The following is a 72,089-nucleotide window of genomic DNA, read 5'->3' on the forward strand; positions in this document are numbered from 1 at the left end:
TACATTTCCACGGTCAATTTCTCCTTGCTTGTAAATGGGGCGGTCTATGGATTTTTCAAAGCTACCAATGGATTAAGGCAAGGGGAACCTTTATCCCCGACCCTCTTTGTACTCATGCTAGAAGTTCTTAGCAATCTAATTAAAACCAAGCAGTCAGCCAGGCAATGGAATGGTGTATGTGCTCATAGATCAATAGAGCCATTAACGCATTCACAATTTGTTGAAGACACTATACTGTTTGGCGAAGCAACAATGAAAGAAGCCAAAGGAATTAAAGAGGTACTGGATGAATATACGAAGCTGTCAGGATAGGTAATGAATGTGGATAAATCACAGATTTTCTTCTTTAACACTGAAAGATTATTACAAAATAGCATTTCGCATTTGCTTGGATTTCAAACCGCTCTTCCTCCCATCAAATATCTTGGGATCAGAATTAATATGGGATGTAGACAAACACAAATTTGGGAGGATGTACTTAATTCTTGCAAGATCAAATCGGAACAATGGAAGAATAAATGGCATACTCAAGCCGGATGGCTACTAATGATAAAGTTTGCATTATTAGTTATTCCAATCTATAGTATACAATGTTTCCAAGTGCCCAATTTGGTTGGAGCAAAATGAGATGGAATATTAAAAAAGTTTGTGTGGGATGGGGCCAAGGAGCATAAGAGGATACCTTTGATAAACTGAGATACAATGTGTATGCAGAAAGAGGATGGGGGAGCAGGGCTAAGAAAAATGAGTCTACAAAACCTGGCATTTGGAGCGAAATTGTCTTGGAAAATGTACAAAAACCCCAGTAAATTATGGCGCAGGATATTTCAAAAGAAGTACTTAGACTCTGGTGATCCTGATCGTATCTTCACAATAGCAGACACAGACAGGGGATCTCCCACCTAGTATTTCCTCTGGAACAACAGGGACATAATCACGAATCATATTTCTTGGAAGATTGGGAATGGAAGTAAAGCCAAATTCTGGTGGGACTCATGGGATGGGCAGCCGCTAGCAGAGTGTTTCGAAGATCAAGGTTGGGTCAACACCATCGAAACAATGATAGGCACGCAAGTTGCTAGTTATTTTGAGAATATTGAGGCCCATGGTATGAGGACTTGGAGAAGGATAACTATTGGCAATACACGAATGTGTAGGAAATTAGAATAACTTCTTAACAATAGATCAATATTGGCATCAGAGGAAGAAGACAGAGTATTCTGGTGTGCAGCAAAGTTAGGGGAGTACAGTGTGAAGCTGGGCTATGAAGTCCAAAGGCATAATGCTCTGAATCTGAACTGGCCCAGCAAGTTGTGTTGGAACAAATGGGTGCTGCCCAAGGTAGGGGCATTCTTATAGATCACATTGAATGGAAGAATACTCACTCGAGATAGACTGAAAACTATAGGCATACAAGGGCCAAGTTGATGCATGTTATGCAACAATGGGGAAGAAACAGGAGACCATCTACTCTTCAATTGTAGGTTCGCCCGTAGTTGTTGGGATTGGTTCCTAGGAATGGTTAGCCTTTATACAACTAGAAGTATGACTCTAAAAGAATTTCTTGTCGCATGGCCATGATCCACATAGTCTAAATGGGGAGTCCTATGGTTAATCGGCCCAACAATGATTGTTTGGGCTATTTGGAAAGAAAGAAATAAATGGATATTCAAAGAATCAGCCAAAACAGTGGAACTAGTCATAAATGATCTTAAGCCGAGCATAGAAGAAGTCATCTATGGTAGGTCACGAAATGTCAGAAACTTCAAATTTAATGATTGGGATATGGAAATGGAAAGGAACTGGTCCTTCAAAAATGCTTTATTCCATTATGCCAAAAAAAGAATCAACAGGAAAGAGGTCAAATGGGAGAAGCCTCATAACAATTGGGTAAAGCTCAACTTTGATGGGGCTTACAAAGGCAATCCAAGACAGGCTGGATTTGGAGCAGTTATTCAAAATAAGGATGGGAATGTGGTGTTTGGCACGTATGTCTATATTGGCTATGCCACAAACAATGAGGTAGAAATAAGAGCTCTAGAGGCCAGGCTTTTACTATGCAAGGAGAAAGGTTTGACCAATGTTCAGATTGAAGGAGATTCTTAGATAATCATAAATGGGGTGACTAATGACAAGTTACTTAATTGGAAACTAGCTAAATGGTTGCCACGCATTTAGACCTTACTCCAAGCAATTAAACCGTATGAAATAACACATATACATAGGGAGGGAAATAAATTAGCAGACCTATTAGCTAATCTAGGAGTCAATTCACAGGCTATAGAAGTGTTAGTTGATCCCAAGGCCCTAAGCTTAGAAGTTACAGACCTATGCAGGAAGGACCTATGGATAAGGAAATGAGACGAAGTGGGATGATGGCCCTTGGAACTAGGAATGTAGATGTAGGACAAATGGAGGAGTTCTTAGGCAGGTCAAAACATTCGAGAGGTGCAGTGACGACGATCCGATCTGTAGAAGATGAGTAGAAATGATGGAATGACAGATTCTTGCAGATTTTGGGGCTGAGGTAAATTAGGTAGGTTAAACCTTCTAGAGCATAGAAAAACTCTATTTATTGGCCTCTGGAAATGTAGAATGCATGGATTCTAAGGCGTAGGGAAGGTTTTCTCACACCAAATTGTGTAGGAGTTGGACTGAGATATATCCATGGCCTATTTTGGCAGTATTAGATGAATGAACTGTGAAGAAATACTGGATACGCAGATTCGTAGCTTGTTTGTCACAAAGTATTATGTCTATATGATGCTATTAAAGGGCTCGTGGGGATCATACTAAACCTTGATTGCCACTGGTGTGATAGTACAATTTATGAAGCCATCCTTATGCCCTTCATTGACATTATTGAATGCAGGGAAAGAGCAGTGGAGGTTCTAAGTGGCTTTGTCAAGCTAGTCAATGGCAACAACATTGCAAATTCCATCTTAAGTCTGTCAGAGGGTGAATGGATTAGCATCCTCAAAACTTATTTTCAGCCAAGCTACTTTCTGCCATCGGATTCTGAAGAAGAAGAGGAGGGAAGTGAGGATGATGGGAGCCAAGAATCATATGCCAGTGAGACAAGTCAGGCATAATGTAGACGTATTAAGAGGGAGGAGTTGAATGAAATGATGAGAACATTTGGGGAAAACACATGGGAAGTGTTTAGGTGCGCAGTGTAGAACGACAATATGGCTCCTTTCCACAGAGTAACTAACTCTGAAACGCGGTGTTTCTCGGCTGAAGTCACAACAAATGTACTCAGCATCAGGGAATATGTGAGGGTCATCATGCAGACCCTCAATGGGGAATAGTAATAACCATATGTGTCCCTGTTTATATATGTGCTGCAGATAAGCAGTGTTAGGATTTGGTAGGAATAGTAGTGTTCGTTGCAGATAGCAGTGTTAGGATATGTTAGGAACAGTAATCATTTCGGAAGCAGTTTTTGTGTACGATCCTTTTTTAAGAAATACAAGGGTGCTATCCCCACAACGATAGCTCTTAACTAAAAAAAAAAATTTGACACAACATTGGGTTTTTACCCATATTTTCTTTTAAATACTGATAAAAAATTAGTAAATGTGTCTACATGTTTGTTTGTATTTTCCATACTAGTTTAATTAGGCTCACATATTTATTTCATTTTGGGGTTAATTAAATTTCTTGAAGTGTCTTGTGCCTTTGGCATGCTTTGTGTTTAGATAGAACCCTAAAGATGATAACAAAAATATCCAAGCTCACCTCGTCTTCCATTGGACATTGGGTATAAGAGAAATTGTTATCATCTTCCTTTTTGGTAGAAGGACCTGGCCTCTCGAGAAGCCCATAAGGTTGGGTGAGAGGGGAACAATCCAAGAGGTAATTCTTCAACCCACTATATAAATTATTAAATTAGGTGAAAGCCATGACGACTTGGTGAAATTAACCTATCCGACTTGGTTAAAATGTAAGAGAATATGGGAATTTACAAGATGATACAAAAAAAAACAATCAATGGTGGAAACTCACTAGTATGGATCGTTTCTTCTCTCAATTTGGTCACGATCTTGATTACCCCCCATGCCTAGTCTCTATTGTGGGAGCTTTCTCACTCTTTCCACCTGATCTGGGTCAACCTTCACCCGCATAAATGGAAGAATAAGTTCTATTTTTTGGTTTTTATTGTATCTGGTTTCTTGCTTTTTGCAGGTCGACTTGGGATTTCTATGATGAGGCACTTCATTCTGCATGACATTATCTCTGCTGCGACTATGAAAGGCTAAAATGTTATTGATGTTTTTTAACTCTATTCTTCTATTTGCATATTCTACTTGCTCAATGTTGGGATTTTTGTAATGTATCTACAAACTATTGTAATCTAACCACTGGCTAGCTAGATATATTTGTACTTATCATCTGGGGGCTTATAGTTTTTAGGTTTGGATCTCTTTGATCATTACTTGTATAGCCTTGGGCTATTCTAGGGGGCTTCTTTATTAGCTTTAGGAATCTATATTTTGCATTTTCTTGTATACGAGAAATAATCAGAGTTTTTCACACTGGTTCTTTTCTTCGGGAGCTCTTTGAACCAGTTTTAAAATTTAAAATTAATATACTATATATATTAAGTGGTATCATCCACTTTGCACAAAAAAAACACAAGATTGAAGCAACAACAAAAGGTGTTATTGCCCCCATGGCTTAGTAGAGTTGGTCAAGTCTTGGGTGTTCATGCCTGAGGTCTTGGGTTCAATTCTCTAGCCTGAAATTACCCTGTCATGAACACTTGGGGGTGGTGTTGGTTATCCCATGGCTGTAGGGACTAGTCTCGCCTCACTGCTCGCCCCGTAAAGGGAAATCACTAGGCAGTGAGTCACGGGGATACCCTTCGAAACAAAAAAAAAAAGGTTTCATTCAACCTATCAAGAATGCAATAAGGATACGATATTCAAATATTGTGAGATGATGTAAAATATGCAAGAGAAGCCTTTCTTATAAAGGAAAGGTGATACCTAGGAAATCACAGGATTTAGAAAAGCTTCATAATCATATGTAATGAGAAAAAATAGAGACAAATATCCTAGGTGTACTCTAGAAGTTACCTAAGTAATTTGTTAACTACTATGTATGCATAGGTCCTCAAAGGGAACCATTTAGGAAATATCCATTTTTTACCCCAATAAGATGCCTCCAAAATAACCTCAGTAGTTTTCATCAACTCAAAACCATTAGAACCATGCCAAAAATAAATGCAATCTTACAAATGTATCAGTGGCATTTAGTGTAATTGTACCATAAGTCATAGTTTTTCCTCTTCACCTTTGGGAGCCATGACAACTAGACCAATGCATCAAGGAGGTTTGATGAAGGCTACAAAACATCTCATTGCATACTTGAAGTGTCCAAAACTTCCTATACTATATGCTTCCAACATTGTGTCTTAAGAGACCTAAGACCTAGACTTATTTAAGGTTTAAACTTTACAATATGGTCTAGTTGATTCTAAAGTAGCTCATCACAAAAGCATGGGAATAAGACAACATTATAGTCCTGAAACATGTAAAAATATCACAAGTATGGGAAAATCAGTCAAGTACATTGTAGTGAACTCAAATGGATGTATGACAATCATTGGAGGGATTCACCTAAACTTGTATCTAACCATATGATTGTCCTATTCTTATGATAGTACTATACTTAGACTAAGTTATTAGGTAGAAAATTGGGGTATATAAAATGTTTTAGGTGCTTAAAATAACTAACACCAAATAGTTGAAAATACACTAGCATGTGCAAAGTTATCTTGAGGTATTTAGAATGGAAAATGGGGTATACCAAAACCTCCTAAAAGTTAAATGATTTTTAAAACTAAGCTTACATGTAATAGTTAAGATAAGGCTAATACTATTTGAAAATTTTATGATTATTATTATTGTTAAGAATAAGCATCCATGCAATGATGAAGAAAGGGTTGGTACCATTTGGCACATTTTCTTCACTTTGATCCCTATGAATTTGAGAAGAATTTATGTAATTCTCATGCATTCATGTTCAGTTATTTCATAGAGATTCTTAGTAACCCATGATGTTTGAGGTTCTACTACCTCCATGAAGAAATTGCCCTTATCAACCATGAAGGTAATCTAATTTCTATAAATTTCTACAAGCCTTGATGGAACACTATTTTGTATGATCATCTCATTTTGGGGATCCATGAAAAATTTATAGCAAGTAGTCTTATTGTCCTTGACATTATCTAGGTAGTTTTTTTTATCTAAGCATCAAAAGATATATACTTTCTACATACAATATTACTCTTACTAGGAAATGCATTCAAGAAATAAAATATCAAACAAACAATAAGAGGCTCATACCGAAACAAGTACATTTCTTCATTTTCTTGCCAAAGATTATGCACCCAATGAAGCCTCAAGAGTTCACACAAATAATAATCTTTGTTCTCCTTTACCATTTTATTTGTGACATATATTATTGTAGAGGATGAAGATCCCTCATTGCTTCTAAAATAAACCTTGTACAAAATAACCATCATTGCATATCTTACACTAAGACTGATTATATTGTGAATCTGAAGTTTTCTTTTATTAGATACAACCCTATTTGACCTTGTGACAACTTCATTCTTTATTGATTTCAAATGGAAACCTCTTACATGGACCATAGATTAATTACATTACATAGGGAAACTTAAGTAATCAGATATGACTGATCTATCCATATAGAATCCTCATGAGTTTTGTTTAGAGAAACTTTTAGAATTTCTTCTTCAAGAAATATCGAGAAATCATTCCAAGCATCTAACTTCATAAAGTCGAGACTAGCATATTTCTGGTCTAAGCCTTTGCATGCTATTAATCAAATGAGTCCTTCTATAATTACCTATCTTTCCATGATCATATTCATCCAAAGAAACATGCATGTAACAGTGATTATTCTCCTTATGAATGATCTTGTTGGGAACAAGAGAGAAAGCACTAATAACATCTTCCTTAATGAGTTTGAATAGATGCTCCTTAAAAGTTGGTAATCATTCATCCATAATACTCACAAATTTAGAATTTGACATTGAAAACCAAGTCACAAGAAATACCTTTGTTCATGTGCATCAATAATCTTCCTTGGGTTGATCAAATTTTTCTTTCACAAGCTCCTCAAATTTGAAAGTGACCATAATCAACTCAAAAAGGTAATATATGTTCTATGTATATTGTTGGTCATTATTGCTGGTAGGATATGTTGTTGTCATTTATGTCAATATATTCCTATGTATTTCTCTAGTGTATGCTGATTGGGAACATCCTATGATCTAGTTTTTAGTATTGTTTTGTTGATCACTCTTTTATAGAGCTCGGTATATCCTCCGGTATATTCTTGTGTGATCAGAACTTGTGCTGATATTTTGGGATATTGTTTGGGATGGTCTTGTGTATCTTCATTTCTGATGGTTTGTGATTTGGTGTTCCGCAAGTTATCTTTCTTTATGATAGTTGTTGATTGGTTGTGTTCTTGAGCTTTTAGATCTTGATCGATGAAGATTTGATAAGTAGTGTTGGTGCAGTTTTTCCTGATGATCCTAACATGCTTGTTAGTGTTTCCTAGTTGTATCCTATTTGTTTAGATGATTTGCATTGATCATTGTGTGATTTTAAGGTGGTCTCTATCAATAGGTGATGATTTACGTGTTATGTGGTATTTCCAGTGGTGTAGCATGTTGCAGTTGATCTTGGCATGATTTCTAGTGGATTTGATCATTTGGGAATTTGAATTAGGACCACATTATGCTATGTAAATCATTGTATTGGTTTGGTGATCGATCTTTGTATTGTGTGATTTAATTTTGTAATTAAGGGTTGAGGGTTTGGCCAACCTTGTTATCAAAGTTGATGAATTATATATATAGGTGATATATTAATGTGATTTAGGTATCTATGGTGTGTTTGCATTATCAGAGAGAGGTTTATGTGCGATCAAGTAATCTATCTTTCGTTGTTGTGATTGTGGAGAGATTGGTGTTGCAGAGCAGACAATTGTGATTAACCAAAATTGTAATCGGGCATTTGGAGATGCTATTATTTCAGTTCATTTCTTCCAAATTGTAGTTTGAATCTTATTTGTAAGTCACTTCCCTAAGGGTTGTAGCCTTTGGGACCATTTTATTTGAGTAGTGAGCTCTAGGAAGTGTTCCCAAATGCCTATGCATTCCCCATTGTAATATTTTCACATACTGCTACAGAGTATCATCTTATTGTGGGTAGGTTTCCATCGTGGTTTTTCCCTTAACTGGGTTTTCCACGTCCAAATCTTGGTGTTATATGTTGTTCTTTCAATTTGTTTATCTTTTCTATTAGTGCAGTTTATCAGATCTATTTTTGGTGATTAAGTTTGATATACCGGTGAGGACTGATTCATCCCCCCTCTCAGTCTTCCTTCATGGTTACTACTAACAATTGGTATTAGAGATAGATCCTCTGGTAGAAGCTTGACTGCTTGAGGAGATCTAGAATGGCATCTCAAGGTATTCTCTTTAAGTAGGACACTCTGAGGTTTGATGGAAGTAATATGCTATATGGAAGGACCCGAGGGAAGTGCACTTGAAATGTCTTGGTGAAGATTACTGGAAGATCACAAACAATGCCTACACTATCCCTCTGAATGGACCGACCACTCCTGATGAGATCAAGGAAGTTGAACATAACATTATAGCAAAGGAAGCATTTTTTTAGTGCCCTGACTAGTTCTGAGATGAAAAATATAATCGGATTTTAGACCACACATGATATCTGGGAGAAGCTTTAAATCCTGCATGATGGAGATAAACAAGTAAAATTTGCTAAGTTGCAAAGTTTGAAAGGAAAATATGTGATGTTGAAGATGTGAGACGATGAGAACATACACTCTTACATGGCTAAGGTGAATGACCTTGTTATAGGTATCAGATGTGTCGGTGGAACCCTTGAAGAAGATGAAATTGTTACTAAGGTGTTGATAGCCTTGTCTTCTACTTATAAACATAAGGTGGTTGCTATTGATGAGATCTGAAGTGTGACTACGATGACGAGATATTTTGGTTGGAAATATTGTTGAATTTGAGTTGAGTGAGTTTGGAGAATCACATGGAAAGTCTAAGACAACATTTAGAGCATCAGCATCTATATTCGGTAAGAAGAAGTATGATCCTGATGAGTGCAAAATATCTAGATATGAAAGAGAGGGAAGAGAGATGGAAGAGAAAGAAAGAGAGTTGGATGATCTTGAAGCATTGATTTCCTAAAGGAGCCAAAAGGTATGATGGAAAGTTGCCTTTGAAATGTTTCTCTTGCAATAAGATAGGACATTTTTCTTCTAGATGCCCAGAGAGAATGGCTAAGTATGATAGGCATAATAAGTTTGATAAGCATGATAGGAATGATAGATACGAGAAGCATGAGAAGTATGATAAGATTTACAAGTCTAACCAAAAGTTTAGGAACCAAAAGAAATGCTACTGTGTTGCTGATGAAGGTGTTACATATGAAGAATTAGAAGGAAATGAAGTTGTATTTCTTTCCTTTAAAGAAGATGGACTTGTACCTATGGATTCCACTAGCTGTATTGTTGAACAAAAAGCTTTGGCTGCTAAGGTTGAAGAGAAAGATGAATGGGTAATTGACAATGGTTGTTCATATCATATGAGCGGTGATAAAAACAATTTTGTAAGCATGGAAAATTATGATGGTGGAATAGTTATATTTGGAGATGACAAAGCCTATGTAATCCGAGGGAGAGGTTCTATTTCTTTTGATGGTAAGCATAACACTAATGATGTCTTGTATGTTGAAGGTTTGAAGTATAATATTTTGAGTGTTGGAAAAAAAGTTGATAAGGGTTGTGATCTACAATTCAAGGATGGAAAATGCAAGATCTTGAATGCCTTTGGTATAGAGATTGCATCTGAAACTAAGACTGAAGGTAACATTTTTCATTTGAATGCTAGTGAAAAAAGTTGCTTAATTGCATATATTGATTAAAGTTGGTTGTGGCATAGGAGAATGTGTCATGTAAACTTTGATTCAATGATTAAGATTAGTTCTACACATGTTGTTAGAGATCTACCTAATATTGTTAAGCTTGCTAATTTGATATGTAAGGAATGTTAGTTATGTAAGCAAACATGAATTTATTTCAAAAGAAAGCAATATACATCTGATGGATTCCTAGATCTTGTGCATACTAACTTGTGTGGACCTACAAATATTAAAAGTGTGTAGGGAGATAGATAGTTCATGTTGCTAATTGATGATTATTCCATAATGATGTGGGTTGTCTTTTTGAAGGAGAAATAAGAAGGATAGGACAAATTCAATATATTCAAAGAAAAGGTGGAGACTGAATCTTGTTTGAAGGTGAAGTGTGAGATCAGACAGAGGTGGAGAATTTTGTTTTGATGAGTTCAATTCATTCTGTGAGAAGTATGGGATTAGAAGATAATTATTTTCTCCTAGGACTCCTCAGTAGAATGCAGATGTTGAGATGAAGAACAAAACTGTCTTGGATGCTACAAGGACTATGCTTATTGAAGGAAATGTTCTGAAGATCTACTGGAGAGAAGATATTTGAACTATTTTTTACACATTCAATAGAGTTCATATCAAAGGTGATACTGATAAGACTCCTTATGGGCTATGGTTTGGTCATGTTCCTACTGTGAGATATTTCAAAGTATTTGGTAGCAAGTGGTATATCAAGAAAGATGGGGATATAGGAAAGTTTGATGCTAGAAGTGATGTAAGTATCTTCTTGGGATATTCTACAAAGAGAAAATCCTATCGGTGCTACAATAAAAAAATGAGAAAGATAGTAGAGAGTAAAATTGTGAAGGTGGATGAGAACCTTGGGAATGAGATTGGATCATGTGGTTATGATAATGGACTACATATTGTTCTAGCTCTCCTATTCAGACTGAAGAGCCTAAGTAGAATAATTCAGTAGATATAGTTAACCCAAATGTTGTTGTTGCTAGTGAAGAAGTTCAAGAACTTGAAAATACGAATAATCAGAAGACTCTGAGGTATGTAAGATTGAATCATTCTGAAAAATCAGATAATTGGTGATAAAAATAAAGGTGTAATGACTAGAAGAAAGTTAGCTACTAAAGAAGTATGTTTGATTTCTAAAGATGAACCTAAAGATGTTGTTGAAGCTTGTAAAGATAAAAATTGGATGAGAGATATAGAAGAGGAACTAGATTGGATTGAAAGAACAATACCTAGGAACTTGTGCCTAGACCTAACAATAAGAATGTTATTGATACTAAATGGGTATTCAGAAATAAACTGAATGAAGATAGTGAAGTTGATAGAAATAAAGCAAGATTGATTTGCAAAGGATATTCTCAAAAAGAAGAAATCGATTATGAGGAGACTTTTGCTCCAGTGTGCAGAATTGAAGATGTGAGACTATTGATTGCATATGTTGCTTAAAAAGATTTCAAGGTATATCAGATGGATGTCAAGTCTACTTTTTTTGAATGTTGATCATGAGGAAGAAGTCTACATTGAGCAACCTAATGGATTTTCATTATCTCATGGAGACATGGTATGTAAATTGAAGAAAGGTCCTTATTGATTGAAACAAGCCCCTAGAGCCTGGTATGCTAGATTAGATAAGTAATTGTTGAAATTGCAATTTACTAAAGGTGTTGCTAATAGTAATCTACATTTTAAGATTGAAAAATAGAGAATCTTGATTGTTCAAGTCTTTGTTGATGATATTATCTTTGGAGGTGATGCTGACATGAGTATGAAGTTTTCTGGTGATATACATAAAGAATTTGAGATGTTTATGGTTGGCGAGATAAAAAATTTCTTAGGTTTATAAATTTCACAGACTGAAAAAGGTATATTCATATCTCAAACTAAGTATATGAAGGAATTGATGAAGAAGTTTGGGTTAGATGACTCCAAACTGGTTGTAACTCCTATGGTGACTAGTTGTAAATTGTTTGAGAATGATGAATCTTTGAAAGCAAATCAGAGTCTATGCAGATCTATGGTTGGTAGACTACTATATCTTACTCATACTAGACTTCATATTATGCATGTTGTGTGTTTGGTTGCTAGATATCCACCTGATCCAAAAGAGAGTCATGTCACTACTATGAAGACGATATTTAGATACCTAAAAGGAATTGTAGATTATGGACTCTAGTATCCGAGGAATGATGATTTCATGCTATGTGCCTACACTGATGCAAATTGGGTTGGTGATGTTGATGACTAGAAGAGCACTATCAGTGGAGCATTATTTTTGGAAAAGAAATTGGTTTCATGGGATAGTAAGAAACAAGATTCAGTGTCCTTACCTATTGTTGAAGTTGAGTACATTGTTGCTGCTAGTAATTGCACTCAGCTAGTTTGGATGAAGCAAATATTTAAATATGTCAGAGTTATCTATGACGAGCCTAATATTATTTACTGTGATAATTTGAGTACTATTAACATGTAAAAATAATTTGTTTCAACATTCAAAGACTAAGCATGTGTCAATCAAATATCATTACTTGAGAGAGCAAGTCAGTGAAGAGAAGGTGAAGCTGGAATATGTATCTACAAAGGAACAAATTGCTGATATTTTCACTAAGCCTTTTCCTACAGATACATTTGTCTATTTGAGAGATGAGTTAGGGGTATCCACCCCTCCTGGTGAAAACTAGATGCATTAAATCACATCAATCTGGTGGATTCAGATCCTTATCTCTTTATCTAGATTGATGAGTGAGTACTGCTCCTTTGCTGGAGTAGTCTGTGTTTTGGGGGAGAGAAATTCATGTTTCTATTTCGGGGAGAGTAAGTTTGGTTTTTTGTTTTGAGATCTTTAGCATTGTTTTCAAAGGGGGAGAGAAAGATCATGTGAAAAATAGCTTTATATCTCTTGATTTTAGGGGGTGTTTGCTAGAGATATTTTCTTTCTTTGCATTGACTTTTTTTCACATTCATATGTTGTCATCAATGCCAAAGGGGGAGATTATTGGTTTTGTTGTTCATTGTTGCTGCCAAGATATGTTTTTGTCATTAATGTCAACATATTCCTCTATATTGCTCTGGTGTATGCTGATTGGGAAGATCCTATGATACAGTTTGCAGTATTGTTTTGTAGATCACTATTTTGCAGAGCTCGGTATATCCTCTGGTATATTCTGGTGTGATCGGATCTTATACTGATATTTTGAGATATTGTTTGGGATGGTCTTATGTATCCTCATTTCAGATGGTTCATGATTTGGTTCTACGCAAGTTATCTTTCTTTGTGACAGTTGTTGATTGGTTGTGTTCTTAGGCTTTTAGATGTTGATAGATGAAGATTTGATAAGTAGTATTGGTGCAGTTATTCTTGATGATCCTAAGATACTTGCTAGTGTTTCCTAGTCGTGCCCTATTTTTTTTTATGATCTGCATTGATCTTTGTGTGATTTTTGGGTGGTCTCTATCAACCAATGATGATTTTCATGTTATGCAATATTTCTGGTGGTGTAGTGTGTTACGGTTGATCTTGGTGTGATTTCCAGTGGAGTTGATCATTTGGGAATTTGAATTAAGACCACATTATGCTATGTAAATCATTATATTGGTTTGGTGATCGATCTTTGTATTGTGTCATGTAATTTTGTAATTGAGGGTTGAGGGTTTAGCCGACCTTGTTATCAAGGTTGATGAATTGTATATATAGGTGATATATTCATGTGATTTAGGTATTGATTGTGTGTTTGCATTGTCAGAGAGAGATTTATGTGCAATCAAGTAATCTATCTTTCATTGTTGTGATTGTGGAGAGATTGGTGTTGCAGAGTAAATAGTTTTGCTTAACTGGAACTATAATGAGGCATTTAGAGATGCTATTCTTTTAGTTCATTTCATCCGGATTGTACTCTAAATCTTACTTGTAATTCAGTGAGACTTCCCTGAGGTTTGTAGCTTTTCAGGCCATTTTATTTGAGCAGTGAGTTGTAGGAAGTGTGCCTGAATGCCTATGAATTCCCCATTGTAATATTTTCACATACTACTACAGAGTATCATCTTATTGTGGGTAGGTTCCCACCATGGTTTTTGCCTTAACTGGGTTTTCCATGTAAAAATATTGGTGTTATGTTTTGTCCTTCCACTTTATTTATCTTTTTTATTACTATAGTTTATCAGATCTATTTTTGGTGATTAAGTTTGGTTTACCGGTGAGGATTGTTTTCACTCCCCCCCCCCCTAGTCTTCCTTCATGGTTGCTACTAATGATGTTCATTGTTGCTACCCACATAGGGTTTTATTTTTTTAAATGTATTTTGCCATTATAGCATGAAAAAATGATACTCTATTTTATAGCTATCTGCAAACAACATTCTAGAGCAATGAAATCATCTAGTATCTTTTGAAAAAAAGCTCCTAACCTTATCCATGTTGAAAGAATCTACAACAATAAGATCTAAGGCGGAACATAAGTTCTACATTTAGTTCTCCCCCTTTGCTGGTGCACATTTCATTATATTTTAGAGAAAGAATCAATACCAACAAAGGTTTTATATCCATCCTCAATGCTTCTCTCATCTACCTTCTTCACCCAAGTCATCTTTATATTCTATCTTTCTTCATTTAGGTCAACCTTCTTAATCAGACTGGTTATTTCATTCTCTCCTTTGTAGAATCTAGCAATGTGTCCTGATTTATTGCAATTATAGCATGTTGGACCTTGTTGTGGTCCACTTTTACTTATCTCATTGTTTCCACTACCTCTGATATTTACTTTTCTTTTAATGTTAGACCTACACTAAATAGTCGTATGCCCTAATTTGTTGCATACATAGAAATATCCATTGAAAGATTGATCCTTTCTACTATAATTTATATTTTTATCTATTCCAATTCATCCTACTTTTGCATACATTTTCCTTGTGCCCAAACTTATTGCAATTGTAACATTGTCCACTAAATGATTGTGATCTTATTTGACTTTAACATTCACTAGCTCTGTGTCCAAACTTATTACAGAAAAAATAGTTTTCTTTAAAGGTTAAATACATGGTTTTAGAAGGAGGGGTACTTCTAGCATTGTTCCTACTTTGGATTGAAATAAAATCTTGCTCATCTTTTCTAGTGTCAATTAATTTATCCTTCACCTTTTCTTTGCCTTTATCCCTTTTGTTGGAAGTTTTAAAGCTTTCACTTTTCTCAAGGCCAAGTCCACCATTGTCTTTATTTATTTATTTTCTGCACTCAATTTACATCAAGAACCTCACTACCTCCTTTAAGATTTAGTCCTTTGTCAATCTACTCTTTTGTAGTTTTTAATTCTTTCTTCAACTTAGCCACTTTCTCTTCAAGTTTGGTACACTCTTTGGTTTTCTCATCAAGATTTGTCTCAAAATTATCTATGACATTCTTGCCTCCATCAAGTAATCCCTTTAGGTATGCAATCTTTTCCTATGAATTTTTTTGTTTAGATCTATACATTCATTTAGATCCACTAGAGTTGATCTCAATTATCCTTCCATATTGATAATAACATTAGCCTCCCAAACATTAGAGTTCACACGCTCTTTTCTAAACATAGTGGTCAAATCATGGATCTGCCTCAATGGTTAAACTGTGTCTTGAGTAACCTTGCTTTGATACCAATTTTTGAACACTATTGAATTCTGAGAGGGGTTTTGAATCAACATACACTTAAAATTTGATCATATTAAGCCTTCACTAAATCATATATCTCATTCACCATATGCATGGAAGTAAACAACGAAAATAACAAGGCAACCACACAAGAACGACAAGATTTTACATGAAAATTCCAAACTATGAAAAACCATGGTGAGAATCAAACTCACAATATATGTATAATTGTTTACAAGATTTAGGTCATATGTCAAGTGGCTCACTACCCCTGAGAGGACTTGCACAAGCAAGGCACATCAAGCCTTAGGGAAAGATACAATGAGGACTTGCAGAACTGAAGATCACTTCTTCAGGGAAAGATACATAAACCTACAAATGATACCAACAAGGATTGAACAACAAGAATACTACATCTATTGGAATGTTGGTTATAGTTTACAAATAAAAACACATCTGAAATAGTCTTGATCTTTGTACTCCTACACATCCAAATATTTTTATTATATCACAATTACTTCTCTCAACATACATCCATTACGACGTATTTAATACAATGATTATATTTTTATAAATCAATCGCAAACTTGAAAATATTCATCAAGTTGGCCTACAAATATGTAATGTATACATGTATAACTATCGGCCTCAAAACAATCTCCAAAGAAAATCTCGAAGGAAAATGAAATGTGTGAAGGGTCACACCATGTTGGTACACCTTCCAAATGCATCCAAATAATAGCTATAAAAGCACACATTACCATGTAAACCAAAAATATATGAGTCAACCTCAAAAAATGAAATAGATGACTTCAAATTGATACACCAAACACAACCATCAATTTGGACCAACAACAAAACTTGTAGACAACCATGGAAGCAACATATATCATTATAAAACTTGAAAAAACCATTCACAATACTATATCATCAATCAATTTGAGAAATGCAATGCATTCCTTCATACTAATTCATTGTACAAAGCTTACCAAAACACAAAACATACATAACTTCAATTGTAGATCACTCAAACACTAAAAATATGAGAAACGATAACATGTTATATCCACAACACTATATGCAATGACTACATAGCCATTTGACATAAATTCACCACAAATTGGATCTAAAAGGCTTCTCCACAATCTTACTATTATTACATTGTCTAAGACAGAGACCAACATGCCTTCATCTCTACAATATTTTAACATCTGAAATATAAAAAATATGACTAAATGACTACAATACTATAGTTGTATTTAAACATCAGATACACATGTGTCAGCTCGAAGCAAAGGCCAAACATATAGATTGTTCATCGGAATGGTCACAGTTCTACGAGGATCACTAATAGAACATTGGAAACACCATTATTTGCTCTCACAAGTATCAATACACATGATCCATACAACTACATGACATATACATTAACATATATTAATTGCACATGAGAAAACAACTTCTGAACCAACAAATCTAACAACAACTAGACCACAAGGCATATCGCATTCAACTGAATTCGTTACGAGGAAAAATCCTTCTTCATCTATTTGTATGATCACAAAGCTACATAACACTTTTTCTCAACCTATAATATAGCAATCCTAGGCCACTAGGCCATATCTATACTAGCCAAACCACTTTCAGACTAGCAAGTTTGACATCATTGGCAATATAGTCTTGTATTTGCAACATATTGCATTAAAACCCTAGTTCACGTAATCCATTTCCTACATAACCCAATGAGAGAAAAAACATACATATGAGCTTACAGAATATTCACAATGCATAGATCAAATAGACAAGATGCAAGATAACATAAGATATACCATAGGAAGACACTCGGGAGGAAAAAAATTTGGCTCCAAATCCATTCATGTTTTATCAATTAATGGGAAAATAAACAATGCATGCACTTGTAGAGTTACAACAAATACTTTTGAAATGACAAACTCCTCCAATGCATCCTCTATGTGTCCAAGCATAAATCCACACATCACATTTCCATGCTTCACCTATGCACTCCTCAAAAGACTCAACAATATGACAACCCACTCACCCAACCAACTTTAACCACTAAGAACATGATTTCTTTAATAAACTCAAGCCCGAAAAAATACAACCAAGTGGTAAGATAAAACCATGTACCTCAAAACCATGAGAATGTAAAAGCATTGACTGCTCATTTAATATGTTGGTACTAAATTTTCACTTTAATAAATATCTTTCTCAAAATATTAAATAATCATCCTATGTCTCCCACACATTAAATAAGTAGGCCAATTTTTTAATACAACTTACAAGTGGTCGCCAAATAATTACCTACTGTGCCCTAAGCACATCTCCTAAATGTACCACAACTAAATAATTATTAAATTATAAAATTATAACAAATCAATTTATGCAATGGTGTACAACACCAAATCCTAATAGAGATTAATGAGAAACTAAGAAACTAAGAGAAAAATCTAAGAGTGATATAAAATAAACAACATTTTTTCTTGACTTACAAATTTGTATTGTTAATGGTACCAAGAAAGTCCAAATTGTAGACAAGTTGATTGTGATAGTTAATTACTATGATATGAGGAGATCGGCCACCTAAAAGATAAATAACATTTTAATTCAAATTTGACCCTTCCATGATGTATTATCCAAGTTCACTATAAATCATATTTATAGGGGAATTAAAAAGGCTACAAACCTCTTTACTAACTATGTTATTGATAGGAAAATGGACCCAACCATTAGTTATTCTACTGATACCAAAGGATATATTTGAGCACTTTGTTAGCCTATAGTCCTACTTTCTGGTATGTTGTGATTTTTCAACCCACATTCTAAGGTGACAACCTCACACCAACATTTAGATCAACTTCAACTTTGCATTAATGATTATTTTATGGAGGGACTTCAAGCATATAAGTTTCTAGTTTCTTGCATTGTCATTTACCCCTTGTGATATGACATGTATTTTAGGATATTCCATGGGCTATACATTCAATCAATTTTTTATAGTGTCCCACATATTATAAAATATAATCTCTTCAATGGACACCAACATAAGGCTCTTAGATAAGAATAGGCAAATTTTTTAATGGAGGAATTTAAGATTTAAGATGTTTTTGGTCTGTCTCTTTGGTTCTATAATTGTATTAGTCCATCTCCAAAGTACAATTGATATCCGTATGGGTTTTTTGTTCATAGTTACACACCCAAGGTGATTTTAAATATGGATGATATGTAATAGGAAGGCTACTCATAGGTTGTAATGGGTATATTACTATCATGATATTTTCAAAATAATGAATTGTGTTTTCAACCTTACTCTCTAGAACAATCCTTCTATAATATTTTCTTAAGTTCACAATATAACTACTTTGATGCCCTCAGCAATTTTTACTAATAAAAAATCATTATATAAAAATAAATATATTAATTTCTAGGTAAGAAAATTATTTTCATCAACATATATAATGAAGTCATTTCTTTAATTGATAACTACTCTTACTATTACAAAATTAATCAATTACAACCCACCTACCATTTTTATTTAAAAATGAGTAAAAATCTAAAATTCCACAAAGATAATGATTCCAATTCTTATGAAATTATAATTTAAATTAATTTCATATCATAGCTAAATTGTGAAACAACATTATATACCCAAAACTGTTTTTATAGGAAAAAAAAATATAAGAATGAAAAGTCCATCGTCCACATCACCTTTTCAACTTTTGATAGCGATAAAATACTAAAATTGTACTGTATTTAGTGTTCAAAGTACATCCAAATTGCTTATTAAACCTAGGTGAATAATTTAAGAAGTCAATCTCCATTAAATTAAAAATATAATAAATAAATTGTCCTTTATTATCAACTAAATTTAATAATAGCAATTCTACAGCGGACCCTTATCTCGTATTATATTCTTTGTGCGAGTATATGCCTTGTGGATTTTGTTCCACAACTCAGAAAAATGATTTATTTTCTTTATCTCGTATATAGTTTTCATCTCTCTTCTGTCTTCTCTGACAGATTGCTTACTCTAGTTATCGCATACTGTACTTGATAACATTTGTTGTCTTCTTGCAATGGCGGCTGATTCTTAAGCATTCCCTCATCATAAAAACCCCCTTACACACCTTAACATTATCAACTAATTACCATTATTCTGATTATTTGTATGGGCTTTTCTCCAAACTCCATTCCATCATGGGCAATAGCTCATCAAGACTGCCAATTTCTGTCCATGATTTTAATGTTAAGGTAATTCCAATGTATTAGATTGATGTTTTTTCTCTGTATAATTATTAACTCAAAGTTAAGACTAACAAAATCTTGCTGACAGGACATCAAGGGCAATGATGTGAGTCTCAGCACTTACAAGGGCAAGGTTTTGCTTATAAGCAATGTTGCATCTCACTGGTAAATTTTTTTTTCCTATATTTTGTAGAATTCTACTTATATTTTTCATTAAGCCTTGGGTGTTTCAAAACTAAGCTATTGATGCTTGGAAAATTTGAATATGTTTCCCTCTTCAATGGTGGGTGATTAATACTATCAGGAGATGAATGAATTGTATGCCAAGTTTAAGGACCAAGGTGATATGCAGTAAATATAGTCTTGTAATGTTTTCAGCTTTTAGTAGGGCTTTATCTGTGCTTTGGGGGCTTTTAGTATTAGACAGGGGAAGTAGACCGTTCTATCTAGTTCTATGAGTTTTTCAGTCTATGAAGTAGATGTATGATAGCTTTTGATTTCAATTCTGTACGTTTTTCGATTGAAAATCAAAATTATTGTATGTATAATGAAGACTTGTTAGATTAACTTTGAGATGGTGATGATGGGTTTAAAAATGCTTGAGTTTAAATCTTGGATGCTGAGAAATTCTGTAACATGGGATACATACTGGTTATACAATTTACCAGTCTGTAACTGTGAACCTCCTAAAATTATTATTAATATTGTGCAATGGGCATATTTCCTAGAAGTATCTCTGAGGTGCATTTGAATGATTTTCTGTGTGGCCCAATACAAAATAGATGTTCTTGCATGGGGAGTAGCTAAAACTAGGCTTCACTACATCTTTATGCTAGATTTGATTGTGCAGACATGACATCAGATTTCTTCCATCCTTAAGTTTAGGTACAGGTCAATAACTTATAAAGATTTTAATTATCTACAAGTTTTTACTAGACTTCCCATTCAATGATTCTCTTGGTTTTCAGGATATCAAACTTCAAGTTCAATCCTCAATTCTTTAGACAACTTATATTATTTAGAAAAACTGTTTGCAGGTTTCGAAATATTGGTGTTGGTGTAAATAATTATTCATCATGGATATTATTACACTTACTTAAGTTTACTTAGGATAATGCATTTCATAGTAGTTTGGATATGAGACACTTGGGTGTTTGTGTCACATTGGGATAGTGTGTGTAGGAGAAATTCCACCTTTTATGGTGTTGATCTTGTTATTACACTATCATATCCACTTATAGTGGAGTGATAATTCCACCTTCGATGGGTGATCCACCTCATGTGGAATATTATATTATTTCTCCTACCTACCCACACCTATTTCCTACCTACCCTTTTTTCTCATTGAGCCACATGTCATGTTTGTGTGCTCATACATCCATATGGCCTTGCCTATATAAGCAAGCCTCTATTCATTATATTGGAGATAATCCAGTTGATTGTTGATCATTTTCTATTGATGAGAATACAGTTTATTCTTGTCCCATATTATGTCTCTATCTTGTACATTTCATTGACCTCTTGATCTTGGCAAAATCCAACATGGTATCAGCGCTATTGGAGCTTCATTGATTCGTCTTGAAGAGGCATTATTGTGACGTCAAGAGGCAGATCTGAGGAGCATCATCTTTTGGAGGCGTCCTAGACCAGATCCGACCTCGCCATTGCATCCGGAAGGCCATTTCCATAAATTTTGGTTATAAAGTTGGCCTATTTTGGTGAGGAAATTTTTTTTTCCCAATTTTGCTAATCGTACGGATTTTTTGAATATTCATATATTTTTTCAAAAAAAAAAATATTTTCATTTTTCTGCAAATTGTTTGAAAAATTCGAAAAAAAAAAAATCAAAAAAAATTGAAAAAGTGATCAAAAAAATTAAAAAGAAAAAAAAATCAAAAATTGTTTTTATGGGGGGTTCGCAGACCCCCCCCCGTGCTGTACCCGTACCATTTTTTGCAGGTCATCGTCTGCCGCAGTACCTTCCCTGCTGCACCCGTACCGCTTTCTACAGACTGCTGTACCTGCCACTACCGTCCTCCGGTACCCGAGCGCTGCCTCCAACGCCACCGGCCGGATCCCGCACAACCGCCGGCACCCAGCTCCCGGGAGTTGCCTGCAGGTTCCCCGCCCAGCGCTGGCTGCGGCCCCTGGCGCCTCCCGCGTCCTCGCCTCCCGGCGCCCGCAGTGACCTCCGCTCGCAGACCGCCGCCGGCGCCGCTCCCTGCGCCCCTGCAGTGCCCAGCAGCGCCTCTGCTCCGCCGCTCCTCGACGCCCTCCGCCTCCGGCCCGTCTGATAGGTCACCGAACCCGACCACACCTTCTGCCACGTCAGCACAGCCACGCGGACAGGACAACTTCTCCGCCACGCGGCACCTCCGTACAGACACGTCGATTTTCCATACATAGCCACATGGATTACCGTACACACAGTCAGCAGTACGGACAGCCACATCACCCTCCACAATCAGCAATTCCGTACGGTACGAACATATGGTCAGTTTTGCCATGCAGTCTGTCCGTACGGTACGGACGCCCAGTCAGCCAGGCAGTGAAGTTTTGGCGAAGGTCATACGGCCGTCAAATTTAACACACTGTTTTGCTAACGTCAGTGCCACATCAGCAGGGTTTGAAAATTTTTTGACCCCCTCTCATTTGCATTTTTGATTTTGCAGTTCAACTTCAAATGGCCATAACTTGCTCATTTTTGCTCCTTTTTTGGTGCAATTTTTTTTGAAATGGGCTAGAATTTCGTGCTCTCCGCAGTGGTGAAAGAATTTTTTGATTTTGATGCACGGATTTTTTAGAAAATGCAGTTTTTGGTGACTGTCCCTGAGTAATCCCAGTTTTTGCAACTTCAGAGGCTTCGTTTGGGGTCATCCGACCTCCTTTTTAGGTGCCGTTTTTTTTGAAAGTGCGTATTTTTTTGTCTACTTTCACATGATGCTATCAGATTGATGTCATTGTAAGTATAAATTGTACTTTCAGATCTTGGCCATTTTTGGCTATCTTGGTACTTGTATATTTGCTTGAATCTCAGTTAGATTCATTGCACTATTGATTGAAGTCTCTTGTATCTCATTTGGGAAGTTGTAAAATTTGCATCATAAGCCCACTTTGCCTTGTTTTGCAAGTGGCTCATTGTAATCGCACTAAGTATAAAGTGCCAAAATCATCACTTTAGGGGGGGTACTTTGATTGATTGAATTTTGGGGGTGTCTTTTGTGCTTTTGTGCTCTTGTGTTCTTTCCTTTTTGCTGCTATGGGTTCTTCTAAGTTTCCTCTCTTAACTCCACATAATTATGCTACTTGGAAAATTGATGCATGGAGTAAACTTATGGAAAAAGGACTCACTCATTACATTGATGGAACTATTGTTGCTCCAGCTGATCCTAAGGCTGATCCAGTTGGTCACTTAGATTGGCTCACTAAAAATATCATGGCAATTGGTACCTTAAGAAAGTATGTATCAAAGGATCTCATTTTTCATATTGAGAAATGTACTCTAATCAAGGATGCTTGGCAAAAGTTTCAAGACTTGTATGGTCAAGTTGATGAGATTAGGGGATATCAAATTGATAGTGATCTCACCATGTTAGATCCCAAGAACTTTGATACTATACAAGATTATGTCACTAAGGCAAATAAGTTGAGGGCACAACTCAAAGATTGTGGCATTGATAAAAAGGATACTCAATTGATATTCAACTTGATAGGGAAGCTTCCACAAGAATATGCAGCATTTGTTTCTAGTTTCCAAACTCATAGGATGACAATGGGTTCAAGCTACAAAATGCCTACATTTGATGCTTTCAATGAAATGTTGATGATGGAACAAACTAAGTTGATAAGCATGGGCATTCTTAAGGCTTCTTCTAAGTCTCAAGCATTAGTGGCAAATCAAGGAAACAAAGGAAATCAAGGAAAGGACAACTCAAACAAGAAGAAATGGCAATCAAAGCCTAAGGAAAAAGCATCATCTTCTCCACAACAAGGAGATTCATCCTCTTCCAAGAGAGATAATTCACCAAAGAGAGAGAGACCTACTTGTGCTTATTGTAAAAAGATTGGTCATGAGGAACATCGTTGCCATACTAAGAAGATTGATGAGCTTACACATATCATCAAAAAGCATAACATTGATTTGCCTAAAGTCTACAAGAAGGATGATTCATCAACTTCCACTTCCTCACATTCAAAAGGAAAAGGGCAAGCATTCATGGCTTTTTACAAGTGGAAAGACTCACTCTTTTGGAACAAGAAAAGGAAAAGCTCTATGTGCTACTATCAGTCATGATTCAGAGAGATGGCTTCTAGATTCAGGGGCTTCTCATCATATGGCATCTTCACAATCTATGTTCTCTACATTTGAGCCTTGCACCATGCCACAGATTTTGATGGGCAATCATACATACATGGATGTGATTGGGAAAGGATCTATTGACATTGGGGATAACTCCTTCAATGATGTGTTGTGTGTACCCCACTTGACAAACAATCTCCTTTCTATCTATCAAATCACACATGGCACAACTAAGAGAGTTGTGGAGTTCACACCTGACTCAGTTTTTATTAGAGACATGGAGACTAGAGCTATCATTGCAACTGGGGTGGTTGATCATGCATCTTGGTTGTACTCCTTTTCAGATTTTGTTGATAATGATGATTTCACATTTGATGATTCTACACATGATGATCACAGTTATTGTGATGGTTCAGATTTTGAGGAGAACTTTGAACACTTGAACATGGGGATTCTCACATGTAACCCAGTTCTTGAGTCTTGTATTTCATCTTCTCATATTGATATCACATCACCTATTGTACTTGATGATGCAGATAGTGCGACAGTTTTGCCTTCATGTGATTCAGTGCAGCAGGATATTCATTGTCTTCCAGCTTCAGATTCATGGGATGATTACATGACAGATATTGCAGGTTTGTTTATGGAATCCTATATTGCAGATTTGGGAGACATCATTGATGACATTCATCTTCTCTTTAATGAAGATGATCCTTCTTCGATTGTTGTGAGGGCACACTCTGACCCTCTTGTTCATTCTCTACATGATCATTCTTTCGAGGTTGACATGATTGTGGATACTTATGTACAGAAGTTGGAGGAGGTCTCTTTATTCTTTGAGGAGACACATGAGTCTTTGGATATTGTTCTACATTCATCTTCACCAGATGTTGGAGTTCCTTTTTCAGTAGTATGGAGCAGTTCACCACCTTTGGAGGGGGTATCCTTCAGCATCGACATGGGGACACTTGAGCAGTTTTCAGAGATTCCTTTCATCATGAGTTTTCTTCATACATCTTCCCTTCATGATTGGGGAGACTTCATGGATACACCTTTGGTTTTGTTTCTTCCTAAGGGGAGGAATGTTGTTCGACGTTCGTGGAGCAGTTTCTTCATACATCGAGCTTCTATCATTGGTGCAGATTCTTCATTGAGAGAGGATCACAGTTTGACTTCTCTTCCTCTCTCATATGGGGGGGACTTTTTCCTCACATGGGGTTTTGTTCCTCACATACTTCTTTGAGAGTTCTCTTGTATAAGCTTTCATCTCTCTTTTTGGGGGAGGGTTTTTTCCCATTGGGTTTTTCTCTCTTTCCCCACTTTGTGAGAGATTTCATTGCATTGGTTTGCATGCATTTGCATTTGTGCATGGGTACCTAACATGGCCTCGTAGCCGGGACCCATCTTGCATTGCTTAGTTGCATTGTAGACTTAAGTGTATTCCCCTAAGTTGCACTTAAGGGGGGGTGTTGGTGTAAATAATTATTCATCATGGATATTATTACACTTACTTAAGTTTACTTAGGATAATGCATTTCATAGTAGTTTGGATATGAGACACTTGGGTGTTTGTGTCACATTGGGATAGTGTGTGTAGGAGAAATTCCACCTTTTATGGTGTTGATTTTGTTATTACACTATCATATCCACTTATAGTGGAGTGATAATTCCACCTTCGGTGGGTGATCCACCTCATGTGGAATATTATATTATTTCTCCTACCTACCCACACCTATTTCCTACCTACCCTTTTTTCTCATTGAGCCACATGTCATGTTTGTGTGCTCATACATCCATATGGCCTTGCTTATATAAGCAAGCCTCTATTCATTATATTGGAGATAATCCAGTTGATTGTTGATCATTTTCTATTGATGAGAATACAGTTTATTCTTGTCCCATATTATGTCTCTATCTTGTACATTTCATTGACCTCTTGATCTTGGCAAAATCCAACAATTGGCTTTCTCATGTAATCAGTTTGCCACACAAGAACCTAGTACTAATGAAGAGGTTGCAGCAATTGTGTGCACTCGCTTTAAAGCCAACTTTCCTATATTTGATAAGGTTTGCATTTCAAATCTGTTTGTGTGATATAGAGTATGTCATTTAGTATTGTTCAGGGGAAGTGAATCTGATTTGAAAGGTGAAGTTTCTGGTTAACAAGCTATTTGATTCTTTCCTGAATCAAACTTTCCAATGTTGTTATATAGGTCAATGTGAATGGTGATGATGCAGCTCCTGTCTACAAGTTCTTAAAAGCATGCAGAGGTGGTATTTTTTATGAGAACATTAAATGGAACTTTTTCAAGTTTTTGATTGATAAAGATGGAAATGTATTTGATCGATATGCCCCCACTACTTCGCCATTGAGTATTGAGGTATTTGATTCTATAACTTGAATGGCTCACTGATTCATGATGATTTAGCCTGCTTACATTTGTCAACTGTATTAAAAATGATTTAGCCTGCTTATATTTGCTAATAGTTGCAAATTTATGATTGCAGAAAGACATCAAGAAGCTGTTGGGAGTTGACCATTAGTGCTAGGATATAATATTAATAATGTTTTTAGATGTAGAGATAAATAAATGGCATTGATTCATTGAGATCTTTTCACTGAAATATAAATTATTTATGAGTTTTCTTCACTGAAATATATTTAAATTAAATATGAATTCTATTCAATAAGATGTAAATAAATTAAGTATAATTTTTTTTTATTAAAATATAAATTAAGTGAATATTTTGAAATTTTTTGATGAATAGGACTTCTCTATTAGAAAATAATATTAAAGTACATATTCACAAAAAAAGGTCGGGGAATACAAGATCATCCCGCGAGAATCTTGATCAGCTTTCTTGCCCCATACATCAGCAGGGCTAGGAGTAGGGTCCGACAACAGAAACCAAAGTAACAGGAGCAGAAGAAGGCCACCCCGAGGCAGCGCCACAATGCGGAGGAGAAGCTAAACGCACCTCCACGCGTCGTCTTCCCCACCAGAGGAGTGGCCAGGAACCTCCGACTACAAGGTCAGCGGAATGCAGTTAGCAAAAACAGAATCCGATGGCACTGGGCAACCACACAAAGAGCATTGCCCCAATGCTGAAGGAGCTCCTAACTATTAAAAATATAAATATTATTAATAATATAATTATTATAATTTAATCTTATAACATTACTGTGGTTTAATCTACATCCTATGGAGTTTATGTATAGATTTTGCACGTGATTTGCTCCATAGTATTGCCTGATATATATATTTTTTAAATTATATATAAATCCAGCATTCCACATGGTAACAGTAAACTCCATTATGGGTGCAAGCCAACTATTTCCTCAATCCTCTCATTGGACAGTTTCCTTCTTAAACTCGAAAAGGATCCCACGACCATTATTTTTTCAATCTGTAAGTTGAAAGTCCTGAGAAAGGTGATTAAAAAGGAACATTCATAAGAAAAATTATATGCTCCGAAGGGAAATACCTTTTTTTCAAAATAATGAATTACTGTAATTAATAAAGAATGGTTTTTTGAAAAGGAATATTCAAGAGACAAGTAATATACAGAGTTTTAAAGGGAAGATATTTGTTATTAATATATCGAGAGATATTTGTTATAAATAAAAAATTTAAAACAGAATTATATAATATTATAAGATTAATGTTTGTTGCTATAATTTGTAATATTATTATTGCAATTATTATTATTACTATAAAGTTCTATTATGAATTTTATATTATTATGCAAAGAAATATGAAATTTAATATATCTTGCAATATTAAAGAATATACTAAAATGTAAGATATATTAAACTTTATTTAATTATAATATAAAATTTTATTAAATGGTTAGTTAAACGGTTAGTATTATGGTTATGGATAGGGTTAAGGTTAAGTTTAGTATTATGGTCAAGGTTAAGGTTTACATCATTGTTAGGGCTACAGTTAGGGTTTATATCATGGTTAGGATTAGGAGTTAGGATTACTATTCGAATTATGGTTAGGATTAGGGTTATGGTGAGGGTTTAGTGTTATGGTTAGGGGTAGGGGTTACATCATGGTTGGGGTTAGGGTTAGGGTTGGGATTATGGTTAAGCTTAGGATTACAATTATTGTTAGAATTATGGCTAGTGTTAGGGTTTACATCATGGTTAGGGTTATGGTTAAGGGTTAGTATTAGTGTAAGGATTAATGTTAGGGTTTACATCATGGTTAGGGTTAGGTTTAGGGTTAGGGTTATGGTTAGAATTTATATCATGATTAGGGTTACTGCTAGGATTATGGATAGGGTTAGGGGCTATGATTATGCTTAGGGTTAGGTCTTGAATCATGGTTAGTGTTAGGGTTATGGTTTGGGATAGTATTTACAGTTAGGATTAGGATCATGGTAAAGCTTACATAATGTTTAGGTTTAAGTTTAGCATTAGGGTTAGGATTTACATCATGGTCAGGATTAAGGCTTGGGTTAGGGTTAGTATTTACATCATGGTTAGCTTTAGGATTTACCTCGTGGTGAAGGTTGGGGTTAGGGTTAGGTTTTAAGTTTAGGGTTGGGGATTATTGTTAGGGTTAGGGTTTAGGTTTATGAATCTTAGGGTTATGGTTAGGATTACGATTATGGTTATGGTTTATGTTATGGTTGGGGTGAGGGTTAGGGTTAGGTTAATATTAGGATTAGGGTTATGGTTAGGGTTTTGATTAGGGTTAGGGTTTAGGGTTTAGATTATGATTAGGGTTAGGGTTATGGTTATTATTAGGATTATGGCGAGGGTTGTGGTTATTATTAGGATTATGGCTAGGGTTAGGGTTTATGTCATGGTTAGGGTTAGTGTTAAGGGCTATTGTTAGGATTAATATTAGGGTATATACCATGGTTAGGGTTGGGTTTAGCGTTAGGGCTATGGTTAAGATTTACATTGTGATTAGGGTTATTGTTAGGATTATGGATAGGTTTAGGGTTATAGTTAGGATTATGGTTACGGTTAGGGGTGTATTATAGTTAGGTATAATTCTCAAGTTAGGGTTAGCATTATGATCACAATTATGATTATGGTATGGGTATATAATAGTTAGGGATATTGTTAGGATTAAGCTTAACCTTTGGGGTAGGGTTAGGGTTAGAATTTAGGATTATGGTTAGAGTTATAATTTAGAATTATGTTTAGTTAGGTAAATAGGTTAATGGATAGGGTTAGACTTAGGATTAGGGTTATTGTTAGGATTCTGGTTAGGTTTAGGGTTATAGATAGGATTATGGTTATGGTTAGGGGTGTATCATAGTTAGGGACAATGCTAGGGTTTGGGTTAGCTTTTGGGGTGGAGTTAATATTACAGTTATGATTATGGTTAGGGGTATATAATACTTTGGGATATGTAAGGATAAGAATTATCTTTTGAGGTAGGTTCAGGGTTAGACTTTAGGATTATGATTAGAGTTATGGTTTAGGATTCTGGTTAGGGTTTATATCATAGTTAGGTTTAGGTTAATGGATAGGTTTAGACTTAAGTTTAGGGTTTGAATTAGAGTTAAGTTTTCTCTTAGAGATAGATTCAAGGTTAGGGTTATGGCTTATCTTTAGAGATATAACTCAATTTATCGGTAGACTTAAGGTTAGGGTTAGGTTTAGCATTAGGGTTATGGTTAGTATTTACATCATGAATTGGGTTATTATTAGGGTTAGGGCTTAGGATTAGGGTTATTATTATAATTATAGTTATTTTTAAGGTTATAGTTGGGATTATGTTTACGGTTAGGGGTGTATCATAGTTAGGGACAATGCTAGGGTTAGGGTTAGGTTTTGGGGTAGGGTTAATTTTACGATTATGATGATGGTTAGGGGTATATAATAATTAGTAATAGTATTAGGATTAGGGTTAGCTTTTAGGTTAGGGTTAGTTTTAGATTTGAGGATTATGGTTACAGTTATGGTTTGGGATTATGGTTAGGGTTTGCATTATAGTTAAGTTTAGGTTAATGGATACTGTTATGGTTAGGTTTATGATTATGGATAGGGTCGTAGTTAGGATTATGGATAGGGTTAGGGTTAGGGTTAGGATTAGGGTTAGGGTCATGATTAACATCATGGTTAGGGTTAGGGTTAGTATTTGCATCATGCTTAGGGTTAGGGTGAGGATTAGGGTTGGGGTTAGGGTTTAAGGTTGAGGCTAGGGCTAGGGTTATGGTTTGGGTTAGGCTTTAAGGTTAGGTTTAAGATTATGGATAGGATTTAATCTTAAGATTAGGAATAGGTTTCGAGTTATGGTTATGGTTAGGGTTAGGGTTATGATTATATTTTAGGGTTAGGGATAAGGATTATTATTAGGGTTAGGGTCTATGGTTATGGTTAGGTTAGAGTTAATATTTAGAGTTATGGTTATGGTTATGGTTTTCATTATGGTTGGGGTTGGAATTAGGGTTAGGTTTATGGTTAGGCTTAGGGTTATATTTATGGTTAGTATTATGGCTAGGGGTTAGGAATTACATCATGGTTAGGGTAAGGGTTAACGGTTAGTGTTAGGATTAATGTTAGTATTTATATCATGGTTATTGTTAGGGTTAGGGTTATGGCTATTGTTTGGGTTAGGGTTTGGGTTATAGTTAGGTTTAGGGTTATAATTATGGTTATGGTTAGGGTTGGGATTTACATCATGGTTAGGATTAAGGTTTACATCATGTTTAGAATTATGAATAGGGTTAGGGTGTACATCATGGTTAGGATTAGGTTTAGGGTTATTTTTAGGGAAACAACTATCCAGCCCTTAGGTTGCACTGAGATATTAATACATTGTAATAAATGATTGGTGCATCCTAAGGATTGTAGAGTCATTCCCTATTTTTAGAGTTAGGGTTCAAGGTTATGATTAGGTTAGGTTAGGGTTAGGGTTATGATTAAGGTAATGGTTTAGAGTTGTGGCTAGGACTATGGTAAAGGTTATAGTTTAGATCACGGTTCAGGTTAGGGTTAGGGTTAACATTAGTATTATAGCTAGGGTTCTTGTTTATATCATGGTTACGGTTGGGGTTAATGGTAAGTGTTAGGATTGATGCTAGTGTTTACATCATGGTTAGGGTTAGGTTAAGGGTTATTGTTATGGTTAGGACTTACAACATGATTAGGGTTATTGTTAGGATTATGGACAGGTTTAAGACCAAGGATTATGGTTAGGTTTAGGGTTTGAATCATGGTTAATTTTAGGGTTATGGTTTGGGAAAGGGTTTAGGATTAGGATTAGGATGATAGTTAGGGTTTACATCATTGTTAGGATTAGGCTTAGTTTGGGCTTACATCATGTTTAGGGTTTGGGTTACGAACAAGTTTAGGATTAGAATAGTGGTTAGGTTAGGGTTAGGGTTTAGTTTTAAATGACATAAGAGTTTAAATATTGGTTAGTGTTAGGGTTAGGGTTTAAATAATGGTTATGTTTAGGTTAGGGACAGGGTTAGGGTTAGTGTTAGGGTGTTGGGTTAGTGCTAGGATTACAGTTACGAATATGGTCGACATCATGGTTAAGGTTAGGAATAGGGTTAGGGTTAGAAATGCATTTTGAATTATGGTTAGGGTTAGGTATTAGGATTATGAATAAGGAGTTATTGTTAAGTAAAATTTAGGTTTAGGGTCAAGCTTATAGTTGATTAGAGTTAGGGTTCAATTACGCTTTAAAGGGTTTGATTACAATAAGGGATTAATTAATATCAATGTGTGGGGTATATTAGGGTTGGGATTTAATAGCCTGATTAATGTTCAATTATGATTAAAGTTTAATTAGGGTTAAGGTTAATTTTAGGGGTATAGTTCAATTAGGGTTAGGGTTAAATCTAGGGCTATGGTTCAATTATTGTTAGATTATAGTTTAACCTATAATTAGGGCTTAACTCTAGGGTTGTAACTAAGTTTAGGGTTAGGTTATGGTTAGTATTCAAAATTCAATCATGGTTAATGTTATGATTAGATTAGAATAAGGGATAGGGTTCAATATCATTTAGGTTTAGGCTTATAATTCAATCTGGTTTAGTGTTAGTATTTTATTTAGTTAAGTTTTAGAGTTAGCTCTAAAATGATTAAAGGTTAGGGATCAATTTGGCATAAGGTTTGGCTTCAATTTGATTTACTATTAAGGTTAGAGTTGAATATGATATATCATTAAGGTTCAAATTTTTTGTGTTAGGGTTTTATTTGATTTGAGTAAGGGTTAGGGTGAAAGTTAAATTTGGTACAAGGTTACGATTAGGGTTAAGTTTCAATTTTATTTAGGGTTAGGGTTATGAATTCAATTTTATTTAAGGTTAGGGTTAGAATTCACTTTATTTTAGGGGTAGAGTTTGATTTGGTTTAGTGATAGAGTTAGGGTTCAACATGGTTTAGGATTTCGATTCAATTTTATTTAGGTTATTTTTCCATTTGGTTTAGTGTTAGGCCTATAGTTCAATTTGTTTTAGGTTTAAAATTCAATCTGGTTTAAGGTAAATATTTGTTTTGGTTTAATATTAGTTTTAGAGTTTAGATTAGTTTAATGTTTAATTGGGTTTCAGGTTTAGGTTTAATTTTAGGTTCAGGATTACGGTAATGTATAATTTGGTTAAATACTCAAATATAAACTTAAACCTTATTACCAAATCGATGAAATATTTACTGCATGCAAGATTTCGTGTTTTTATGGAGAAGGATAAAATTGCCCCCTCTTAGGTTGCTTTATCTTTTAAGCTTTGTAAATGGGTACAACTTTTCAAATTTTGAAGTTCTTTGATTGTCTATAAGAATTGTAAAAACGGGGTCAGTATACCATAAATTGGAAGATCATTAAAGATAACCATTTGGTTTTGAGGAAAATGTAAATTCCTTTTGTGTAATCCTCTTCTTAGTGCAATGAAGATCAATTGATGGATAAGTTCACAAAAACACATTTCCCCTCCTAATGCTATGGATTCTTCTGATAATTTGTTGAGCAAAAAAACATATCTAGAAGAGAATCACCAACCTTTTCCCTCTAGCCTAGGAAAGCAAAAAATATAGAGAGTTGAAAAAGGAGAATATTATCACATGTAAAATCTAATGACTCCTAAAATTTGGTAGATATTGGGCATCTCCTTGTCTAAAGTCTTATGGGAGGACCTTGATTATAAGGTTAGCCAAAAATAGTTGGACCTTTTTTTAAACCCTCATGTGCTGGTCAAAAATATATTAGTTATCTTATTGTGTTTGTTGTTTGTTGTTGTGCATTCTATTTTTCTATTCTTGGTTATTCCATTGCTATTTTTTTGTGGTAGATCTTTGTTGACCTATTATGCTTAATCATTTATCATTATTAATGTAAAAAAATTTGAACCCTTTTAAAACACAAAATATATTTGATATACATGTTTGGCTCTAAATTAATTTTGATAAAATATTGTAATAAATAATTATCAATTATTGTATACCAATCACAAAGGGAGCGTTCTAGCAATAAATGGTGTTGAATAATAAGAGAAAGAAAAAGAAAGATATGAAACAATAAATTAGATATAAGCTCTTTAGATCATTGAAGTAACCACTATAAGTATTATTAATTTCAATCTTTATGTCAAATAAAATTTATTTGACGATGCCAAAGAAGTGGAGAGGATAAGGTTGAAAAGATACCTTTGAGATAAAAAGTTGAGTGAAAGATAAATCACATATATTTATAATACACTATATGTCCTAGAATTATAACAAAATCTCCATCATGCTAGTTAACTCAGAAATGGAAATTTATAAAATTTTGTTTAGAAAAACTTATTGCAAACTATAAACTGAAAATAGTTATCATCTTGTAGCAAAGGCTTAAATGTCAAACAATAGTTTGTTTCGTCTAAAATATTTTTCTAATAAAGTGTATGTTTTCAAAGCAACCATAGATGTTTTGTGGTTATGATACAAATGCTATGAACATCTAAGTTATGAAGCATTGAGCTTGCTTCACAAGAAGTAATATTGAAAAGATTTCTAGGAATTTAGAGAAAAAAAAAATGTTTCTATGATATGTGTATTTGCTAAATAGTATTGGAACATTTTTTTTGTGAACAAATAATGAAAATTAAAAGCTCATTTTACACTTGTGAGATACATGTAAGCACAATATTTAGATGAGAATCTATATTTTTTAAATTTAAATTAATGATTTTCTTTTCTATTTTTAAATCTAATTTTAGTGGAAATAATTTTTTTTTGAATGAAAAGTGAAATTAATTCTATTTTAAAATAAATTGAACTAATTTGAAAAAAGAATTCACTTAAAAAAATATTTGTTTAATGCTAATCATGATGTCTAGACTACATCCCACACCTCAAAAAAACCAAAAAATGTGACATAAAGAATGTTTTTCTTTCATCACATGATATCAAGATTTAATCCTACACTTCTTAACAAAATAATGACTGAGAAAATGAATTATACTTGAACATAGTACATGAGAAGTCTTATATTCCAACTAATCCTTAGAAACATAAGTTCATAGCATAATTTTCTAGAATTTATATTTCCCACAATCAATAGCAAGGTTTTTTTGGTGATTCTCCTAAACATCCAACTACATTCTTCACTTTGAGAGTGATCAATTTTCATCCATAGTGTTGAAATGTGGCGACTGATCAGCAAAGTACTGTACACTCAGCACGTATCCTCGCCGACAGCCCTCGAGAAAAAATTTTTTGCCGTTTTTTTGTTGATGAAAATGGACATTGTAATAAAACCCTAAAAAAGGCCGACTTTGTTTGTTGCCCTAAAAACGCATGTTATAAGCGGCTAGGATGCTTAAGGCATTGGAATGTTGATGTACTATTTTTGTTGGATAATAAGAAAGATTGGACGGCTGTGTATGGTGGACGTAACCCATTTGGGTGAACCACGTTAAATCTCTGTGTTATCTGTGTCCTGTTTTATTTCTTTATCTTTTGTATCTAAATCTGCATATAATTGTTAGTTCATATTTGCTTCGGATCTGCTTGAAACCCTAACACATAGATGGAGAACATAACATGAAAATGAAAATAAATAATGATGGATATCTTACGACTCCAACTATTCAAGAACTCCGCAAAACACACCTACATTTAAGGTTTCAATGTAAAACTTTAGCTGTAATATCTACAGAGATCTAAATCAATGATCATAGAATGAATTTTTAAAAAGCATACTCAAAATTGTAGTGACCACATTACTGATACCTTGGAGTCTCTCTCAAGTTTGTGGTTGTCATTACAATATTCACACTTTCTCAATTACAAAATAAAACTTAGGTTTGCATACCTAATACCGAGCCTTTTGATGAATACAATACCTTCACCCACAATGATTAGGATATATAATCAATGTAAATATGCCAAATGCACATACAATGATTTGGAGATATATTCAATGTATATATGTCAAATACAAGGCAAGCAAGAGACTTCCCAATCTCTCGCTTATTTCATAATTTACACTATCCTAATTGTAATTTATGTCATATCAAAAATTAAAACTAATTTATGCATCTATTCTCCACACCACACTTGTAACTATCATGTATTTGTAACCTTTACATCCTTACAATCTCTATACAAAATAGAGACTCTAAGACAAGAAATAATGCAACGGTATATATTTTACTTTTGGGGACCTTGTGAAGGTTTTAGGCATTACTAAGAAAGTCGAAGAACTTTGCAGACAACTCTTTCACTATTTGTTATTATATTTTAAAGCCATTATCATCAACCTTCTAATGCCTCACCTTTTTTTATTGAATATCTCAAATTCTTTATAAACTATATACAATCTACTAATGACTTCAGCTATAAAATAATGAGATCTAATTCGTAGAACTTATTTCACAATAGTTTAAACTTTACTAACTATAGAACAACAAAACTGAAAAGATAGTGCATAAAGAAAACTTAAATCTCTAAAATTAAGGATTGCAGAGCTATTATTACTCTTTATTCCTTCAAAATCAAACAAAGCATTGATTTTAGATCAAAATGAAAATTCTTTATGTCCAAATGCAAAAACTACAGTCACAAACTCATTACATCTTAATTGTAAACAACTCGATGTTAATCAGTACTGAAGGTGGGAGGCAAGGAATGCTATAGTCACTCTCCTTATAGTGTCAGCCAATTACAACCAAGAAAAGTATGTAACGAATAAAGGATCTACAACGGATCAAATGAAACAGTTCCACTCTCCTTATTATTTTCTTTTTAATTTGATACAATATTAGCATAGTCTCTGCAACGATAGCTTGAGAATTCTATAGGATGATTTAAGAAGACCCCATTCAATGTTTGATTGCAAAATAATAGAATAAAAGCAGGAAAAGCTACTATAATATAAATGTTTCATTGATTCATAGATGATATATATAATGGGTTGAAATGAAAAGATTGATGTGATATCCGTCTCTCATGAGATATAAGCACTTCCCAAAATGGTTGCCTTCCTCCACTGTCGATACCATTTGGTTCTTTTCAGACTAATGACATTCCTCCAACCTATATTCTACATCCAATAGTAAATTCATGGACTTCTTCTCACATGTCTATCATTCAATCTGAGATCAATAACATGCATAAACGAAATTAAAAATTAGATTACATATATATATCAAATCTAACCTATAAATTTTGGTGGATAACGCTAAATCCTCCTCAGCAATGATGCGATGATTGTAATCCTCCTCAGCAAATTTTGGTGGATAATGCCAAATCATCCTCTGCAATGATGCGATGATTGAAATACTCCTCAACAATGATGTGATGATTGTAATCAAATCTAAGCTGCAAATTCTAATGAATGATGCAAAATCCTCCTCAGCAATGATGCAATGACTGTAATTGCAAAACAAGGATATCTTTGAGACAATGGTTTCATTTAAAGGCAATAAAATTCCTTCCTTCCTTCTTTCTTCCAATTGTCGCATGTACTCGTTGCATATAACTGCTATGTTTGATCTTACATTTTTAATTATAACAGTCACAACATATCTTTGGAGGCATAGACAAGGCATGTGAATAGTTTTACATTATGGTCCACGCAGCTTTACGCAATGCTTGGTCTTCCATCATGTTCTCGTTTTCTTTAGTGTTTACACAAAATATTCCACTATTATTCTATCCTTCACTCCCCCTGCTACGACTGTATAGGAATGCCTCTCGCCATAATTATTATTTAGATTAATTAGTAAATGTAATTAATATATATACAAGAAAAGTTATTTGAAAAGGAAGATTGAAAAGAAAAAAATACATATATTATATTGTTAAATGTAAAATGCCTTTCTTTTTAAGTATCACTTAGATTAATTAATTAATGTAATTAATAAATATGCAAGATAAATTTAAAAATTTGATATGAAAACAATATTAAAAAGTAAAATATTATATTGTGTTTTTAAAGGGAAAATATTTTTTAAAGTGTTATTTACGTTAATCAATAATTTTAAAAGATAGTTCAATAATTGATACTTGACGATTGGAAAAAATTGAATGTATGGATTAAAATATTTAGTTTTAAAATAATGATGAGAAACAAATGCGTAAGTGCACCAAGATGGTGAATAGAAAAGTGGCCACATGCCAAAAAAAAATAAAAAATTCATAACCCATGCAGGTTCTAAAATTTCAAAAATGTGCTAGGCTTGGTAACACCAAGCCTAGAGAAAAAACAATATAAAAAACCAAAAGTTCCTCAAAACCCTTACATACATATATTTTTTTTAAATAAAAAAATTTAAAGTTTCTCAAAACCCGTACGGGTTTTGAGAAAAATATTTCTTGTGTAGGCCACGAGTTTTGGCTATGGAATAGCAGCAAGGATAAGCCAAAAAAGCATAGAACTTGCACGGGTTTGGAACTATTTTTTATTTTCCCTACATCGAGAGAAATTTTTAACAATGGCACCCCATCGAATAGGTAAGATTTGATTTGTTTGATTATTTTTCTTTGCATTTTAATTAAATTAGGGTTTTTTAATTGATTTAAGCTTTGTTTTTATTAATTTGATGTCAGATTCTTCAAGCAATCCCCAAAAAAAAATAGACAACAAAGACCTCCTCATGCACAAGCAACACAAGAAAACCTTGTTAACATTGCACAAGAGCAACAAGAAAACCCTCAAAATCTTGAAAATGTTGCTCCTCAACAACCACCACCACCCCGAAACCCTCCACATCCTCCATTAGATCATGTAGATGCCACACAAGATGATCTCATCAATCTCCTTACACAAAATAGTGCCCAAATTTCTATATTGGTGAATAGGTTGAGGACCTCTAGGCTTGAGCACCACTCAACCCTTGCTAGAACACTAGGAACAATGGCTAATAGTGCAAATGAGATATCTAGGGAGGTTATGAAATGGGGTTCATGGAGGGATATATGTCGAACATTTTATGCAAATGGGTTGTCATATGATCAAGTGAAGAAAAAGGGCATAGGTAAAGCTGACATATATGCTCTTTTCACCGATCCTGTTACCAGTAACAATCTAGAACTAAATAGGACTTGGTTTCCTATACATTATTGTGTTCATGCTAGGTTGAAAGAAGGTTTTTGGGATAGGTGGTATATGGTATTTGACCAACCACCTTGTAATAATTTGGAGGTCCCTCTATATTTTTTGAGAAAGTTGTATTATGAGTTTATCCTCGGTGAGAAGCCAAATTACTTTGACATCTGACAATTTGAAGGTAAAGGGAGAGGCTTTGCGCAAGATAGACCTATGGCCCATAGCGTGGTAGACCCATGACATAGGAGGCATACAGCTCCTTAACCTATGGTTCATGTCATTGTCCCTATATCCTTGAAGGAGTCTATGGAATTATAGAGTCTTCAGGGAGCTGCATCATTGACTGATGTCATTGTTTAGCATGGCACACAGCTGGTCGGAGCAAAGGATGTACCAGCACCTCCTTCATCAGCGACACCTCCTTCATCAATAGCACCTCCTTCCTCAGTGCCACCTCCTTCATCAGCAACACCTCATGCATCATTTGGCACGAGCCAGCCCATTCAACATATGTGCCCCACCTGCCAGGGTGTATGTTCTGGTGTAGACACTGACGTGAATGAGGATTGTGGGACATCTCATTCATGTACATATTGTGGGAGTAGATTCCATGCTTCCACTATAGAGGATGTGGCCCTCACTAATGAACTGCTCAATATGTTGTACCCTCTCTATCAGACACAGGTGCGTTTAATTTTGTTTATGACATGTTATCAATTAAGTGACTAAATCTTATAAAAAGAAATGAATTTTTATTTTTAGAACAATTTAAAGTGACATATAAATAAAATGCATTGCAGGGTACAATAGGTGGTGGGAGTGCACCACATACTATTCAGTCGACTCCACGCTCACGAGTAGTTTCGCCACTAGAGGTAAAGATTTGTAAATTTGTTAAAATTATAATAATACATTGGATTAAAAATATATTTTGTTAATTATATGTATCATTACTTGATATTTTGTAGGGCTTATCAGTGGCTGAGATGTCCCAACTTGATGATATCATGCTTTCAGCCATTGAATTTGGCTGAGATAGCTATGCGATACCACTTAGATTTATATATTTTTGACTTAAGTGATATATTAAATATATGCTCTTTTCCTTTATGTTAATTTTTTTCCATTAGTTTACCCGACCTGCCTTGAGGAAATCTCATGTGAGAAAGTCATCCTCTAGCACTCCGAGGCAGAAAAAGATATCCTCTTAGACACCCAAATGACAGAAGGTAATCCACTACAATTTAAATTCAACTATTGAAATGTATTATGATTAAACATGTATATGTAGATATTGATAAATGCACTTAATTTATTTGTTCTATATACAGAAACATATGGGGTTTACGGAATTAATGAATGCACCTAATGTCGATGAGGTTCAGCAGAGGGAAGAGGTGATATCTTCATATTCACTTTGGATTGCATTCTTGCTTGTTCGAAATAACTAAATCCTTTTATGTCTATATCATATGTTATCATTTTTCATACAGGAAATGGTAATAGCTGCATCTGATTCGACGAAGCCTCCTAAGGTTACAAGAGAACTATACGAGGCTTCAGTGTGCACTTTTTCTACATATGTTAAAAATATTTGTTTTATCTAGTTTGTCAACAACTTTGGGTTATTAACTTGTATGATTGTCTTTAAACTATTACAGACCCCTTCCAAACTTCCTACTGTTATTCTACCATTCCATTTCAGTAGAAGTCCTACACGTATATTATGGGATCCAACACAACTAAGGCAAAAGGTATGTCTGTCTTAGATCAACTCCTTTTCACTAAGCGCACAACGGAGTTGAAACCGCCTAGTTAACTCCTTTTGGATCACTTACCATGGATATAGGAAATGGTCGTAATTGATTCATCTATGACTTTGCCTCCTACGAACACAACACATCCATCTGAGGCTCCAGTATGATTTAGTTTTTTAGTCTATTCATTTTTTGTTATTATGTGTTATTTGACATATATGTCATTAACATGTATTAATGTTGTTTTACCAGTTACAGGCTCCTTCAGGACATCCCATGGATCCTTAGCCTCACCGAATTGCAGATCACAGAGATGAAGTAATCAACATTTCAACTTCAAACAATTTAGATTATGCAGGGAAACCCATAATGATGGTATCTCAACCTCAATAGGTAAGATAGCTTCTGCACCGTAGACTAGTGAGTAGGGAGTTGCACCTATAGGGGTTTGAATGCTAGTTTGATATGCCCATAGTGTTGGATTCAATTAAACTTTGCCAATCATGACTGACATCATTGACTGTCTTCTTGAGGATTCTTAATATGTTCTTGTTCAATGCTTCGGCCTAACCATTGCCTTGTGGGTAATAGGGAGTGGAAAAGCGGTGTTGGATGTGAAACTTCTCACAGAGCTCACGAACATCTTGATTTTTGAAAGGAAGTCCATTATTTGTGATGATGGACATGGGTACACCATACCAGCAGATGATGTAATTAAGGATGATTGAGGTGATTTGATTGCCGGTGACTTGGGTAAGTGGAACAGCTTTGATCCACTTTGTGAAATATTTAGTGGCGGTAATAATGAACTTATAACCGTTAGATGAAGATCGATGGATTTTACCCACAAGGTCAAGTCCCCATTGGAAAAAGGGCCATGGTGTTGTGATTGGTTGCAATTCCTATGCTGGCACATGTATCAGGTCTCCATGAACTTGGCATTTCTTGCATTTTCTTACAAAGTAGTAGGAGTCTTTCTCCGTGGATGGCCAATAGTATCCTGTGCGCATGATTTTCTTGGATAGTGACGGACGGCTTGCATGAGTTCCACAAATTCCTTCATGTACCTCTTCCAAGGCCTTTGTTATCTCATCCTAATCTAAACATCGATTGGTTAGGAGGAAGTGTGTGATCACGGAGATAGGTTTAGAATTCACCGTACCATGGGGATTCGGAACCGATAAGGCGACATATCATCTTAGATTTGGGGATATCATAAGTGGGAATCCAAAGTTTTCCTACAAAGAACTCGTAGCGTGTTGAATTCTGCAGAAGATCTAGGAGATATGCAATGGTAGCCATAGCGTCAGCAGCTCAATTCTGATCTCTGGGTATCTGCTCAAAGGTGATAGTTGTGAATGATGTCTTTAATTTGTCCACCATTTGTTTGTATGGCATGAGTTTTTCATCCTTTGTCTGATATTCATCTGTTGCTTGTCGAATGACCAGTTGAGAGTTGCCATATACCTGTAGTTCTTGTAACTTCCATTGTATGGTTAGCCTGAGTCCTATGATCAAGGCCTCATATTTAGCTATGTTGTTTTTGCATGGAAATGTGAGCCTATAAGACTTCGAGATGCTATCACCTTGAGGTGTGATAAATAGAATACCGGCGCTGGAGCCATGCCTAGTGTATAAACCATCAAAGTATAGTTTCTATGGTTGTGTTGCTGTGATCATGAATATCTCTTCATCTGGAAAATTAGAAATAAGAGGATGATCGCCTATAAGAGGTGCATCGGCCAACTGATCTGCAATGACTTGGCCTTTGATAGCCTTATGGTCCACATACTCAATGTCAAATTCACTTAGAATCATTACCCATTTGGCCAAGCGTCTTGTCAATGCTCCTTTGCTGAGTAAGTATTTGAGTGGATCAATCTTTGCAATTAGCTGTACTTTATGTGTCAATAGATAGTGCCTCAGTTTAGTGGCTGTCAAGATTACTGCTAGGCAAGCTTGCTCAATAGGTTTGTAATTGAGTTCATAGCCAACCAGTGTGTGAGAGATGTAATAAACAACAAACTCTTTCCCTTATGTATTATGTTGTGCCAGTAGTACACCCAATGTTGTATTTGTTGCTGAGATATAGAGTAGTAAAGGTTTGCCCAGATCTGGTGGGATCGACAATGGTATATTCATGAGATAGTCTTTAATCATTTGGAATGCATGCTGGCATCTGGCATCCCATTGAAAGCAGATGTTTTTATGTAAAAGGTGTGTAAAGGGGTGACACTTATTTGCCAGTTGTGCAATGAATCTTCAGATGGATTGTAGTCGCCCTTATAATGTCCTTAGCTGACTGATGTTCTTCGGAGGTGGCATATCCATGATTGCTTTTACTTTGGCAGGATCGACCTCAATGCCTTTGCTTAAGACAATGTATCCTAGAAGCTTCCCTAAGGTTACTCCAAAGACACATTTCTTTGGGTTAAGTCAAACATGATATTGTTCCAGTCGATCAAAGATTTTCTCTATTATGTCCAGATGACCTTCTCTTGTGAGTGATTTTGCCAGTAAGTCATCAACATAATCTTCCATTATAATACGCATCATGTCATGGAGGATGGTGGTCATTTCTCTTTGATAGGTCACTCCTGCATTCTTTAGACCAAAAGGCATTACATTCCCGCAATATGTTCCCCATGGACATGTGAAGGTTGTCTTATGTTGATCTTCTGGCACAATCGTTATTTGATTGTACCCTAAAAAGCCATCCATGAGTGAAAACATGGCATGTCCTGCTATTAAGTCCACTATTATGTCGATGTTTGGTAGGGGGAAGTCATCTTTGGGACATGCTTTATTTAGATCTTTGAAGTTAGTACAGATACGGATGCCCCCATTTGGTTTTCCGACAGGCACAATATTGGATATCCAATCTACATAATCAATTGGTCTAATAAAACCAACATCTAGGAGTTTCTTTAGTTCTGCTTTGACTAGTACTGCAATCTAAGGATGCATCTTGCGAAGTTTTTACTTGATAGGTTTAGCTCCTTCTGCTATGGTGAGATGATGCATGACTAGATTAGGATCAAGCCTAGGTATGTCTACATAAGACCAGGATCAAACAGTGTCACAGTGTGGTTTTTAGTGGAAGATCCATGTTTTATTGTTATATTTTTGCAGTTGAAAGGTTTGGCATCCACCCCAAAGTATGTTGTGCTATTAAGTTCAATGATGAGTCCAGCTTTGTGATCCCCGCTTGGTATGTTATCCCGTAGTTCCAAAAATTCAATGATCGCCTCATCATTTCGGAATTGGTCAAAGCATGGGGGATTAGGTTAGTTCCATTCGATGAGTTTAGGATGCATAATGGGCATTACTTCATCGATTAGATTAAGTTCATTAGATGTGTCAGTGAGGGTTAAAATGTTGTGGTGAAGGTCATTGATGGTACTCTCCCTATCATAATCAAGCATAGGATGTGACGTAGGGTCTATGGAAGATGTTTCCAGTTCAGGAACCCAAGAGGTCTTTATCTATGCTTCTCTATAAACAAGGATGTCTTTACGAGGTGGAGGTGGTGTGTCTTCCTCATCTGGTGTGTATTGATCTGTGTGAAGCGTAGCTTGTAGGATTTTTGTAGTGATAGGATCTTTATAGATCCACTCTGCTAAGTCCTCATCTTTGGTCTCTTCTTCTTGACTCTTTCCAAGGATGAACGGTGCCAAAGTACATGTTGGGTTGATCATTGGTTATTGAAGTAACTGTTGAGGTTTACCATGAGTTCTAGGAGAAGTAGGCATTTGCCCAACACAAAAGAGTTGGCTTAAATTGTATTCCCTAGGACCTTCCTCTTCTATTTTCATCTTGAGCTTCTCTTACTTAGGTATAATGGTGTCTAAACTAGAAAGAGAGGCTGAACTTACATATGATGTGGATGAGATGGTTTCTCTATTGTTGGGAATGGTAATCTCTGGCTGATGACTGATATTATGACAATATGCAAAGGGATTTGCATCACCCAGGATTGTGATTTCTACACCATTATGCAGGAACTTGATACACTCATGGTAGGTGGATGGAACGGCTTGCATGGCGTATATCCAAGGTCTTCCTAACAATAAATTGTATGGCAAAGGAAGGTCCAGAACTTGATAGATGATGTGTTTTAACACTGGGCCTACTCGGATTGGTAGCACAACAACTCCTTTGGATGAACGCTCTACATCATCATAGGCTTTGATTGTTATCTTCTTGTGGGGATCCACTGATTCAATTGCATATCCCAAAGTTGTGACCAATTGTAGTGTGTAGATATTAAGGCCTGCTCCATTGTCGATCAAGACTCGCTTGATCCTATGTTGGTTGATAAATCCTTCAATATGGAGTGAGGCATTATGAGGTTGTTGGAAGGATGTATTGTCACTTTCAGAGAAAGTGAGACAAGGTGATGACCTTAGATTTCCAACCATTGCTCGGAATTGATATGTATTTAGGTTTGCAGGGACTGACGCCTCTTGGAGAGCTTGATCCAAGATTGTTTTATGGGATGGGATAGGTGCAATAGCTCTAAGATAGATATCAATGTGGGCGTTTTATCTAACTGTTCCACAAGGTTATACTGCTTGGGGATAGTTGGGGTGCCTTGTGGAGCTGCTTTTATAGTGATCTTGCCGCGACATGTAACAATATTGCAAGTAGAGTTGGGATTTTTGATGGTAATAGTTGCAATCTATTCACTGGCATCATATAGGTGGTTCAAAGTGTAATTATATGCAGCACACTTATAATTAGTGGTATCGGTATTTTGCCCTGAAGTGGAAGGACCCGTTTGGTCTTGTGATGGAAGTGGATTTTTAAACATGAGATGATAATTGTTTGTTGTCTTTGGGTCATGTCCTTCGATTTTGATTTCACCTTGGTGAATAAGAACCTGAATAAGATCTTTCAATCTGTGACAATTGCTTGTCTTATGCCCTTTCCCTTGATGGAAATTGCAATGTTCAGTATCCCTCCACCATGTAGGTTTGACTTGAGGTTCATAATTTGATGTTTTGGGCAAGGTCACCAGATTTTTAGAAACCAACTGACGTAACACTATTTTGATGGGTTCCCCTAAGGGAGTGTATGTTCATTTTTGTTTAAAATTTTGTTGATGTTGTCTGGGTTCCTCTTGAGATGTGTTGTGGCCTTGATTTGGAGGAGGGTGAACTCACAATAATGGTTCCCACTTTTTTGCCACTTTTGACACTGAGATGTACATTTTTAAAATAATCTTCAACTTCCGAGAACTATAACTTTTAAACTATGAAAAATTTGAACATGATGTAAAATAGTGATTTCTAAAATTTTGTTTGTAGATTCTATATACAGTTTTTTCAAATTTTTTTGAACGATTTAAAAAAAAAAAATTCCATCTCCCTCGAAAAGTAGTTTTTTACAACAAACTACATTTTTTAAGAGTGATGTGCCTCCCGAAATGCATAAGTTTTTTTCTATAAATGATAAAAACTCAATTCTTTCGAATTTTGGTTTGTAACATCAATATCTGGGGCTTGCATTTTGTTTTATAGTGATATGTTCAATATTTTTCATTTTATAAAGTTTTAAAGTTCGATTAGTCATAATTCAGATAGGTTTACGTTTGAACACATAACTTGTTCTATATAAATCGAAATTCAATTTTATTTTTTTTGTTAGAAAGAAGACATCAATACCAGGGGCATAGATATTTTTCAGAATTTTTTTGAATTAGTTTCTTATTTTTCCCAATGCGTTGAACAAAGAAGTTCCTATTGAGTGAAAAACCAATTTTCCATAAAATTAAAAAAACAAGAACATAATAAATTCAAAATATAACAAAATTATACTTGTTGGAAAGCTTGCTCTGAGTACTACCATCTAATATTTTTGGGTTATCAAGATTATTTCATTCGTGCTTAGAACTAGAGTTCCAAAGTCATTAATTCTTCAGAACTCTGAAAATTTTTGGGAGAAACCTCTAATTGGGAGGTTTGATCGAACAATACCTTGAGCGAATCGGGTTCGCTCAAACTATAACGGGTTCGAGTGAACCCCTATTCACTCGAACCAGTGGGCTTGATTTTGGCCCGTACGTTTTTGTAACGGTCATGTTCAAACAAACCCAACCAATTTTAACTGTCGGGTTTCCTTCGAACTTTGGCCAATGCATTTTTTGTTTTTTTTTTTCATTTGTGGAGTCATATAAATGTCCATAATTTTTTTCATTTTTTATCACACAATTGATTAAAATAATTCGCATTTTTGGATGAGAGAAGACATTTGAAAATTATTTTGAGGGCAATAATTTGAAGGTTCTTTGTAAAAACATGGGGAACAAGAAGAGAAGGCAAAATAAGACTTCAAGGAATTTTTCTCCCGAAAAGGAAGAAAAATATCGAGAACAAAGAAGACAAAGATATCATGATGCAAGTATGTATTTTTAATTTTATTTCTATTTAATTTAATATGTATTACGTGTAACAATTAATTAGTTCAATATTTTTTATCTAATATTTTTAATGAAAATTAATTTAAAAAATCTTAATTAAATTAATTGAAAATAATAGGATTAAAAATAATCTTGTTTTAATTGGAAAGCATAATTAATTTGAGATAATACATGTGTATTTGCAAATTTCAAATTCCATCAACTTGCTTGTTGTGTTATTGCTCTTTTCTCCTATATAATTAAGTCCATTTATAATAGAGAAGACCTATTAAGTCATAAAATTAATAAGACCTATTATGTGATAATTTCTAGGTTCTAAATTATATATATATATATATATATATATATATATATATATATATATATATATATATATATATATATATATATATATATATATATATATATATATATATATATATATATATATATATATATATATATATATATATATATATATATTGAATATTTAATTTGATGTGATAGGTGGACCTTTAATATCACATAATATATCTATCTTAAGGGGAGTTAAGTATATTAATTGTGAAATGTTTTTTCATACGTGGTCATATTGATTTTAATAATAAGGCCTATTAGGACTATTCACCCCTATTCTTAAACCTAATTGAATAATCTCTAATTAATTCAAGAACCTTACACAAACTCTTAAATTTTGTGCAGAACTGACTCGAGAAGAAGGGAGTTCTGAAGCGATAGTCGAGGCAAACGAACCTGTTGAAAAACACAATATAGTTGATGAACATAGGGAGGAGATTGTCCAAGTTGAACCAATGGAGACCTTTTAAGGAGAGGGGTCAGGCTCCTTACCTCCTACCACTGATATGGATGAGCATATTGTGGATCTAGCTAAATAAGTGAAGAGAAATATTTCTTATAAAAATTTAGATCATTTACTTGAAATGGATGTGGATGAGTTGAAACATCTCAATGAAGAGCCCAGACATACTAAAAGGAGGTCAATGAATAAAAGTGGAAAAGAAATAATGTCTCATTTCAACAATCTTGATATGACACTAGAAAAAGCTCAATTGTTATCAATTGTACTTACTCATAAAGACTTAATAGATCCAATGAAATTGTTGGGTATAGATACAACAAGTCAAAAGAGGAAAACTTCTCAACTACAAAAATCTATTGTTGATAATGTTAAGAAAGGTTTGGTGAACATTGGTAAAAAATCTCGAAAACTAGATAAGACCATTTCAAGAAGAGTGATGTTGACATCTTCAGTAAATGAAAGGTTGCCTCAAAAAAGACAAATCTCTTCACTGTCATCTGAGTTTGGTTTTAGTAGAAGGACAATATCTAAATATGTTAAAAGGAGAAAGATTTTGGATGATACTACCTCAGAAGGGAATTGGGCAATTATGTGTAGAGCTCCTCGTTCTGGTAGAATTGAAGATGTTGTTAGGAACTTTGTGAGAAGTTTTTGGAATGATAATACTCGTCCTTCATCAAATAGTAGAGATGTTATCAAGCAAAGGATTGGTCTTGATCGTTATGATCTCGATGTAAAACATTGGATAGACACAACAAAACATGAATTGTATGTATTGTTTACTAAAACAAACCCTCATATAAAGATTGGACAAACCATGTTTGAATGGTTAAGGCCATATTATGTGAAGTTAAACAAAGTTTTCAAAACTTGTTGTTGTCATTATCACATCGAATTTGACTTGTACTATTAGGTGTTTTGAAAGATTAGAGAAGATAGTGATGTTATGAAAATGCTTCTCCTAAACGAACAAGTCAATTCATAGCATCCATCTTATGTGATAAATCAGATGATAATGCAACCGGTCAAATAAATTGTATAAGAGGAATTTGTGGAACATGCAGGGACTTGGCTAAATTTCCTTTGAGAGATGAAGATACTAACACGAGGAAGATGGTAAATTGCAAGAGTTACAAGTACAAAAAATTTGAAACAAAATTTGGAAAGGAATCTACAAGGCTAGATTATGTAGAAGAGGAAATATCTATTGGAACATTTATCGAAAATTTTCGTAAGTTGATAAAACCATACATATGCCATGGTTTTTTTGCCAAGTGGAAAGAAGAAAAATTTAAAAGATTAAGAGACACTTTCCCACTTGGAACTATTCTATCTGTAGTTGACTTTGTAGAGAATTACTCTTTTGCACATCAAAAAGAGATTCAATCAGAGTATTACTTTTCAAAGCAAATCACTATTTTGGTGCATGTGTGTTATCGGCATGCACAAATGAATTTGGATGGTGTTGATAGTACATTTGAAAATCATGTCATTAAGAAAGAGTACCACTTCTATATTAGTGATGACAAGGAGCATGACACACTTTTTGTACAACATTGCTTTAAGAAGTCTTTTGAATATTTGAAAGATAGAGGCATAACAATAGTTAAACATTTTGTTTGGTCTGATGGATGTGCAGCACAATTCAAATCATCGAGGCCATTTTATGCACTATGTAGATATCATCGAAATGACAAAATACAACATGTTTGGAGTTTTTTTGAGAGTGGTCATGGAAAGGGTGAACATGATGGTGCAGGAGCTTGTATCAAACGTGCTCTAAGAAAGCATCAAATAAAGTACACAGGAGAACATATAGACAATGCACATTATGTTGTTGAATGGTGTAAGAAACACTTTGAGCAACCTAATTATCCTGGGGAATCATCATCGAGAACATACAGACCCATTCCATATAGAGTGTTTTGGGAGATAACCGGTATGTGTTCTCTTTTAGTATTTTATTTAATTTTATTTAATTTTTAAAAAAATGTTCCTAGTTCAAATGTTTCAATTTAACAACTTGATCTACATGTACATTCTTGTACACATGTACATTTTGCAGATGTGGATAGAAAATCAATGCATGGATGCAAGAGCGTGGAGAGGACAAGATCTTTGCATTGTGTCATGAGTACAGATAATCGCCCATGGACATTATACACTAGGGATTATTCATTTTTTTGTTCTAAATGCATTTTTGAAAACTATGTTGATTGCAAGAACCAAGAGCTTGGATATGTTAGTGAATGGAAAATGGTACCACTAGATGTTTCTGACACATATGAGGATTCAAATGAGGATGAAAACTTTAAAGACATTCCTTTGATTTCTGGTGATTACGATCATATTTTAGGATTGATTTAAAAAGGTACATACATGACGTACACATGTAAATATTTCCTTAAAATTGACATTTAACTTAGAATTTATTTAACTTGTGCCAAATTGCAGGAGATATTTTTGCAGTCATAGTAGAAGATGAAAATATAGAAGGTGTTAGTTATTATTTATTGTGTTGCACAGAAGAGAGAAAGAAGTTATCAAAATTTGAGATGAGTGATGGAATGTCATTTCCCACAGGTTTGAGTTTTGATTTTAATATGTACATGTACAAATCGCTTATGTGGAAATTTTTAATTTCTCACGTTTCTTATATACATGTACATGCAGGATCAGTTGTAGTGCAAGGGACATATTTAAAACAAGTTAAAATTGTTCAACATGCGATTCATTTCACTGAATACCAAATTGACAAAAAGGTATATCAGTATAGTCACTTGGTCATTATTGTTGGCCTAATTCTTCAAATAGTTCCATGTTGAGGGCGGTCTCAAAAGTGGAGACTAGATAGTGAAGATCATGACAAAATATTAAGTGTTATTGAAGAGAGTTCTGAACCACTTGATGTGGTATGAACTATATATATATTTAGTAATCCAAAGTACACATGTGGTTCAGCCCACATGAATTGAATTAATAGTCAAGATATATTCTAGATCTCTTAACTTGTTTTGAAACTAAAGGATAAATATTTTTAAAGTTTAAATACATTATATCAAATTAGGATGTATTCAAAGTTAATTCAAGTACATGTAGATGTTTAAATGCATGTTTAATTTGTATGTATAAGGTTCTATATCTAATTTTAAATGCATGTAATTTGTAAGGACCACTAGTTAAAATAATTTAATTAAAAAATGCATATTTAAACTAGAATGTAACATGTACATTTGTAAAATTGATATAATATGGAATTAGGACATTTGTAATTAGGACATGTACATGTTGTGAACTATTTAACTACAGTATACATACCTAGAAGCTCACAGACCATGTGAACTATTCAATACACATGACCTATTAAGTTTAGTTTGCTCATTTCATACATACTCTTTTGTTTGAACATGTTAGATTTTAAATTTTAATGCATATGTACTTGTATTTCTAACATGTGCACGTGATATATATATAATCCAGTCCAGTCCATTGAACATAAAGTACATATATAATCTAACATGTATGTACATGTGCACATGGAATATATAATCTAACACATGTACATGTGCATGAAATATATATAATCTCTAGTCTAAACTTCATATCACATGATGCAGTGGAAATATATATAATCCAATCAAACACAATGGAGATATAAAGTATAATCTAGTCTAAACTTCATTGTACACATGCATGAAATATACAATCTAATCAAACATGTATTTAAATCTAATCTAATCAAACATGTATAGATCTAATCTAATCAAACATGTATAAATCTAATATAATCAAACATGTATAATCTGATCAAACACAAACCAGGTATTAAGTATAATCTAGTCTAAACTCCATGTGCGTGCATGAATATATATAATATGAAAGTCTATAAAAAGATAAATGTAAATGAGCTATAAATTCTGGAGCAAATCAACAGGGATCATGTCGGCTACCAACTGAGCGACCGTTTGAGGGGGATTCCTGCAAAAGTAGAATTTATTTAAATATTAAATATAATATATCTATCTCTCTAGATGTGCATGTACATCAAATCCAAGTAGAGTTAATTAAAAATTTAAATATAAATTGTAACGTGCATGTATACATACATGTACATATATGTACCAAAAGCCATAACTAACCTGTACACTAACAACATCTAAAGAATCTCTCCTATGCACATGCTCAGAGCTCAAGGAAGGAGTGACATGAGCTAACTATCAATTTAAGGATTAGTCCACAATCAATTTAAATGATCTACAAATTAAAACTTAGAACTCTAGATTATTTATTAAACATGATATATATATATATATCCTACAAATTTGAACCATGTATACATATCTTCTAAAAATTTAAATGCACATGTACATGTACATACCCGTGTATCACCTAGAGTAGGCTGTATAGTCTGATCTTGTCCCGTGATCATATCAACAACATCACTCGTGCCTGCATATCTCTCTCTAGTTGTACGTATCACTGAGGAGTGCAAGGGGCTAACTAGATGAGTGGGCATCGTGGATGAAGTGTCTGACTATAGTAGCATGTCCATAAATCCAGTATGGGTCAAATCTCTTAGCTGATCCTCAAATGAGTCCAAACCCTCATCTGTGATATGGACCTGATCAGCTCGTATCTCCTCCTCAAATAAATCCAAGCGGCCCTCATCTGTGATATGGACCTGATCAGCTCGTAGCTCCTCCTCTGCAGCAACAGAGTGATCTATAGGTGGGTCAGTGCCTGGAGCATGCGTAGAGTGATGAGAATGTTGTGACTTCCTTGGGGTATGCGTCGATGCCGCTATAGCCTGACCATCTCTAAGAATCTCCTCTCTAACATCAGCCAATGGTATTCCAAGTCGAGATGAAATAAAACTATAAGTATGTAGTAGGTCCTCGGCTAAATACTGTGAAATCTGTACATGTCTACTACCTCTGACTATAGTTGCTACCTCATCTAGGGAGGGGATGCCAATAGAAATATACCGATCATCTGAATCTGAAGCCCCCCCATGACTAGAAGATGCATGATCTGTGGATGATCGCGAACATGGTCGACTCAACATATATCTGCCCACCCTGTTAGAAGATATGGTGGCTACTGCTGATGCAATTTGTCCAATCCTATCAATTGCTTCTCTCTGAGAAGCAATCACAATGTGATCCGCTATGGGTGCCATGGCTGGGACTACTACAGGAAATCTCTAGCCAACAAGGTCCATGTGTCTAGGCAGAGCTCTATCATGCCTACGATATGCATCTCTATCAGTAATCCTGCCCCTCCCCTATCCATAATATCCTAGAATATCAAGGTAGTTTGGTTTCATCTGACAATGAACCTCAGCAAATACCTGTTGTGCAAAGTATAATGGTATCTAGTTGTTATTAGGATAATGACCATGGGCAGCTAAGAAGCATGGGTAAATCAATGATGCAACTTGTGGGTCAATACATCTGGTAACCTGATATCCCCTCACCTTACTCTTCTCCTGATATTGTGGAAAGCATCTCTCCTTGATGGTCTCCTTCAAGACCACCCCCACCACATCAGAAAAAGAATGAGGACCCCTCACCTCACTCCTCAACTGTCTATATATATCCTCTATAACCTCAAGTGAGAATGAGGTATGAGAAACTAAGCGGTCCCTCAATGCTTGCAAACTATCAAAAATGGACGTGCATGTACTCTTGTACATGCCATCAGTACGAGGGTCATCTAATATGGCCCTCAACCTATGCAACTCCTGATCACTATACTAAAAAATAGTAGCAATGTCGGGCAAGGGGGGATCCTACTATGGAGGATCCTGTTGTGGAGGATCAACATCATCAATGTGTGGCTCGTGATGTGGAGCGTGCACAGGTGGATCCTGATCAGGAGCCTGCGAAGGTATATCCTGGGATGTCGTCTATCTAGGTACATGTCATAAAGTTACAATAAATACGTAAGTAGAGAGAGAGAGAGATCATTTTCATTTTCAAAAAATACATGTAAAAAATTCAAATATTTCAGTGAGAGAGAGATAACATATATTTCAGATCTAGAGATAACATATATTTCAAAGAGAGAGAGATCTAACACATGTATATTTAAATCTTTGACATACATAAAAAATTCAAGAACATGATATATAACATGTGGGCCCATATCATTATAAAAGTATTAAATCTATAATATGTGATCTTAATGAGAATGTCATACGACCCCTTAAGATACTATGTGATGGACTAAGGGGTATGTCGTTCACACTAGGATTTTATATGGGGTCATATGCGGTTCTAAGGGGTCATGCATATGTTAGGACACTATATGATCCTAACAGGAATGTCATTTGTATAGTAGGATGTTATAAGGGGTCATATGTGACCTACTAAGAGGTCACACATGTGTTATAACACATGCGTGACTCGTCAAGACCACATATGACCCCTTAGGACACTATATGATCCTAAGGGGAATGTCATATGTATAGAAGGATGTTATAAGGGGTCATATGTGACCTACTAAGGGGTCACACATGTGTGACCCCTCAAGACCACATATGACCCCTTAGGACACTATGTGATGAACTAAGGGGTATGTCATCTGCACTAGGATTTTATAAGGGGTCATATGCGGTTCTAATGGGTTAGGATGACATATGACCCCTTAGGACACTATATGATCATAAGGGGAATGTCATATGTATAGTAGGATGTTATAAGGGGTCATATGTGACCTACTAAGGGGTCATGCATATGTTATAACACATGCATGACCCCTCAAGACCACATATGACCCCTTAGGACACTATATGATCCTAAGGGGAATGTCATATGTACAGTAGGATGTTATAAGGGGTCATATGTGACCTACTAAGGGGTCACGCATGTGTCAATGCATGTGTGACCCCTTAGGACCACATACAACCCCTTAAGACACTATGTGATGAACTAAGGGGTATGTCATTCACACTAGGATTTTATAAGGGGTCACGCATGTGTTAATGCATGCATGACCCCTTAGGACAACATACAACCCCTTAAGACACTATGTGATGGACTAAGGGGTATGTCGTTCACACTAGGATTTTATAAGGGGTCATATGTGGTTCTAAGGGGTCATGCATATGTTATAACACATGCATGATCCCTCAAGACCACATATGACCCCTTAGGACAATATGTGATCGTAAGGGGAATGTCATATGTATAGTAGGATGTTATAAGGGGTCCTATGTGACCTACTTAACACATGCATGACCCCTTAGGACCACATACGACCCCTTAAGACACTATGTGATGGACTAAGGGGTATGTCGTTCACACTAGGATTTTATAAAGGGTCATATGCGGTTCTAATGGGTCATGCATGTGTTAAGACACTATTTGATGGACTAAGGGGTATGTCATTCACACTACAATTTTATAAGGGGTCATATGCAGTTCTAAGGGGTCACGCATGTGTTATAACACATGTGTGACACCTTAAGACACTATGTGATCCTAAAGGGAATGTCATATGTACACTAGTATGTTATATGTGATCCTCTATGACCTCGTAAGGGAACGTATAGTGTCATCAGGGCATATGTGGTCTTAAGGGGTCATGTTGTGCGTGTAATAGGATGTGAAAATGGGTCGCATTGTAGAGGATTTATTTTGTCCAATTTGTTTAAATTTGTTATCTAAATTTTCTAATGTTTATTTAAATTAAAAATTTTATATTTTTCTAACATTTAATTTATTATATTTACTTTTGCAACATTTTTCTAATTTTCTTTTTTTGCTAATGTTTTTCTATGTTCTGATTTACTACGTATAGTGTCATCAGGGCATATGTGGTCTTAAGGGGTCATGTTGTGCGTGAAATAGGATGTGAAAATGGGTCACATTGTAGAGGATTTATTTTGTCTAATTTGTTTAAATTTGTTATCTAAATTTTCTAATGTTTATTTAAATTAAAATTTATTATTTTTTCTAACGTTTAATTTATTATATTTACGTTTGCAACATTTTTCTAATTTTCTTTTTTTGCTAATGTTTTTCTAAGTTCTGATTTACTACCTTAGTTTTCTATGTTTTTCATAACAATTTTTTAAAATGTTGAAAAAAATATACATATATACAATTATGTAATTTTAAAAACAAATTGACACATTTCAGTCAAAACATTAAATTATCAAACATTTTTCTAAAATAATGAAAAACAATAAATTATCAAACATTTTTCTAAAATGTTGAAAAACAATAACTATATACAATTATTTAATTAAAAAAATAAATTAACAAACAGATTATTTATTAATTTAATAAAAAAAGACATTATTAAACCAAACAAAGGGTTATTTTGTGCACCTGATATAATAAAGGTCGAAAACTGAAATATGAAAGACGCTAGCTGCTGCAGACAAAGCTCGGTGATGTGATGCTGATGACTGGTTCGATCCAACCCCCACCAGACAGAAAAAGACAAGTTTGATAATGACCCTTTAACTGTCACTTTCGCTATTTATAAATGTTTTAAAAAAAAAATTTAAAAGGGTTTGAGTGAAGGGGGGGTTCGCTCGAACCCAAAAGTCACTCGGGGTTCGAGCAAACCCAGGTCCGCAACGTGGTTCGCTCAAACTCTCAGGGGTAGTTCGAGCGAACACCACTATTTCGCTCAAACACATAGAAAATTGAACTTCCCACTTTCGCCAAATTCCTTCATTGGCAAAAGTGGGAACCAGCTTTGTGAATTCACCCAGGAGCAACTGTGTTATTCTTGGGTGGGAGGTTCTATCCTACAAATCAAACCACAGGTTGTGTACTATTGATAGTTCTTGCATCCACAACCTCGTCGTTGACGATGTTCTTTTTTTTGTTCCAGAAGCTAGGCATGTCACTATTTAAGCATGGGCGAGGACCATCTTTTGGCTCATTATATATCTTGATAAGCCCTTTTTTGATAAGAGCTTGCTCACATTTTATGCCTTTTGTGATCATTTTATTGAAGGAGTATGTGTCTTTTACATCTAAGTGAAACTCCATTTTGTCGTTTAAGTTGGAAATAAATATTTCCACTAGTTCTCGTTCAGGTAACTGATGAAAACATCTACTAGATATTTGATGCCATCGTTGCAGAAATATTGAAAATAGCTCACCTGGTTTTTGTTTAGTGTTACATAGATTAGCCATTGTGATATCATGCTCAATGTTGTGTGAGTAATGTGCCAGGAATTTTCGGACGAGTTCTTCAAATGTACTAATGCCACCTGGTAATCAGGAAAACCATGATGTGGTTGTTCTTCCCAATCTTTGGGGAAAAAGTCACATTAGGTATGTATCCTCATATGCCACTCCGAGGTGAGCTGAATGGAATTCTCTAACATGATCACGAGGATCTCCTTTTCCTCTATACTTTTCAAACTTGGGTGTCTCAAACCCTCGTGGAAAAGGTGGCATATGAAGATTCCTATCAAAGGGATAGGGACAAATGTCATTGAGTGAAAATTGATTAGTTTTCGCACCACTATGAAGTTGTTGGGCAAGATTTTCGATTTGTTGCTGCAACATATCTATTTCATTTGGAGGAGGAGGAGGAGGTGGGGGATTACCTTGAGGAAGGTTATATCTGATGTGATCTCAACCTCTTTCATCCTCATTACGACTTTGGCATTCTGATGCTTGTCTTAGTTGTGCAATATCAAAGTCAGAGGGTAGTTTAGCCCCCTCTTGAGAAAGTCTTAAAAGTGAGCATCAGCATTGCTCCTGAGTATTTCATCAAAAAGTCTATTAAAGAGAGGGTTGTGTTGTGCCCTTTCTAGTGCTGTAGGAGTAGGAGTACTGGGATTTTCATCATTTATGTTTCCTCCAAGTGCTTCTTGGAATTCATTGATATTTTCCTCCTCTTCCTCTTTGATTTCTTGTTGTCTAGACCTAGATCTTGTTTGAGCCATTTTTTTTACAAGTTTTTGTTGAAGTTTGGTGAAATTTTTGATGAGTTGTTGATGAAATGAGAGATTGATGTTTGGTGAAGTGTTTTGCATATGGTTCTCTATCAGTGAAGGTAGATGTTGCCAAAGTTCTTTCTTGAATTTTCTTGATGTGTTTGATTGACAAAGTATGATGTGATAAGATTTAGAGAGATCTAAGATGTGTTATAGATTCAACTACCTAGTAATGAGAGGATTCACTCATATACTAGTTTTAACCTGTGTAGAAATGTCTCTTTTAGGATGAGTTTATCCTAGATGTAGAGACACTCTAAAAGTGATGTGTTTGTGTTTGATTCAAGAAATATCGATAAGAGAACTTAGGATAAAAACGTTTTGATGTTTTGAGAATGTGGAATGTATTGATGATGCGTGAATGTGATAATGGATGAAATGTTAACTTCAATAGAAACTCTGTGTTACAAAAGGAACAAACATTTCCTCTTCTCTTTCAGGGGTTGGTGGTTCTTCCCTCTCTGAGCTATATGTGATACAAATGTCTGGAAACAAGGCAGGATTTTTTTTGCCTCCCTTGTTCTTATGATAACTCAAAGCTCTATATTGAGTAATTTGCGATTTAATGACTCTTGATCAAACTCGTTTGATTTTCCTTGAATATATAGGCATCTGCGATGTAATAAGGCTCTATGAGAGACAAATATTTGTCTATTAAGATAGAATAATTTTCTCCTTTGGATAAGAGCCTTTGAGCTCAATGGTCTTTTCTTCAAGTTGATGTGTTGAAGCAAATTCTTCTTTCTCAAAATGTGAAGAATGGTCATATAGTTTGATACTTTTGTTATTTTCTCTTTGTTTTGGAATCTTTGGTTTTTAAAAATGTTGGTGTTCGATGAATACTTGTTTTTGGAACTGATTTTTGATTTTTGTCTTTGACAAGAAAATAATGTAAGCACACAAACACAAGAATGTTGCCTCAAAAGGCACAAGTAAGTGTGGGTCTAGATTAACCCAATCTTTTGAACTTTTATGACCATTTCCTTCAAATTAATTTTAGGTGTTTTCCAAAGCCTGAAGTCGGCTCACTTTGGATTGGTTTGACACAAAATGAAAAACACTTCAAACACTTTTTATCCCTAAGGTCAAATGGCCAGTTGCGATAATTTCAGCCCACATCTTGATATTTCTTCAACTTTGGTACTTCATACCTTATGAATCCCGCCATGGCAGGTAAGGATGTGATATACTAATTCTTGCACAAGCATAACAAATAGGTGATCCCTATGATGGGGGAGTCACCACTTTTATCAGGCTACAAGCAACCTTTCAAAAAGCTATGTTTCTACTCAAGGAAATATGTATGGTGAGTATCTTGGGAGCAAAACCTTCTATGCTCTTGCACTGAACTTCTCACAAAAATCCTCAATCAATAGAATGGATGGGCTACTACTTAAAGGTGTTTAGTAATTTTTGATGTTTTTGGACATAAGTTCATTCTGCAATGACTCACTTAAGAGCCTTATAACTTGTGGTGGGGCCCATTTGTCCTTTCGGAAAGTTACACTATAGGAACAACTATACCCAAGGCTACAACTTTCACTCTCATCTGATTTCTATAGTGGCTCGAAGGATTTACTGTGCGAGGTCATTCCCAAGAGTTTCGATCTCTTGGCAGGCCTCTCTTAAAAAGATAAAACTTGAGTGTTACTAACACTTTTCTCTTGCACCTAGGACCACAAAAGCCAAGGGAGAGGATAGTGTGTGTTGGAAGTAGGACCACTTGACAAACTCTTTTGCACAAGTGTGCTAAACACAAAGTACACTTGTTCTTTTTAACTTGTCATTGCAATGATGTTCTATCTAATTGGAGATGTTGCTCCAACAATCATGATGTTCTCTTTAACTTCAAAAGAAATATGTTTGAGTAAACTAGAATTTGAAATCCTGGTCAACTTAATGAAAAACACGTTTACATGAAGTAACTCATTTTTGCAAAATGAGACAAATTGATTGTTCTTTTTACTTGCACCAAAAATTGAAGTGTTGATTGTGAGTTTTCCTTAAGTTTGATGCAATAAAATGATATTTGTCTTGTCTTGTTTTAAGCACCAAATATAAGTGAATCCTAACTTTTGTTGAAAGAAAGTAAAAAAAGAAACTTAAAGTCTCTAAACTAAATCCTTCCCCTGCACAAAAAAGATTAGAACCTGCACACAATCAGTGATCAAATGTTAGTGTGGGCTTACACAAGCCTAAATTCTCATTTTGGTTACAAATTTTACAATCTTGATCCTGAAATGCCCTGAAATTTGACTAAGTCTAAAATTTGGAGGATCTTCCAAAAACTAGATTTTGCATTACAACTCCTAGAGGTCTAAAACCCCTCTCAAACATCCTGACAATATATATGGAATATAACTTATCCTCTTCTCTTTTCTCTTTCTTATACTTAAATGTTATATTCCATATATATTCTGCCTCCCACAAGCCTAGAAAACATAATTTAACTGGTTACAAGTGGGTTTGGTGGGTGAGGGAAAATAGGATTTTAATTTAAAAAAAATTCATTTATTTCAACAAATAGGTGCAAGTTGCATTTGTAGGAAAATGCAAGTGGGGGGGAATAAATTATTTAAATAAATGTTTTATTTAATTTATTTAAAAGAGGAAAGAGGATTAAATTGAATAAATAGGATTTATTTATTTATTTGATTGTGAATTTGGTTTAATGAATGAATTAAAATAAATTGAATAATTTATTTAATTAATAGGAGAATATTTTGAAGATGAATTAATTAAATATTAATTTAATTAATTATTGGCTATTGGATTTTTAATCAAATAAATAGCAAATATTCATTTAATTAAAATGGATAGATTTATGTGACTACAATATGTTATCTCTAGATCTAAAATATATGTTATCTCTCTCTCTCTCTGAAATATTTGAATTTTTTATGTATTCTTGAAGATTTAAATTTTTGAAAATGAAAATGATCTCTCTCTCATGAAGATTTATATGTATAATCTCTCTCTCTCTCTCTCATGAAAATGATCTCTTTCTCTCTGCTTACGTATTTATTTTAACTTTCTAACATGTACCTAGATAGACGACATCCCAGGATATACCTTCCTAGGCTCTTGATCAGGAGCCACACATTGATGATGTTGGTCCTCCATAGCAAGATCCCCCCTTACCCGACATTGCTACTATTTTCCAGTATAGTGATCATGAGTTGCATAGGTTGAGGGCCATATTAGATGACCCCTTACTGATGGCATTTACAAGAGTACATGCACATCCATTTTTTATAGTTTGTGGACATTGAGGGACCGCTTAGTTTCTCACACTTCATTCTCACCTGAGGTTATAGAGGATATATATAGATAGTTGAGGAGTGAGGTGAGGGGTATTCATTCTTTTGCTGATGTGGTGGGGGTGGTCTCGAAGGAGACCATCAAGGAGAGATGCTTTCCACAATATCAGGAGAAGAGTAAGGTGAGGGGATATCAGGTCATGAGATGTATCAACCCACAGGTTGCATCATTGATTTACCCACGCTTCTTAGTTGCCCATGGTCATTATCCAAATAATGACCAGATACCATTATAATTTGCATAGCACATATTTGTTGAGATTCATTATCAAATGAAACCAAACGACCTTGATATTCCAGGATATTATGGACAGGGGAGGGGTAGGATTGCTGATAGAGATGCATATTAGGCATGATAGAGCTCCATCTAGACACAAGGACCTTGTTGGCCAGATATTTCCTGCAGTAGTCCCAGCTATGGCCCCAATAGTCGATCACATTGTGATTTCTTCTCAGAGAGAATCAATTGATAGGATTGGACAAATTGAATCAGCAACAGCCACCATATCTTCTGACAGGCTGGGCAGATATATGATGAGTCAACCACATTCACAATCATCCATAGATCATGCATCTTCTAGTCACATGGGGGATTCAGATTCAGATGATTGGTATATTACTGCTGGCATCCCCTCCCCAGATGAGGTAGCAGCTATAGTCGGAGGTAGTAGACATGTACAGATGTCACAATATTTAGCCGAGGACCTACTACATGCTTACAGTTTTATTTCATCTCAACTTGGGATACCATTGGCTGATGTTAGAGAGGAGATTCTCATAGATGGTCAAAATACAGTGACATCAATGCATACCCCGAGGCAGTCATAGCATTCTCATCACTCTACACATGATCTAGGTACTAACCCACCTACAGATCACTCTGTTGCTGTAGAGGAGGAGCTACGAGCTGATCAGGTCCATATCATAGATGAGGGCCACTTGGATTCATTTGAGGAGATACAAGCTTATTAGGTCCATATCACAGATGAGGGTTTGGACTCATTTGAGGAGCAGTAGAGAGATTTGAGCCATAGTGGTTTTATGGACATGTTATATAGTTAGACACTTCATCCATGATGCCCACTCATCTAGTTAGCCCCTTGCACTACTCAGTGATACATATAGCTAGAGAGAGATATGCAGGCACAAATGATGTTGTTGATATGATCATGGGATAGGATCAGACTATATAGCCTACTCCAAGTGATACACAGGTATGTACATGTACATGTGCGTTTAAATTTTTAGAAAATATGTATACATGTTGTAAATTTGTAGGATATATATATATATATAGATCATGTTTAATAAATAATCTAGTTCTAAGTTTTAATTTGTAGATCATTTAAATTGATCGTGGACTAATCCTTAAATTGATAGTTAGCTTATGTCACTCCTTCCTTCAACTCTGAGCATGTGCGTAGGAGAGATTCTTTAGATGTTGTTAGTGGACAGGTTAGTTATGGTTTTTGATACATATATGTACATGTATGTATACATGCATGTTACAATTTATATTTAAATTTTTATTTAACTCTACTTGGATTTGATGTACATGCACGTCTAGAGAGATAGATATATTATATTTAATATTTAAGTAAATTCTACTTTTGCAGGGGTCTATTGGACATCTAGACTCTCACTAGGATTCTCCCTCAGATGGTCGCTCAATTTGTGTTTGATCAGATTATATATATTTCATGCATGTACATGGAGTTTAGAATAGATTATACTTTATACCTTGTTTATGTTTGATCAATATATATATATATATATATTTCATGTATGTATGCAGTTTAGACTAGATTATACTTTATACTTGGTTTGTGTTTTATATGGATTATATATATTTCATGCATCATGTATGAAGTTTAGACTAGATTATATTGTATACCTGCATTGTGTTTGATTGGATTATATATATTTACTGCATCATGTGATATGTATTTTCGACTAGAGATTATATATTTCATGCACATGTACATGTTAGATTATATATGTACTTTACGTTCGATGGACTGGACTGGATTATATATATATATATATATATATATATATATATATATATATATATATATATATATATCATGTGCACATGTTAGAAATACTTATCTATACACTTTATATATATATATACATATATATATATATACATATATATATATATACATATATATATATATATACATATATATATACATATACATATATATATATATACATATATATATATATATACATATATATATATATATATACATATATACATATATATACATATATATACATATATACATATATATACATATATATACATATATATATATATATATATGTATATATATATATATGTATATATATATATATATGTATATATATATATATATGATCAAGAATGCACATGTGTTCGAGCTAAAACTTTAAATTTTAAACTACATGTAACACGCATGTACATACAGCAGATATGCATTAAAATTTAAAATAGCATGTTCAAACAAAAGAGTATATGGACACTCCAATGAACAATATAAAAATCACACTTGAACTAATTAATATCAAATGAACAAACTAAACTTAATAGGTCATGTACTAAAATAGTTCACATGGTATGTGCTTCTAGGTATGTGTAATGTAGTTAAATAGTTCACAACATGTACATGTCCTAATTACACATGTCCTAATTCCATATATCAATTTTACACATGTACATATTACATTCTAATTTAAATATGCATTTTTTAATTAAATTATTTTAACTAGTGGTCCTTACAAATTAAATGCATTTAGAATTAGATACAGTACCTTATACATACAAATTAAACATGCATTTAAACATGTACATACTTGAATTAACTTCATACATCCTAATTTGATATAATTAAAATTTTCACGTATTTAAACTTAAAAAATATTTATCCAAGTTTCAAAACAAGTTAAGAGATCTAGAATTTATCAAGTGTTAATTCAATTCATGTGGGTTGAACCACATGTGTACTTTGGATTACTAAATATATATAGTTCATGCCACATCAAGTGGTTCAGAATGCTCTTCAATAACACTTAATATTTTGTCATGATTCTCACTATCTAGTCTCCACTTTTGAGACCGCCCTTGACGTGGAACTGTTTGAAGAATCAGGCCAACAACAATGACCAAGTGACTATACTGATATACCTTGTTGTCAATTTGGTATTCAGTGAAATGAATCCCATGTTGAAAAATTTTAACTTGTTTGAAATATGTCCCTTGCACTACAACTGAGCCTTCATGTACATGTATATGAGAAATGTGAGAAATTGAAAATTTCCACATAAGTGATTTGTACATACATATTCAACTCAGTTCAAACCTATGAGAAATGACATTCCATCACTCATTTCAGATTTTGATAACTTCTTTCTCTCTTCTGTGCAACGCAATAAATAATAACTAACACCTTCTATATTTCCATCTTCTGCTATGACTACAAAAATATCTCCTGCAATTTGACACAAGTTAAATAAATTCTAAGTTACATGACATTTTTTAGGAAATATTTACATGTGTGCATCATATGTACCTTTTTTAATCAATCTTGAAATATGATCATAATCCCCAGAAATCAAAGGAATGTCTTCAAAATTTTCATCCTCATTTGAATCCATATGTGTTAGAAACATCTACTGGCACCAATTTCCATTCACTATTATATCCAAGCTCTTGGTTAGTGCAATCAACATAGTTTTCAAAAATGCATTCAGAACAAAAACATGAATAATCCCTAGTGTGTAATTTCCATGGGTGATTATCTGTACTCATGACACAATGCAAAAATCTTGTCCTCTCCACGCTCTTGCATCCATGCATTGATCTTCTATCCATATCTCCAAAATGTGCATGTGTACAAGAATGCACATGTAGATCAAGTTGTTAAATTGAAACATTTGAACTAGGAACATGTATTTTTTTAAAGAAAAAAATAATTAAATAAAACACTAAAAAAGAACACGTACCAGTTATCTCCCAAAACACTATATATGGAATGGGTCTTTATGTTCTCGATGATGATTCCCCAGGATAATTAGGTTTCTCAAAGTGTTTCTCATACCATTCAACAACATCATGTGCATCTTCTATATGATCTCCTATGTACTTGATTTGATGCTTTCTTAGAGCACGTTTGATACAAGCTCCTGCACCATTATGTTCACCCTTTCCATGACCACTCTCATAAAAACTCCAAACATGTGGTATTTTGTCATTTCGATGATATCTACATAGTGCATAAAATGGCCTCGAAGATTTGAATTGTGCCGCACATCCATCAGACCAAACAAAATGTTTAACTATTGTTATGCCTCTATCTTTCAAATATTCAAAAAACTTCTTAAAGCAATGTTGTACAAAAAGTGTGTCATGCTCCTTATCATCACTAATATAGAAGTGGTACTCTTTCTTAATGACACAATTTTCAAATGTACTATCAACACCATCCAAATTCATTTGTGCATGCTGATAACACACATGCACCAAAATAGTGATTTGCTTTGAAAAGTAATACTCTGATTGAATCTCTTTTTGATTTGCAAAAGAGTAATTCTCTGCAAAGTCAACTACAGATAGAATAGTTCCAAGTGGGAAAGTGTCTCTTAATCTTTTAAATTGTTCTGCTTGCCACTTGGCAAAAAAACCATGGCATATGTATGGTTTTATCACGAAAATTTTCCATAAATGTTCCAATAGGTATTTTCTCTTCTACATAATCTAGCCTTGTATATTCCTTTCCAAATTTTGTTTCAAATTTTTTTTACTTGTAACTCTTGCAATTTACCATCTTCCTCATGTCAGTATCTTCATCTCTCAAAGGCAATTTATCCAAGTCCCTGCATGTTCCACACATTCCTCTTATGCAATTTATTTGACCGATTGCATTATCATCTTATTTATCACATAAGATGGATGCTAAGAATTGACTTGTTCGTTTTGGAGGAGCATTTTGATAACCATCACTATCTTCTCTAATCTTTCAAAACACCTGATAGTACAAGTCAAATTCGATGTGATAACGACAACAACAAGTTTTGAAGACTTTGTTTAACTTCACATAATATGGCCTTAACCATTTAAACATGGTTTGTCCAATCTTTATATGAGGGTTTGTTTTAGTAAACAACACATACAATTCATGTTTTGTTGTGTCTATCCAATGTTTTACATGGAGATAATAATGATCAGGACCAATCCTTTGCTTGATAACATCTCTACTATTTGATGAAGGACGAGTATTATCATTCCAAAAACTTGTCACAAAGTTCCTAACAACATTTTCAATTCTATCAGAATGAGGAGCTCTACACATAATTGCCCAATTCCCTTCTGAGGTAGTATCATCCAAAATCTTTCTCCTTTTAACATATTTAGATATTGTCCTTCTACTAAAACCAAACTCAGATGATAGTGAAGAGATTTGTCATTTTTGAGGTAATCTTTCATTTACTAAAGATGTCAACATCACTCTTCTTGAAACGGTCTTATCTACTTTTCAAGATTTTTTACCAGTGTTCACCAAACCTTTCTTAACATTATCAACAATAGATTTTTGTAGCTGAGAAGTTTTCCTCTTTTGACTTGTTGTATCTATACCCAACAATTTCAGTGGAACTATTAAGTCTTTATGAGTAAGTACAATTGATAACAATTGAGCTTTTTCTAGTGTAGTATCAAGATTGTTGAAATGAGACATTATTTCTTTTGCACTTGTATTCATTTACCTCCTTTTATTATGTCTAGGTTTCTCATTGAGACATTTCAACTCATCCAAATCCATTTCATTTAAATGATCTAAATTTTTATAAGAAATATTTCTCTTCACTTGTTTAACTAGATCCACAATATTCTCATCCACATCAGTGGTAGGAGATAAGGAGCCTGACCCCTCTCCTTCAAATCTCTCCATTGGTTCAACTTGGACAATCTCCTCCCTATGTTCATCAACTATATTGTGTTCTTCAGCAGGTTCGTTTGCCCCGACTCCCGCTTCAGAACTCCCCTCTTCTCGAGCCCATTCTGCACATAATTTAAGAGTTGGTGTAAGGTTCAAATTAATAGATTATTCAATTAGGTTTAAGAATAGGGGTGAATTTGTCTGAAATCTTTGTGTTAAAATTAGGGTTCAATTTGGTTTATTAAATTTAATTACTTTCAGGACCTTAGTGTTATAATTCTAATTAAATTACCTATTTAGGTTTAAAGTTCAATTTGTTCTCAGGTTAGGATTAGGGCTCAAATTTATTTAACTTGTGCAAGTAGGTTTAGAGTTAGAGTTAAATTTTGTTCAATAATTAATATTTCAAGAAGATGATAATTATTTTAATTTAATTTTTTTCTGTTGTTTAATTCTATATTTACACATGAAGAATTATAATTAGTTTATTATTATCGTTTAATTTATGTTATTCCTTACGTATAGTGTTAAGGTTAAATTTTGTTTTGCGCTAATATAACAAATAAACATAAACATATAAAGTGGAAATAAATATTGATGAGTTATTTTGAAAACCTCAATCTCTCACTAATAGCACATAAAATGAAATTTTGATCAATTAGAAATTCCAATTTTGAAAATTAAAAGTACAAATATTTTGATGCATGCATACGATAAAGGTGACCTCATATTAATTTGTTATGGACTATAATGTAGGTGGACTATAATTTGTCACATGTGTGTATATTTAAGACCTATTATTGCATAATAGACCTCCTAATCTAAAATGTTTTTGCATACGTAAAGTCATATAAATAGAACCTAAATTATTCAACATGTAATAGGTTATAAACTTATGTCACATTTAAGACCTATAATCAATGTAATAGTCCTAATAGGCCTTATTATTAAAATTAATATGACCACGTATGCAAAAACATTTCACATTAATATACTTAACTCCCCTTAAGACAGATATATTATGTGATATTAAAGGACCTATCACATGAAATTAAGTACATGTCTTAAATATTCAATATACATAAGTTAGAACCTAAATTATGACATAATAGGTCTTATTAATTTTATGACTTAATAGGTCTTATCTATTATAAATGGACTTAATTATATAGGAGAAAAATGCAATTACACAAGAAGCAAGTTAATGGAATTTGAAATTTGCAAATACACATATTATCTCAAATTAATTATGCTTTCCAATTAAAATGAGATTATTTTTAATCCTATTATTTCTAATTAATTTAATTAAGATTTTTTAAATTAATTTTCATTAAAAATATTAGATAAAAAATATTAAACTAATTAATACTAACAAATAAACACTATTTTTGGTACGTAATACATATAAAATTAAATAGAAATAAAAATAAAAATACATACAAGTGCATCATGATATCTTTGTCTTCTTTGTTCTTGATATCTTTCTTTTGTTTCGGGAGAATAATTCCTTGAAGTCTTATTTTGTCTTCTCTTCTTGTTCCCCATGCTTTTAAAAAAACCTTCAAATATCTTCAAATTATTGGCCTCAAAATAATTTTCAAATGTCTTCTCTCATCCAAAAATGCAAATTATTTTAATCATTTGTGTAATAAAAAATGAAAAAAATTATGGACATTTATACGACTAAACAAATAAAATTAAAAAAAAAATTGCGTCGGTCAGGGTTCAAATGAAACTCGACAGTTAAAAATGGTCGGGTTTGTTTGAACCTGATTGTTACGAAAAAGTACGGGCCAAAATTAAGCCCATGGGTTCGAGCGAATCGAGGTTCGAGCGAATCGGGGTTTGAGCGAACCCCTTATGGTTCGGGTGAACCCAATTCGATCGAAGTATTGTTCATTCGAACCGTGCTGTTAGAGGTTTCTCCCAAAAAATTTTAGAGTTATGAAGAATTTATGACTTCGGAGCTCTGATTAAAAGCATGAATGAAATAATCTTGATAACCCAAAAATATTAGATGGTAGTACTCGGAGCAAGCTTTCCAACGAGTATAATTTTGTTATATTTTGAATTTATTATGTATTTGTTTTTTTAATTTTATAGAAAATTGGTTTTTCACAGAACATGAACTTCTTTGTTCAACGCATTGGGAAAAAAAAGAAACTAATTCAAAAAAATTCTGAAAAATATTGAAGCCCCTAATATTGATGTCTTCTTTCTAACCAAAAAAAAAATTGAATTTCGATATATATAGAACAAGTTATGTGTTCAAACTTAAACCTGTCTGAATTATGACTGGTCGGACTTCAAAACTTTATAAAATGAAAAATATTGAACATATCACTATCAAACCAAATGCAAGCCCTGGATATTGATTTTACAAACCAAAATTCAAAAGAATTGAGTTTTTATCATTTATAGAAAAAACGTTATACGTTTCGGGAGGCACGTTACTCTTTAAAAATGTAGTTTGTTGTAAAAAACTACTTATCGAGGGAGATGGAATTTTTTTTTTAAATCCTTCAACAAAAATTGAAAAAAATGTATATAGAATCTACAAACAAAATGCTACAAATCACTAATTTACATCATCTTCAAATTTTTAATAGTTTAAAAGTTATAGTTCTCAGAATTTGAAGATTATTTTAAAACTGTTCATCTCAGTGTCAAAAGTGGCAAAAAAGTAGGAACCATTATTGTGAGTTCACCCTTATTGATTACAATTTTTTAGACATTGAAGTGGTGAAGGAGATTTGGTTGAGGTGTAGAGTTGTTACTCCACCTTTGTAAAAAGTTGATTTTGTGGATTGAATAAAGAGACAGATTTCAAGTGGTTTTTTAAACCCCATGAAGACTTTTCCACTCAATAAATATATGTGTTATATGATGTCTTTTGTCTATGTTACTTATTAAAGTGGTCTTTCAGACAATGCTCTGATATATTAAGTTTGGTCAAAAGATATTCATTATTCATGAGTTCAAATCTGTCATGTTTCAAGTTTGCAAAATCCGAATTGTTTAAGTCTGTTTGTTGTTGTTCTTTTTCAAAAGCATAAACCCAATTGCTCATTTTATAATGGAACAATTATATATGATGCTTTAAATATGAGTGAAATGTTATGTACACACTTGTTTAAACAGATTTCTCATTTTAGTTGAAGATCAAGTTTCTATTTGTGCATTTATGTCAAAAGTTTTAAAAATAGTCACTCTGATTCACCCCACTATTAGAGTGAATTCACTTCCAACTAATGCATGGATTCTTCAGTCTCCATTGCTAGAGAATTCTAGCTTATATTATGCATGGATTCTTTCGACACTCACAAATTCTGTCAATTGTGTAATTTGAATTTTGATTAATGATGATTTTGAAAATCATTGTTGCAAGTTTAAATGAGATATGTTTATTTTTATTAACGAGTGGGTTGTCATAATTTTAGAATATTATTCACATTCATATATGGAAAACATATTATTCATTTCTTATTGAAAAAGATTTTGTGTATTTATTTTTTAAATCAATTAAGTTTATTTTGATTTCTTTTTAGCATAAAAGAGTAGAGTCCACAAACGCCTGGCATACCCATCTCATGCCGATAAAACTTCTTACGACCATTGGGGAACATATTTTTGTCACCGGTACTGTATGAATTAATAGCCAACTCACCATCCTTGCACTACTTAGGAATTCATGTCGAATCTTTTAATGATGAAAGCATACAAAAATATCATCTCACTCTAATCAAAAGAGGCATCTCATTGTACTCTGGATTTGGATGCATTAATTTATTGAGTTTGATTTCCCCCTTCAGATGATTTTCCCATTAATACATCGGTTGTTGTCCATGTCACGATTTCTCTATCATCAGCCTTGATCACCACCCAAGCACTGCTCTTCCCACCCAGGACTTCGCCTATCTTAGACATTTTGAAAATGGTTGTTTATATTAAAAAGTCAAGTGTGGTGACAATGATAACTTTAAGAAACCCCCTCTCAAAAATTTGTATAAAATCTTGGTGAATATTTAATTATTTTTACAAATAATAATAAATTTATTATTGGATCTTTCCTTTTTTTAAAGAATAAGACTAATTTTATTTGTGAATTTTTTTATAGCATTTTTTTGGCTAGAAAATGTTGGTGAATCTTGAAGTATGGATTAATAACTATTACAAATCTTTTCATTTTAAAATTTTTAATTTTTTTTGGCTAGAAAATGTTGGTGAATCTTGAAGTATGGATTAATAACTTATTAGCCAAATTTTGTTGGGAATATGCCTCGAATTCTCCTGACCATGTTTGGGTTGTTCAGAGTAGCCTACACCGATGGAGCAACAGAGTGTTACCTTCTTGGTTGTTGAACACTTTCTAATCAGTGTGACTTAGGTCAATGTCTTTCTCTCTATTGGGACAACTCTAGCTGATGAACATGTTGTGGGAAAGTATCGGCTTAGCCGGATTGAAGTTATCGCGATGACTCGACGAAGTCGGCTTTGGTCATCGGGGTAGTATCGGTTATCGAGTGAACCTGTTAGGTATTATACCGAAACCCAATGGAGCTATCTTAGGCGGTTTGGTTTTGGTATCGGCGATCGGAAGGACTGCATGAGAATTATACCGATACCCGATGGAGTTGCTTTAAGCGGACAGGGTTTTGCATCAGCTATCGCATTGACGAGCGGAAGGCTATGCTGAAGTCCCGATGAAGTCTGCTCTTGGTTATTGGAGATTGGGGTAACAACTCAAGCTTGGTGCTGATGGGCCGATGAAGTCTAGTCTTGGTTATTGCTCATCGGCGTAACTCCGCATATCGGGAAAGTTTTGGAATAGCAAGTTGGAAGTCATCCCGATGACCCAACAAAGTTGACTTTGGTCATCAGGGTAACTTCAGCTATCGAAGTGACTTGTGGAGCATTGTACCGATGATCCGATGAAGTTCTCTTTAGTGGTCTGGAGTTAGGCCGATGCCTGATGAAGTCGCCTTTTTGCGTTCAGATCGCATATTGGCTATCGGGTTGACATTCTGAATGTTATGATGAGTCTGTGCTCCTGGCAATGCAGATCAGGATAGCATTTCTGTTCCTATTCTGATGTCCTGATGGAGACCACTCCAAGCCATCAGAGATCAAAGTAGCTTTTGGAGAGTTGTTCTGATGACCCGATGAAATCATCTCAGGCTGGCAATGTAGATCAGGATA

The 72,089-nt window shown here is 34.4% G+C and overlaps 1 pseudogene; it reads left to right on the forward strand.

The window, feature by feature from the left end:
• Positions 1–19,844: 19,844 nt before the first annotated feature.
• On the forward strand, positions 19,845–26,736 carry LOC131053501 (probable phospholipid hydroperoxide glutathione peroxidase; annotated as a pseudogene).
• The last annotated feature ends 45,353 nt before the right edge of the window (positions 26,737–72,089 follow it).

The sequence above is a fragment of the Cryptomeria japonica genome, chromosome 2 (assembly GCF_030272615.1).
Source record: "Cryptomeria japonica chromosome 2, Sugi_1.0, whole genome shotgun sequence".
Taxonomy (NCBI): Eukaryota; Viridiplantae; Streptophyta; class Pinopsida; order Cupressales; family Cupressaceae; genus Cryptomeria; species Cryptomeria japonica.